Genomic DNA, 61908 nt, shown 5'->3' with positions numbered 1-61908 from the left:
GGTGAGTGTGAGGCACATGTGGAGAAGGCTTTCCTCCGGCCAGAGGCTGAGGGGATCTTGAGGATGGTGGAGATGATGTAAGTGTAGGAGACAATTGTAGGGACCAGAGAACCAACAATAATGAAAATGGCCATTAAAAAAAGAATAAACTCTGTGAAAAGGCTGTCATCACAGGATAGTCTGAGTAGCTGCCCTCGGTCACAATAAAAATGGTCTAACACATTTGATTTGCAGAAGGTCAGCTGAAACGTGGCATAGACTGGCCAGATTTGAAAAAGGAACCCAAACACCCATGACATAATTACCACCCAGATGCAGGTGTGGCTGTTCATAATGATGTTGTATCTCAAAGGGTTACAGACAGCCACATAACGGTCCACAGCCATCATTCCCAGTAATACCAACTCCGACGTGCCCAAAGAAAGGTACAAGTATAGTTGTGCAGCACAAGCAGTCAAAGATATAGCCTGCATCCCAGGGAGCAACAAGCCCCAGAGCATCAAGGGAACGGCAACAGATGTGATCAGGATCTCTAGGACAGAGAGGTGGCCAAGGAAAAAATACATGGGGGACTGCAGACGTTTATCAACACAGACAGTCACAATGATGACTATGTTTCCCACTAATGTCACTGAATAGAGGAAGAGGAAGACAGCAAAGAGGACATTGTGTCGTTCTTTAGAGCCATAGAAACCAAGGAGATAAAAATCAATGGCACTAGAGTAATTCTTCAACATTTAGTCCTGTGTTGTTGCTCTTTGTGAAATCTAGAGAAAAAGAGAGAGAAAACATGTTCACAATTTCAAAAGACTTCAGAAAACATTTCCTCTGCTCTTAGGCTCCCCATCATGATCAAGTGGGCTCATCTACTATTCTTTGTATAAGATTGATGCTAAATGTTTTATGAGAAACATATAATATATGAATACAGATGTATATGTCCAAGAAGATGAACAATAGTCACCAATACCATATCCCAGGCATAAAAACCCACCCACCCCAATATGCATCCTGTCCCTTAATTCACTAGACATCCTACCTCCAACTCTGCTCTAACCTCCCACCTGTCCAGTTCCCTGAGCATAGGTGCTCAGTTTTACCACCATCCCTTCCATCCTGAATGCCCTAAGTCACCCTTCTGTACCTGTTATGTCCATGCCCTGCCAAACTGCTGCATCTCAGCAGTTACAAGGAAGTCTTCCTAGCCAATCCCACCAGACTTGATTACTTCTTTCCTGTGTTTCCTTTAAATGTAGGCTCCATTTGCCTTCTGTTCACCTAATGTTTTCACTGCACTCTTCTTTATCATCATTTCTGCCTGTTAGTAGGGCTGCTGGGAGGGAGGTGGGTTCTACTCAGGAAATTATTGTAAGAATTTTTTTGAGACACGGTATTGAGTCTTGCCCTGACTTCTGGGGAGCTGACTCCCTGGAATGAATTATCCACTTCTTTCTCCTTATTCTCATGGTAAAAAGCCATCCTCCACCTCTCACTTCAGTGAATGTGCCTCCTCCAAGTAGGAAGAGTGTCACCAGCTCCCAGTTGGTGACCTCTAGCTCTGAGATTATGATCCCTCTTGCCACCAGATGACAGAGGGAGTCGGGGTCCAGAGGAGTGCAGAGGAGGCTTGGACTTTGATCCCCAACTCCCATCTGTCCAGCATGCCCTCCATCCTGGGAGCAGGAGACAAGAAAGCAGCTAGAGTTTACAGGCAACATACTCTAACTTCACCTGGTCTCAAATCTCTAGTTCCGGCAAGGAGACAGGCTTACTATCCTGGGCAAGCTGTCCTGATCACCAACCAGGCATGATCTGAGTCCCACAGAGAAGCTTGGAAAAGTCTCCAGAGAATATCTGCTCATCCATTTTCGTCAAAGTCCTACAAACGAGGGAAAGTGTCAAAAAAAAACCACACCAAATGAATCGCACTGACTTGGGATCTCTGGGCTCCTTCCCTCACCACACGCAGGTCACTGATCGAATGTCTCCAGTCCATGGGCACTTCCCCAGGCATCCTCTCTAAAACAGCACAAGCACTTACTCATATTGGACCGCTCATGAGGCTGTATTTTCTGCTCATTGGCTTTCATCAACAGCTGAAATTGAAGTACCTTAAGGGAGTTTCTTTGTTTTTCTTATTCACTGTCACAGCTCCAGTGCCAAGAACAGAGTATGCACTCTTTTCATGTTTATTCAATAAATAAATCAATGAATGAATCACAAACAAGTCAATGGATAAACAAAGGGTATCCATCCTGACCTGCTTTCTCTCCTGTTAGAGGATAGGGTGCTCTTTTCACTCCTCACTAAGGCATTGTCCAGTCAATCTGTGGTTCCTGCCTGGAGATCACTTACAAAATGGCAGACATAAAAGAAAAAGGGAGGAGGGAGAGAGCAGGGTACTGAGTGGTGGCAGAGAGCTGTGTTCACTCGCAGCACTGAGAAGGGCAGAGTCTGCTCTCTGCTGTGGAGAAGGAACCTGATATACGTCATCCACTCTGCAGCTCCTTTAGTCCATGCCTCACGCTCTAGGTGTCCTTGTGCTGAACAATAACAAATCCAAGAATTGCCCATCCTGAGCCTCTCCTACTCTGACTTTCACGGAGAGGAACCCTTGGAAGACACTCACCTCCAGAGAAGGGGACTTGCCTGGAAAGTTGCACGGCTCTCCAGGGACTAGGCCAGGCTTCCTGCTGCCTGGCTACTGCTGAGCTTGCTCTGTGGGCCAGAACAGCTCCTACTGTCTTCACTTGTGTGTGTGTGGAGGGGGTGGGGAAAATCCAGTGGTAACAGTGCTGTGGGGAACCCAGTTGTCTCCCTCTATCTCTCTCCCTCCTGCTTTCCTTCTCTCTGTCCCCGAGGAGAGTTACTCACTGAGGAACTAAATTTGTCAAGTTCAGAGAAACCCTAGGGATGCTGTCGAGGGAAAGCCAGAGAAACTTTCACTCCTCCCTCCCGAGGCTAATCAAACTTTAGAAGAAGGAAAAGTTTCTGTAACGGGCAAACTTGACATCTCCCAGCCAGGAGTTTCTCAGTGCCCAGGCTGCCTTCCTCCTGGACCCCAAATCCTGGTTATCACCAAACAGTCCAGGTGGTAAATGGTCAGCCCCCTGCTGCCTCGTGTGACTCTCCCTGATGCCAATTAGCCCTGCAGAGCTACCGGACTCTCAAGCAGAAGACACCAAAGCACACATCCAAAACCCAGTGGCCACCAATACCCTCTGTCAAAAAGTTTTTCAGCTCATCTTTCCCAGAGATCTGCTCTCCATCTAACTATGGTCTCTGACCATAGTTATGGGAAACCTGGTAAGAGAAATAGAGGATCTGCCACCCAAACCAACCTCTCAAGCAGCTCAGGCCCCTGCCCATTCCAGACTCTCCAACAAGCATGCATTCCAGCTGCGGCTGTTCAGCCATATTTCCCCATCTAGGTCTTCAGATGCAACCCGGGCACCTTCCTGAGCTGCTTGAATTGAGAGGAAAAGGCTGAAGAACCCACATACTGAACTGACCCCAAAAAGTAGGATATAAAAATGAGGATGGCTGGGGTGCTAGATAAAATAGAAAAATAACATTTAAAATATTTGCATTTAGAAAACAATTTCCATTTGATATAAAATTAGCACAATTCATGTTAAAAACTAAAATTGTATAGAGGAATATAAAACAAAATGCAAATGTCCTTCTCACTAATGCCTGATTTTCCTGATCTATCTCCAACAGGTACACTAATAGGACTTTCTATTGTGTCCATACAGAAGTTTTCTGTACATACACAACATATCTCTAAATAATCTTTACTTGCAATTTTAGTAGAGATATTGTCCTGTTACTTTCTCTTCGTTATATGTATATGTGCGTGTGCATTAAACCTTCCCATGTGAGCACCCATATATATCCCACATTTCAAGTTATTGTTAAATAAATATTCACCTTATGAAAAAGCCATCATTTACTTAATGAGTAGCCTGCTGATAAACATTGTTTTTCACAGCATAAATGATGCTGCAATAAATATCTGCACATGTAAGCCTGTGCATTTGTATAGTTATATCTTCCTATTAAATTTATTCACTGTTACCAAATTCTCCTCTGAAAAGTTGTGTCAATTTATAATCTCTTGAAAGGAGATTATATTGGGACCATCCCCCTAGCCTTCTGCAGGGATATGCATTAAATTTCCTTTCAATGCTAACCCTGTGCAGATCCCAGAATGCCACTAACATATCAGGACTCAGTGAGTACACTGTGAAGTAAGGAAAGGACTCAGAGGTCCTCATCCCCATGGGAACTGTGCTGCCAGCTGCCCAGGACGCCTCTGTCCTAGCATCTGCCTGGGAGCCTCTCAGCAGCTGTGTTGGGTCACGTGATGACTGCTTGAGAAATGTGAAGCCAGGATGATGGCAAATGGGGAATCCAAAGAGGATGGACTCTTCCTCTCAGAATCCTTATTACAGAACCAACTTCCCTAATTCAAGGTATGGTTCAGTTTATCTAATGTCCTACTACTGTTGTCTAAGGCCACAGTCACCAGTAGACAATTCAGAAGTAGGATTGCCGGAATGACAGCAGGGCTGCATCTGGGAATGGCTGAAGGCATTTCCCCAAACCTGAAAAGGGATGATTGCTTGGCTGCCAGACAGCTCAGGGCATCTTAATCTACATGTTATTGCCTCCTACTGGCCAAACACCTGAACAGCCGTAGGCGAATTTCCCCATTCTGACAATGCTTGTGTATGCCCTTTGAAGTGTATATCTGCCTCACCTCAGGACCATTTGTGTTAATAAAAAGCATGGGGTTCTGAGACGAGGAGACCTTAGACCCGAGACCTTAGAACTTAGATCTTAGTTTCCTTTAAACTAGGCTCCTCTGACCCCCAAATGCCTTTCAAAATTATGCTTCGTCTCTGGACTCTTAATCTACGCACAGCCTTCCCCAGATTGCTGAACCCTTCTTGATGCTGGAACAAGAACCCCGGCATAGGATGGGGTGTAAACTAGTAAAACCCATTGGAAAAAGTTCATACATTTCTTTAAAGCTAAGTATATACCCCTATGTCTTCACAAAGACTTCTATTAGAATGTTCATAGCAATTTAATTCATTCTAGCAATGGGCACCAAACAAATATCTATCAACGAGAGAATAATATGGTCAAGCCTCATTATTCACGGATCCTGTATTTGTGTATTCATCTGCTCGTTAAAATTTAATTGTATCTCCATTTGCCACACTTTTGACGTGGGCATGGATGCTCTGAGCAGTAAAAATGTGAGCCATAGGATGCATGTGTTCCACCTGAGGCTGAAGAAGACTAACCTGCCTTCTTGTTTCAGCTCTCAACTGTCAACAAGCATCTTTTTAGCTATCTAATCAGCACCATGTTTTTGGCATTTTTGTGCTTTTTGTTGGTGATTTTGCCATTCAAGGTGGCTCACAAGTGTAGTGCTGAAGTGTTATCGAGTGTTCTCAGAGCAAGGCTGGGATGTGCCCTGTGGAGAAAACAAGCTTAGATAAGTGTCATATAAGCTTCATTCAGTCATGAGTAATTGTGCTGCTGGCTGTGAGTTCAATGTTAATGAATCAACAATATATATTAAGTAAGGTGTTTATGAAAATGTTGTGACAGAGACTCAGCAACTTTATAGGATGTAACTATCATGAATAATGAAAATCAACTGCATATTCATGTGAGGAAATACTATTCAGCAATGAAAAGTAACAAACTGCCAATCCATGCAATATAGACGAATCTCACTCATATACATTGTGCTGGATGAAAAAAGCCAGACACCAAAGAATGCATACGTTCTAACTCCATTATCTAATGCTCTAGAATAGGCAAAAGTAATCTCATCTATGTTTTTAAAAAGCCCCAAAGTGATTGCTGTGGAGCTGGGAGGAAATGGACTGGAAAACATTATGAGGAAATTCTGGAATATGTGATCCTCTTTACATATTGCTGAATTCTATTTGCTAACTATTCTATTTTTACTTCTATGCTTGAGAGTTACTGGCCTGTCATTTTCCTTTCTCAGAAGGTCTTTCTCAGAGTTTGGTATCAAGGTCATTTTGGCTATCACAAAATGAATAGGAAAATATGTCCCTTTTTTCTATTTTATGGAAAAACTTAGTATTCTTTCCTCCTGCAGTGCTTGAAGGTTTTCATTAGTGAGCACATCTAGGCCAGGAATTTTCTTTGTAAGAGTTTTTAATTATAGGTTGTGGTAGCTAATACCCATCCATCCCACCCCCCAAAAATCTGCACCCTACTTCCCAGAACCTGTGACTGCTACCTCAAATGGCGAAAAGGACTTTAAGTCTACCAGACCTGAGGCCCTGAACCTAACTGTCCCCTATACATGGGCTCCTAAGCATTAAGATATGGCTCTTGAGATGGGAGGTTATCCTGGAATATCTGGAAAGTCTCTACATCTTGTAATATTTCTTGCCGTAAGTCTGCGATTTCTAATGTTACAGAACACCTCCAGGTTTCTTAAAGCTTATTGTTTGCATGTTATAACAATTTAATTTCAGTTTGTCTTTCTATTTTAAGTACATAACATGTAGACATCATAGAGTTGGTCTGATAATCTCTGCCTTTTAATTGGAGTGTTTGGTCCATTTACAAAGACTATGATTATTGATTTTTTAAAAATTTATTTAGGTGCATCATTTTTCTATCTTTTTACTTTGTCCTATTCATAGTTCTGTTCTTCTATGCTCCATTTTCTACTTTTTTTCTGGATTAATTAATATTTTTATTTCCAATTACAATACCTTTAATGGCATTTAGATATATCTTTGGGGATTATTTTAGTGCTCGCTACTGGGATTATAATATGTACTCTTGAATTATCACAATCTACTAAGTGTTGATATTATAACACTCTACATAAAATGTAAGGTACAGTTACACTTATGCCCCTATCTACTATGATATTGTTATATATGTTAAATGTACAGGTGCTATAATCCCCAAAATACAGAATCATAAATTTTGCTATATAGATTCATATGTCTTTTAAAGGAATTATGAGAAGAAAACATCTATTTTACAACTGTAATAGATCTGCATTTATAGTCCTAAATTCTACCTTAGTGATTATCTTAGGCCCTTTATTCTTCCTTTTTTGTCCATTTGTCCTGAGACATATGTCAGAGAAGCATTTAGGAATGACTCTCCCAAATGTGATAGTTATGTGACTGAGTCAAAAAAAACTCATAGATTAAAAGGCACCGCAGAGGTTACCTATTGAGGGAATCTTCTCCATAACATTATTAATTGATGGGCATTGAAATATAGCTTGACAATTTCTAGGGATAGTGAACAGAGCCTTACCAACTTAATATTTAACTGTTGAACTATATGTCTAACCTTAAACTAACAATGTAACTTTCGCCCATGGTCCAATTTTTATCTTTCTGAGTTTCATGGATGTTTAAATGTCTTCCCTCTTGAATCTTAAATACAAAGTATTATCCATCCCAATAATTATGCCATGGAATCTTAACCTTCCAACATCCAGACTGCCCACCTTTGGATGCAAGGTGTCTTGCTGTGGGTATTCTTTTATATGTTCATGTGCTTTGTACTTAGAGACTTCTAACTGCAGAGACAAATCTTTCAGTTCTGGCAGATTTTCTTATATTTTCTTTTACAATTTGTTTGTCTATGTTTCCCTTACTCTATCTTTAGGGATCTCTTATATTCAGACATGGGATTCCTGAATTAATCCTTTAAATTTCTTAACTTGCTAATTTTACAACTTTGGGGCTTAATTTTTATATTTTTGTGGATATTTCTTCATTTTTTTGTCAACTTATGTATAAATTTACTTTTGCTAGTCCTAAAATTATATTCTAGGAGCCCTTTCTTATACTTGTATTTTACATGGTATCCTCTTCTTCTTTAGTATTATGTTCTATTTTCTAAAGATAAACATTATAGGGGTCTTTTTTGTTTTGTTTTCTCTATATGATCTCTGTTTTTCTCAAAATTCCCTTTTTTCTGTTTATTTTATTTCTCTCATAGTGAAAGTTCTTCTCAAGTATATCTATCTTTGACTTTCTTTTAGTAATTGCTTTTTATTTTTCTCTCCCTCACTCTTCTTGTGCTATAAATTTTGTATCTGTAGTCCTAAAACCTAGAGCTTTCCCAACTTAATACTTTTAAAGGGAATAAAGTCTTGTCTCCGGTTATTGTGGTGGGTTGGTGGAATGTGGACAGAGCGAAGAACGTCCTGGCTTGAGAGATGACTGAGGAGATGACTGAGGACTGTCCCAGTTTTAATTGGCCAAGTGGTCACCCTACTTGTGAAACAGGTATTTCCTTAGCTACACAGAAAATGCAGGGGACTCTTGGTGCCTAACTGCTCTGTATACACACTTTTCACCAATACCCTTACACTTCCTGTGGTGGCTGGCACCTCCACATGCTGAATCTCCCAATGGTTCTACTGGATGAATGGACCTGCTTCTTTTTTGTTTTCCCCTTTTCACAAACTTAGTTTGTATTTCATTGTCTTATTTTTCTGGAAAACACTTCACTCTGCTTTCCATATAAAAAAAGTTTTGCAAAATATCATCAATTTTACCTCCACCCCTCCCTATTGTCTTTGCCCTTGTTAACTTCTTTTGGACTCCTATAGTGCCTTTTACTATGGTTGGGAGAGCAAGTAGAAATAAATGGTCAACTGAGCATTTTAAACTGAAAGTCAAGCTACTTATTTCTTCTTTTCCCTTTACTATAACATCCTGGGTGAGGGTCAACTCTCTGGTTTTCAGGAATCTTGATCCTCCTGATGCTTTACCCCCTATGTTTCAGCCGTGGACTAAGGGCACATAGGAGTTATTAGGTAAGCATATATAGTGAATGTGGTGCCATTTGGAGAGAACCAGAGCTATGAACTAGAGAACTAGAGCTGCATTTTGGTGGAGAGGAATGGGAAAGGGTTGAAGAAAGAGTAGCTTGCCAGAAGCCGGTCCATCCTTGCTGCTTGACACAGTCGCTGCAGGGAAGAAACATCTGCACAGCATATGTTTCAAGGGACCTGGCGTATATGGCATACTCTTCTTAATATGTTTGCTCCCCTTCTTGGCGCTATGTGTTTTAACCAAGGTCACGTCTCCGAGAAAGGTTGTTTCCCCAGGTAGGGATTTTTCCCTTAAGTTAGGGAGGGAATAAAACCCCTTAACTAAGTGCCAGGCGGGTAGTTAATCACTTTAACTACGAACAATCACGATTAAGCTACATAATCTTTACTCCCTGGAATGGAGATAAGAAATGCCCTAACCTTTGGAATTGAAATTGATAGGATTAAAATCAACTGGTATAAATGCAGATGTAACAAGATAATAAAACACAGAACCTGGCTGGAGATCCTGGCTAGAACCTGGCTACAGAACCTGGCTAGAGAACCTGGCTAGGCTGCTGATCAACTGAATGCTGTCTCCGTGTCATTCCTTCTTCGCCGACTCCGTCCACACCTTTGGGAACCCCTGGACCTGCTGGGGTTGGACCCCAACAGTAGCTTTAGGAAAGGTTCCTCCTCTGACCTCTCTCTCTCTCTGGTTCGTAAGGAGGCATGGAGAGCGGGGTACGAATAGCTCTGGTCACAGAGACTTGGAAAATACCCTCTTCTCTTGGTCTATAGACAGAACCTGGCAAAAGGGTCAGGGACAGTAGATTAGGAAAGTAGAAAAAGGAATATGCATAAATTGCCCCTAAATAGTGCAAGGAACCAAGATAGGTCACTTCCAACGTCAATGCCATTGACACTATAATTGAAGAAGAAACTTTTTTCACAATATGTAACACAGACATCTCAATGCTGGGCTGCCCTCTGACTCAAGACTGCTGATGTTGCACTAGGAAGTGGAGTGTGGGGTACACCTGTGTGTGTGTGTATGTGTGTGTGTGTGTGTGTGTGTGTGTTTACACTTGCATGTATGCACTCACATGTGTACATCATAGGAACATAATTTACAGAGGTTACTTTCTAGTTAACAGACAGCTGTTTAATCCTTCATTAACATCTCCAAATGCCATTAGACAGTAGGTAAATAGCTCCATCTTTGAGCATCTGTAAATGTCAGGAGGCATCTCTAAATCAGGAAAAATATTTTTCTCCACCTGAAAAGTTTCTTTGCACTGAAACCCAAGGGACCAATTATTTCCTCACTTTGAAAACTTTGTAATAACTTAAAGCAATTATCTCCTTCTTAGATGGTGTGAATTTTCACTCGACTGATACTAATATATCAGGGCACAAATCATTCAGAATTTCCTCTTGATAGACTCTTTGCTGCAACTCTCCCAACCTCTGAATCATGGCCTCCTCCCCACCACAAGCCAAGCACACAAACCTCTCATTCCTACTCTCCTCTTCTAAAGTGATAAAGTTCTTGACTTCTGGGTTTGGAAATTGGTTTAGGATAAACAAATCACCCCATCATCATCAGAATCACACAGAAACAACTCTGTCTCAGATCTAGATTAATATAAAATACATGTTATTATGACACTAGTAGGCAGGTATTTTCTTAACCTTAGACCTGAAGGACCTCACTAAAGGAGTATTTTAAAGTTATTTGCCATTAATTTTCTAAAGAGCTTTTTCCTTAGTGACTATTCTTCCAGATCTTACTGCTGAAGTAAGTCTGAGAGTTGGAACCTCAGGAACCTTAACTTAAGCTTTGTATTAACTTGTTAGGTAAGCTAGATCAAATAATTCAGCTTCCAAAATCTCATTAGAATTGGGAGAAAGGGTATCTTGAAAATTGGGAGAAAATCTGTCCTAGTGAGATTGATCCTTATATTCTTTGGTTGCCTTACATTTTCTCTTGATTTGTCAGAGGCCATGGGCATATGTAATGTCATGTGAGAAACTCTAGGATGGTATTTGCATGTGAAGTGAAATGTGAATTGAATACACCAACTTGCTAAATGGAAACCTTAAATCAATTAGTTTTATAGTGTCTTAAATCGATTAGTTTTATAGTATCTCCCTTCAAATCCAAAGATGAGACTTGACTTCAATTTCTTATCTGACTGATTGAGGGTGAGCATAGCAGGGAGACTGCTTATGTGAACTACTCATTACTCCTCTGCAAAAGTGGCCTAAAATGGCTTTCAGAAGCATGGTGGATAACTATGCTTCTCATATTTTTACTTCATCTGCACCCTGATTCATAAAGGAAGTAAGAGGTCTAAAGAATCTACCATGTTTCTAATACTGAGAATATACTTTATGTTGAATAAGGTTATTTTCTGACATAATAAGGAAATCATTATCACACATGAGAAAAATAACATTACTTCAGTAATATAAAATGTATAGTCCATATTAAAATTTTCTAATTTTTTCCAAAAATACCTTTATAGCTTTATTAAAGCTCAAAGATCCTAACAAGGTTCATGTATTGCATTTGATTTTTTAAAAATTTATTTTAATTGATCACATTTCCTCTAATTATTTTTAGCCTTTTATTTTTTTATAAACCATTTTCTTTTTAAATTTTTCAAAAAATTGTGATTACATATTTATATCTTACACAGTGATCACACTAAGAAGTCTCATATCCATTTGGCATCATGAATAGTTATGATAATATCATTGATTATATTTCCTATGCTGTGCTTTATTTCCCCGTGACTATTTTTATAACAAAATTTGTGCTTCTTTATTCCTTTCACCTTTTTCACCCATTTCCCCAGACGCCCTTCCATCTGGCAACCCATGTTTGTTCTCTGACAGTTTTTTATCATAAATGGACGTTGGATTTTGTCAAATGCTTTTTCTGCCTCTATTGATATGCCCATGTGATTTTTATCCTTTATTTTGTTTATGTGGTATATAGAATTAACTGATTTACAGGTATTGAACCAAACTTGCATCCCAGAAAGAAATCCCATTTCATCAAGGTATATGATTTTTTAATGTATCGCTGAATTCAGTTTGCTAATATTTTGTTGAGGATTTTTGCATCTATGTTCATCAGGGATATTGGCCTATAACTTTATTTTTTTATAGTGTCTTTGTCTGGTTTTGGTACCAGGATAATGCTGGCATCATAAAATGAGTTTGGCAGGTATGCCTTCTTTTCAAATTTCTGGAATAGTTTGAGAAGTACTGCAGGAAGCCCAACGGTCTCTCTTGGACTTTCTCCTTCCTTCTTTTTCTCCCCAATGCGTCCCCAAGGAAAGCTATACACTGAAGAACCCCAGGGTGCAATCAAGGGAAAGCCAGGGAAACTTTCAGCCCTTCTCTCTTAAGGCAAATCAAATTGTTAAACTCTTTAAAGTTTTTTTATGGGAAAACTTAAAATCTCCCATATCAAGAGTTTCTTAGCAGCCAAGCTGCCTTCCTCCAAGACCCCAAGTCCTAATTACCACAAAAGAGTTCAAACCAGCCTCCTGTTCTCTCCTGTGTATCCACCTCATCTCTTTTAGCCTTACAGAGCCTAAGAGACCCCCGAGAAGAAGATACAACAATTAATTCCAAGGTGCACATCAAAAAACCACAGGCCAGGGATGGGCAAGTGACAAGAGTAAAATGGTGGAGTGTGCAGTAAGTATTTCCACAGAAACTTCAGAAGCTGTGAAAACTTTGTCAGAATTTTGAAAACATTCAAAAAGTGAAAGCAATCAAGGAAACTGATTCAAGAAAAAGACAAATTAGAAATGTTAGGAAAGCTTTGTGGTGTTTTTACTTCTTTTTGCCCACTCTTTTGGACAGCAACCTTGAAACAGCAATCTGCATTCCCAGCATGGGACCCCATTTCCTGGTTCTGGAGCGAGCAGAGGAGACCTTATGCTAAGTATTAAGCATGTGTGTTCTAACCAGTCTGGCTACCTGATGGATTCATACAGGAGGTTCATCTTTGTTTAATGTAATACAGAGCTTATTCAGAGTGGAAAGATATGAGCATTGCCCAAATGGGCTTTACTAAAAATCTGCAGCCACCAGGGGCAAAAGATTATTGTTAAGGATACAATAGACCATCTAAAGCAGCGGTTCTCAACCTGTGGGTCGCAACCCCTTTGGGGGTCGAACGACCCTTTCACAGGGGTCGCCTAAGACCATCAGAAAACACATATATAATTACATATTGTTTTTGTGATTAATCACTATGCTTTAATTATGTTCAATTTGTAACAATGAAATTGGGGGTCAACACAACATGAGGAACTGTATTAAAGGGTCGCGGCATTAGGAAGGTTGAGAACCACTGCTCTAAAGCCTCAGCAGGAAAACTGGGGAAAGTTTTCTTGGAAAATTAGGGGATTTAAAAGCATATGCACTTACTGGGGAATTTAAAAACGCCATACATATGTACAGGGCAAGATGCATATTCAGAAAAAATCTGAGAAGACACCAACCTTTTGCTTTAAGTAGGACAAACTCAGAGAGATCTATACGAAGGCACAGTATAGTCAAGTCAAAAGAGAAAGACAAGGAGACAATCCTCAAATCAGCAAGAGAAAAACACTTTGTCATGTACAAGGAATCCTCATAAGATTAACAGCCAATTTCTCATTAAAAATTACGTAGGACAGTGAAGGCAGTAACGTAGCATATTTAAAGTGTTGAAAGGAGCCCTAGCCAGTTTGGCTCAGTGAATAGAACATCCATCCTCGGACTGAAGGGTCCTGAGTTTGATTCAGGTCAAGGGCACATATCTCAGTTGCAGGCTTGATCCCTGGCCCTGGTCAGGGTGTGTGTGTGAGGCAACCAATTGATGTGTCTCTCTCCCATCAATGTTTCTCTCTGTGTGTCTCTCCACCTCCTTTCCACTCTCTCTAGAAATCAAAGGAAAAATATCTTTGGGTGAGGATTAACAGAAAATAAATTAAAAAGTGTTGAAAGGAAAAACTGTCATCCAAAACTTCTGGATCCAGCAAAAATGTCCTTAAAAAATGAGGGATAATGAAGACAATCTGAGATAAGCAAAACTTGAGGGAGTCTGTTTCCTAAATGAAATGCCAAAGAGAGTCCTTCAGGTTGATATGAAAAAACACTAGACAGTAACTTAAAGCCACATGAAAATATAAAGATTTATTAATATAAAAGCCAGGGTTAATATAAGCCAATTTTATTGTTTTTTGGTTTCTTTTTTGGTTTTGTTTTGGTTTTGGTTTTTGTAACTCCACTTTATTTCCTGTATAATTAAAAAATAAATGTACAGAAAATAATAAGTATGTCTTTCTTTGTTAAATTGTAGAAATCCTTTCTGTATTCTGGATAGTAAACTTTATAGATATATGATTTGCAAATATTTCATCCTATTTTGTAGGTTGTCTTTTCACTTTCTTGATAATGTCCTTTGGTGAACAAAAGTTTTTAATTTTGATAAACTAATTTATCTATTTTTCTTTTGTTTCCCATGCTTTTGGTGTCATATCTGAGAATCTGATGGCAAATCAAAGTCATGAAATTTACCCCTATCTTTTCTTATAAAATTTTTATGATTTTAGCTCTTATATTTAGGTCACTGAACCATTTTGAGTTAATTTTTATGAATGGCATGAGGTAGGGGTCCCACTTCATTTTTTAACAGGTGGAAATCCAGTTTTCCCAGAACCACTTATTGAAATTATTCTTTTCCTGTTGAATATTTTTGGAACCCTTGTTGAAAATCAATTGGCCATATGAGTTTGTTTCTGGATTCTCAATTCTATTCTAGTGGTCTACATATCTACCCAATACACTTGTAACACACTGACTGTTTTGATTATTGAAGCTTTGCAGTAAGTACTGAAATTATGAAGTGATTGAGTTTTTTATACATATAAGAAAGTCTTTGAAATGTAGAATAGTCAATATCTAATATTAGAGAATATGTGGTAAAATGACTTACTCAAGGTCACACAGCAATTTAATAGCAAAATGGATTCAGTGCCTAGGGTCTCCTGATTCCTGTCTAATGATCATTATTAATACAAAATACTGTTTTGTAGAGGGTTTCTTGTACATAATAAATTGTTCTGGAAGATCTCTTAGAATCTACAAACTTTGAAATTATAAGACTCAAAATATTCTGTGGAAATCACTTGATTTGGGTACATAATAGAAGTTCAGTGAAATTTCCCTACACATCTTATTCTATAGTAAACTCCAAATAGATAGAAGGGCTAAATGTAAAATTTTTTAATGGAAAAAAGAAAAATTGGTAAATTTCCTTTAAAGTTGAGAGTACAAAAATATTTTCACTGTGATACAAAGCCCAGAAGCATAAAATAAATAATAGATTTGACTACATAAAAATGTCTTAAAGTTTAACTTTTGCCTGTCAAAATAACCTTGAGCAGAGTCAAACACAAGACAAATAAGACTGGCAAAATGATTTATTAGGAAGACTGAAGCAGAACAGAGAAAACTGCTTTCTCTGATGACCAACTCCTTGAAGGTTCAAGGAGGCTCACAAAGGGGTGGAGCAAGGGTGGGGGTGTCTGCCTACTATCCTGTGGAATGTGGAGACTAGGGTTCTTTCTGTTCTGTACTAATAGGAGACTGATACTTTTGGATTATATTTTGTGATAAAACATCCTCAAGAACACACATAAAAGGAAGAGAAGTTGATGGAGATAAACATCTATATATATAAAGAGCCAGGGGCCGTCACATCCGAAACAACTGAACGGATGACTGAACAGGCTGAGTGGGGCGACAAGGCCGGCAGGGGGGTTAGTGATGGGTGACCAAACCACTGAGCAGCAGACTGTGTGGGGTGACCAGGCCGGCAGGGGGCAGTTAGAGGCAACCAGGCCAGCAGAGAGGGGCTTTTGGGGGTGCCCAGCCCGGCAGCGGGGCGGGGGGGGGGGGGAGTTGGGGGCGACCAGGGACCAGGTTGCCAGGCAGAGGCAGTTAGGGGCGATCAGGCTGGCAGGGGGGCCAGCACTAAGGAGCCAGTGGTCCCGCATTATGAGAGGGATGTCAGACTGCCGGTTTAGGGAGTAGAGCAAGAGATAGAAGTGTTTAGGGACAACCTCTCCTATAAACCAGTGAGACAGGGAATAAATGAAACTACCCTAATAATCACCTATCACACTCTATCATACAATCCACCCTTCTGATTATATCCAGTTAATCTTCTGTGTTCACTTACCCTGTACTGTCCCCCCATTCTGGACTACTTACTGTTTGCCAAGTGCTTACTTACCAAATGCTATCCCTATCTCCCTGAATTCAGACTCCTGTTCATGCTGGTTCTTGAAATGCCCTCTGTTCCCATCTTTGTTCATTAATATTTTACCCAGAGTTTATGGACTAGCTCAAATGATTGCTCTTTAAAGTAAGCTGTTCTTCCATATAGATGTGCTCTCTTCCTCTTGGAATTTCCCAAGCACTCGACACCTCTCCTCAAGAACTTCACAGGTTCAGCACTACACTGTCGTTATTTGTGGATATGTCTTATCCCAGTTACATGGCTTTTAGTTCACAGTTCCTGGTTCAGGGACAGGGTTCATTTTTTCAGTGTTCACAGAGTCTGGTGCAGTATCGAACACAGTGCAAGTATTCAGTACGTTTTTGTTAAAAGAGGAATAAATGTACTTGTGAATAAATGAAGGAGTTCCCAGATGCTCATTTCTAGAAAAGTTTTGCCAACTAAAACCCAAAATTCTTTGATAAATGCAGACATATATTGTGATCTTCAAAGAGAGTGATGTTCTTCTGAAAGAACAATGATAGAGCAATTTCAATTTATGGTATACCTATTGTATGTCAGAGGCTTTACAGCTGTACGTTATGTCATTCAAACAATGCAATAGCCCTGTTGCCAAAGGACATGATAACATTTATTGAGATCTTACTATCTACTATGTCCTTTTCTAAGAACTAGATACTTATTATGTGATTAATACTCCACAGCTATTTGGTGTGGTAGTTGTAGCATTACATACCCAAGATTCTCATAAGTTGGAATAAAGCCAGGATATAAATGCCAGCAGCCTGACTCGAAAATCTCATTCCTTAGTCAATAGTTATTCTTACCCATCTGTGGAATGGAAAAACTGAGTGCGGTTTAGAAGGTTTAACTTTCCCCCAGACCCACAGTTAATTAATAGTGAGGCTGGATTTTGAAAGTAGAGCTATATGATTCTACAGCTTCATATCAACCCCTAACATCTACTACTTGCCTTACAAATGTACCTCCTCTCCTGTGTAATAAACTGAAAATATTTTGAGTGGCAAAGCTTTGTGCCTCAATTCAAGAAGGCAGGATGGAGTCTAGGAGAAATAATAATCTGGAATTTCTATAGATTTATATACAGCTATAACTATTATAAATATCTAAAGATATGATAGCCATCTATAGGTCATATAAATGCCTAAGAAACACATTTTTATTTCCCCCCATCAAACATAATGCTATATCAAATTCCTAGCAGGTGCTCCAAGGTCTTAAAACATCAATCCCATTTCCAAATAAAGAAGAAATGCAATGAAATGTGAATTATTTAATGCACAAATGGAATTATTTAATGCATATGGAAGTCCCTTTGACATCCTCCGAACCATTCAAGTCCACCAACGGGATGGAGGTGTGGGGATGGAGATGGCAACAAGAACAGAACTCGAGGATGTGAGGCTTCTGTAGAAATAGCATGTATGTGTGGTGTGTAGACCGTATTGAACTGTTTGCTACTGTGCTGTGAAAAAAAATTACAAACCATAAAGTAAATATTTAAAAACACTTATAGCAACCTGCCTTGGTATGAGATCCAGACACAAATCCAGGAGCTCCCTGATTCTGAACTTCAGTTGCCTTATTAGAATAAAGATGGCTCTTCAGAAAGCAGAGATATGGATTAAAGAGCTGACACTATTTGAAAGTTACAAACCCAGGGAAGTAAGGGTGATGAATTAAGTGGGAGTGAGGCAAGGAGAGAATGAAGCAAAGCTACAGGAAGATGTGAAAGACAAAACCACACCTCAGAGCAGCCCCCAGCAGGGAGAGAACAGTGGGAGTTTGTGTAGCTCTCTTCTCTCATTGCTCATTGGTCAAAGTTCATGCACAGGATATAATTACTCAGAATTCTTAATGGTACTTTCTACCCCTTGACAGCCACTCAGGAAGCCAAAACCAAGGCCAAAAATAAGTAAGTAAGTAAATAAATAAATAAATAAATAAATATGCCCTTTTGTAAGTTTTAAAGTAGTGTGGCAACTTGGCATGATAGGTTCAGTTTACAGGTATGAGAGCTATTCATGCTCAGAGCTTCAACTCAGCCTCCAGCCAGCCAGCTTGGAGAGCCCAGAAAGGTGGCACCAGCATGATCCAGGAGGCAGATGCTGCCTTTGGAAAGAAGAAGGCAGTTGAGAAGACCTGAAGAGATCCAGAAGGTTTAAAACACAAATGGCCCCACAGAGAGTCCATGAAAATTCGACTAAATAGTAAGAATGAACATATGAAGCACCTAGCATTCTTTAGTCTATGGATAGTAGAGTTAGAGGAGATTTTAGAAACCGTATCATTTGTGATTTTTTTTCATTTACTTGAGTAATACTTTTTTCCACTATTATTTTTTTAGCTTTATTGAGATATAATTGACAAAATTGTAAGACATTTAAAGTGTACAATATGGTGATGTAATACACATATAATCTGTGAAAGGATTCTCCAAATAGAGTCAATGAGCACATCCATTACCCCACGTTCACTTTTTTTTTTTTTGCCAAACCATGTTTTTCTAATTTATTTTATTCTTTATATCTTTATTGTTGAAAGTATTACATATGTCCCCCTACTTCCCCCATTAACCCCCTTCAACCCACCCCATTTTCTGAGCCCAGGCCTTCACCACCCTATTGTCTGTGTCCATGGGTTATGCATATATGCATACAAGTTCTTTGGTTGATCACCTCCCTCCCACCCAACCTCCCCTGCTTTCCTTCTGAGATTCCACACTTTGTTCCATGCTTCCATGTCTCTGTATCCAATCTGTTAATCAGTTTATTTTGTTAATTAGATTCCACATATGCATGAGATTATGTGATATTTGTCTTACTCTGACTGGCTTATTTTGCTTAGCATACTACTATCCAGGTCCCACCAGCTGTCTCAAAGGGTAAGAGATCCTTCTTGTTTACTGCTGCATAGTATTCCATGGTGTAACTCTAAGGCACAAAGAAGTTAACTAATTCCCAGAGCAGTGAACTGAGGCCCCACACTGATATGACCACACTTCCTAAAGACTAAAATTGTAATCCACCTTACCATTCTTTTAACATTGTTTCTATAAATCAGGGGTGGGGAACATCCGGCCATGGGCTATATAAGGTCCTCGAAATCATTTGGTCTGGACCTGCCAAGGCATTAGGGGTGAGTTTATTAAATGTTTGACCAAATAGAGCAGGCTAATTTTTAAGCTGATAATTTTGTATGGCCCTCGAATTATACTATAAACATCCAACTAGCACTTGGTAGAATTAAGGTTCCCCAGCCCTGCTATAAATGATGACCTGTTAACTAATAAGTGACTACAGATAAACAGCCTATTCGCTTAAGAATTCTAGGAACTAACTTCAAAAGAAGAAGACTCCGACTTTCAGATCTTAAACATTACAGCTCTGGGAGATTTGCTGACCTTCAACCAGTTATCCGAACAGATTGTGTTGACTTGCATGTAGTCTTCTCAACAGAGAATTCTCAATCCCCTCCTTTTGATTCCTTGTTCCGTTTTTCTTCTTCCTCCTCCATCCTTATAAAAACCCTTGCCTGTGTCAAATTGTTAAGACAGTCTTTGCAACAAGAGTGTGCCATCGCCCTAGCCGGTTTGGCTCAGTGGATAGAGTGTCAGCCTGTGGACTGAAGGGTCCCAGGTTTGATTCCGGCCATGGGCACATACCCAGGTTGCGGGCTTGATCCCCAGTAGGGGACATGCAGAAGGCAGCCAATCAATGATTCTCTCATATCATTGATGTTTCTATCTTTCTCTCCCTCTCTGAAATCAATAAAGAAATATATTTTTTTTAAAAAAAGAGTGTGCCATCTTCTCAAGCTGCCGGCACTTTAATAAACCACTTTTTCCATCCACCAGACTGTCTCTTGATTATTGGATTTTGTGCAGTGGGCAGCCAAACGTGGCTTTGGTATCAAAACTACCTAATGAGCACTACTTGTCTAACAGTGAGCCTAACTCTCCCCAAAAGGCTCTGAAGCACAGCCTTTACTGCTTGTTTGTCAGCACACTATCTGGAAGTAATACTGGCCATAAATTGTTATAGTAGTTAAAACTGTGATAGATACATGGGATTCTATTACTATATTTTTGTGTTTGAAATTTCACACAATAAATAGTATATGTAGAGAGCTATCTTTTCATAATAAAAAAAACTGCTATTCTTCCAGAGACCAAAAACATTTCATGTGAAGCTCACTTCCCAAATATTAAATATTACTGCTATAACATTTTAAAACCAACAATGACAAGAACAACATTCAATTAATTTATTCCAGGAGTCCTGTCTGATTTCTAGCCTCTTCCACTCTATCTAGTGTGGTAAGAATGACCTGAAGCAGTTCCAAAGAAAGCAGTGTGGAGTCAGGCTCCTTCAAAGACCCTGAGGCAGTGGTACCTAGAATTGGCAACCACCTGCTATCAAAACAGAGTCTGGAAATTAAGTCCTTTATTAAATGTCTGATACAGCTCATTATGCAGGAATTCAACAGCAGCAGCCACATTCACTGTGTGTCTCAATTTTCTACACTGTCTGTATCAACAGTCAGTGGTGTACAAAGCTCTGAGAGCCACCTCTCGCCTAGCCTTCCAAATAATGGTTCTGCCAGTGTTTTCTGAATTCTTTCCACAGCTGTTCTTTGAGTCTGTTCAAACACTACTTCCAAATCAAATATATGAGCTCCCCCCGCCCCAACCCTGTGAAGCCCATGGTGACCGCCAGCTGTGGGTCCGGTCCGAGACCTCAGAGCCTGTCACTTCGCTGGGCCCGGGGCGCTCCTTACCGCTACCTGCTGCAGAGCCAGCAGCGGCAGCAGCCCACACAGCCGCCTTTTTAAAAATTGTTTAAAGTATTACATATGTCTCTTTCCCCCGCCTCCCCATCAACCCCTCCCCCGCCACTCCACCCCCAGGGCAAACCCCCCACAGCCCCAGTGTCCGTGTCCATTGGTTTTGCTAATATGCATGCATAAAAGTCTTTTGGTTGATCTCATACACCCTCACCCCCTCAGAGAGGAGGAGGAAGGGGGACTGGATGAAAGAAGGTGAAGGGATTATCCAAAGAACAAAAAACAATATGGTGATGCCCAGAGGGAAGGGGGTCAGGCTGGGCAGAGGTGGGAAAAGGGGGGAAGGAGAATGCGACATCTGTAATAGTGTCAACAATAAAAATAAAGAAAGAAAGAATGGCTTTTGTTGTGTGAGGTTTTGTAAAAGTAGGTGATTTATATCAATCAGATAGCAACTTAAACAAAAGAATCCCAATATTTCACAGGACAAAACAAATTATGTTTCACATTTCAGACAATAAAATTTCTTGAATGCCGAATATTTTACATGAAAATGGATAGGCCTTAATTTAGAAATCAGTTTAATCTATCATGTATTAATGTATCTACACTAATAAAAGAGAAACATGGTAATTATCGTACGACCGCTACCCTTTTCATTGGCTAATCAGAGAGTATATGCAAATTAACTGTCAGCCAAGATGGCGGCCGGCAGCCAGGCAGCTGGAAGCAAACATGAGGCTTGCTTCAGTGACTGCGGACTCCAACGTTCCCCGCCTCACTTGCCTGCCTCTGAGCTACAACTCTAAGCAACTATGTACTATGTTGCAAATAAGAAGATAAACAAAACCCTAGAAACCGGCTTTCAGTCAGCCGGGCTTTAGCAACATTGTATCGATGTTTTCAGCAGTGAGGCCTCAGAGCTAAAGCTGGCCCAGAATAAAAAAAAAAAAAGAAAACAAGGAGCGGTTGGAAGCTTCAGTCACTCGCTTCCGGAAAACAGCCCTCAGCCCCTCACCCAGACTGGCCAGGCACCCCAGTGGGGACCCTCACCCTGATCCAGGACACCCTTCAGGGCAAACCAGCCAGCCCCCACCCATGCACCAGGCCTCTATTCTATAAAGTAAAAGGGTAATATGCCTCCCAGCACCGGGATCAGCGGAGCAGCGAGGCTCCCGGCACCGGGATCAGCGTGACAGGGGGCAGTGCCCAAACCCCCTGATCGCCCTGCAGCTCTGTGTGTGACAGGGGGCGGGGCCACAACCTCCCTATCTGCCCTGCTCTGTGCCTGATAGGGGGGAGCTCCCCAATGCCCTGATTGCCCTGCGGCTCTGTGTGTGACAGGGTGCGGCGCCCCCACCCCCTTCCCCACGGGCCCTGCTCTGTGTGTGACAGGGTAGAGCCATAACCTCCCCATTGGCCCTGCCCTGAGTGTGACAGGATGCAGCCCCCCAACCCCCTGATCCGCCCTGCTCTGTGTGTGGCAGGGGGCGGTGCCCCAACTCCCCTATCGGCCCTACTCTGTGAGTGACAGGGGGGAGCTCCTCAACCCCCTGATCGGCCCTGCTCTGTGCGTGACAGGGTACGGAGCTCCAACCCCCCTGATGGGCCCTGCTCTGTGCGTGACAGGGGGCAGCGCCCCAACCCCCTGATCGGCCCTGCTCTGTGCGTGACTGGGGGTGGCGCCGCAACCTCCCCATCGACCCTGCCTTGAGTGTGACAGGGGGCAGTGCCCCAACCCCCCAATCGGCCCTACCCTGAGCGTGACTGAGGGTGGCATCGCAACCTCCCAATCCGCCCTGCTCTGTGCATGACAGGGCGGCGCCCCAACTCCCCAATCGGCCCTGCTCTGAGCCTGACCAGGGACTGCACCTAGGGATTGGGCCTGCCCTCTGCCACCTGGGAGCAGGCCTAAGCCAGCAGGTCGTTATCTCCCGAGGGGTCCCAGACTGCGAGAGGGCACAGGCCGGGCTGAGGGACCCCCCCCTCCCCCCGAGTGCACAAATTTTTGTGCACCGGGCCTCTAGTATATATATAAAAGGCTAAGCAACCATTCCACTGTCCAACCAGTTAGCTGACCACCAGGAGTCAAATGCAAGAGCTGCTGAGCTGCGGTGACTTGGTATCGGCAGTTCTTGGGTGATGCACCCTGGAACCAGAGAGGAGGGAGCCTGATTCCAGGGTGTGTCACCCGAAAACCACCCTCTCACAATCCAGGACCCCTTAGGGGATATCAGAGAGCCGGTTTCAGCCCAATTCCCACAGGCCAGGTAGAGGGACCCCACCTGCTGGAGGGACCCCAATCACTCTGCAGACATTCTTTAAGCTGCAGCACTGCCCCAGGTGCGGCTGGCTGGGGAGGGACATCAGGAGGTTGGCTCCAGGGCGTATCTGGCCCTTCTGGCCCAGTCCAGCCCCACCAGCCACCTTCTAATTAATTTCCTTTCAATGTGCATGAATCCGTGCACTGGGGCACTAGTTTAAAAATAATGTGTAGAGAACACATATTTAAAAGTAAGCAACAGGTACCTCTGGGACATGCTTGTGGATGAAAGTGTATGCTCATGAATGCATGCGTGGTATAGAAAGTGTATCCAGGGGCATGTATGCAAACTCCCATGCATAAACCTCATGAACTCCACGACTCTCATGCCCTTTCAAAATAATTTGTGATTCTAAGCAAAAAAAAAAAAAAAAAGCAGTAGCCCAGCCAGTGTGGCTCAGTGATTGAGCATGAACTTATGAACCAGGAAGTCAGGTTTTGATTACTGGTCAGGGTACATGTACTGGTTGTGGGCTCAATTCCCAGTAGGGGGCGTGCAAGAGGCAGCTGATCAATGATTCTCTCTCATCATTTATATTTCTATCTCTCTCTCTCTCTCTTCCTCTCTCTGAAATAAATAAAAACATATCTTTTTTTTAAGCAATAAACTGGAAGGACAATGTATTAGAAAAAAATCATCCTACCATTTATGAAATCCTTGATATTCATATTATAGCTGTTGTTTAAATACAGAAATCCTTATTCCAAAAATTACACTGACCTTTGCATAACCTCAGCAAACCTAAGCAAAACTTGAATTCTAGAGATCTTTTAAGTAGCTAATGAAAAAGTTAACTATGACCACCCATAGACATACACAAGCACACACACGCACACACACACACACACTGACCCTATAGACAGTTGGTCTTTAGAAGAATTGCTAAATCATCTAATCAATTTTTAGGAAATTACTGTTCACATACTGTGGCATGTGGTTTATATGTTGCCCAGATAGACTCCTGGTAGTTATTGACCCTCATTTCTACTTGTCTTTTTTTGTTTTTAGGATAGAGCAGCGAGTATTTTAAGAGAAGTAGCTGAGTTAGTAGGATCCAAAAAGCTTCCTGGGTCACCTCCACTTCTTGTCACCAACATTCATGTTTTCAATGTTATAAGCAGGTATTCATGAGTTGGGGATAAGCAAGCAAGCAGTTAAAGAAACTAGAGCCATGCCAACACCCACGAGTCATCACTGATCTCTTTTGAAATTTCAGCCAAGCCTAGATCCTAGGAAAGCCTGGGACTGAGATGCATAATGTGGTTGCCATGGGTCAGTTGGGATGTAGGGTGTCAATGGAGCTCCAGATCAGCTTATTTCATAGAAATAATGCTCTTGATCCATGGACTGTAGCTGGAGAGGTCAGTGAAGACAATAGTGTGTCCTGTCAGAATACATCCAGTTGCCCAAGACATAACTCCTTTTAATTCATAGCCACATATGACTGGTGCAGCTGTGACCACCTGCCAGACAGAGTAGAGCGATCAGAACTTCCCTCCCATCTGAGAATTCCTCAATACCTGAACAAAAGTGAAAGCCACTATATTTGCCATGCAAAGGAGCCCAGGATATAAGAAACTATTTTGAAGGCTTCTTTCCACTGTATTAACTACCTCCAGTAATCCATAGAGACAGAAATTTCAAAGCAGTAGCCGGAAACTGGAAAATAGCTTTGAATTCACAGAATATCTATTTCTCTAACCTCTAACACAGGGAAGAGGACAGAGAGTCATCCTTCTTTAGCTCCTTGCTCTCAGAGTTCTTAGGTTGAGTATAAATTCCACAGCCTCGACAAGGATGAGTGGTAACAGAGACACAAAGCCAGGAAGAAAAGCTACTGAGAATATGTAAAAATGAGATAAGAAAAGTTACCTGGCATGGCTGTTGGCTTCCTACTTTGTTTCGCATACAGAACATGTCTTCAAGGAATTTTTCACCCAGTAATTTTGTGCAGTCTAAATGAGGATTCAATTGTATACGAATGCTGTGCAGGCCATAGTCTTGATTTCCTAAGCACAAGAAATAAGAGAGATTTCCATTCCTGTCTGCATTTTCATAAGGCATCCTGCCTCCTCCTCCTTTGGGATTTATTCTTGGTTAAAATAGACTGTAGCCCTGGCTGGTGTATCTAAATGGTTAGAGCATCAGCCTGCACTCTGAAGAATAATGGGTTAAATTCCAGGTCAAGGGCATATACCTGGGTTGTAGGTTCAAACCCAAGCCCCAGTTGGGACACATGAGGGAGGCAATCAATCCATGTGTCTCTCTCACATCGATGTTTCTCTCTCTCCCTCACTCCCTTCCACTCTCTCTAAAAATCAATGGGAAAAAAATATCCTTGGATGAGGATTAACAACCAAAAAAGGAAATGCAGAGAAGAACTGATGTACCTCATCATGGATTAAACATGTCCTCCTGCTCAGTTTATCATCAATGAGCAAGCAAGATCTGAATCCAAGCTATGGTGTGTTACCATAGACAATGAATTAATTTCCCTGAGTCTTGGTTTTCTCACTTAAAAGATATAAATCCTAAGAAAACATGATGTATGATGACAACCAAATAATATGTGGAGGGGACTTAGTGCCTAGTACATAATTAGTGCTCAATAAATGGTATCTATTGTTGATGTTGTAGTTATAACAATATCACTCCTGTTAGACAAAGGTAAAATATTATTTTCACACATTTTTAAGATTCGAATAAGTTAAATAATGTGTCCATAACCCTATAATAAATGGCAGGACCAACACTCAAGCATAGATACAGCATCCAGCCCCCTGCGCATGTGCCAGTATGATATACACATGTGACCCCTTGATTTAGGATTTGATTCTCAAAGGCCTAAAAGAGCTGCCCCTTCTACTTTAGGGAGCCATTATGGTTGCTCCATTTCTAATTTCACACATGTGCTTAGAAATCTGGCACTGGGCCTATAAATTCCAATCCCTTCCCCTAATTCCTCAGAGGTCTGAAGGTGTGAATATATCTAAGAATACAACTAACTCTTCCTTTTGACAGTCACTCACCAAAATAATCTTCACCCTGTAACCAGGTGTGAACCAAGCAATCTTTAACTTCATTATTCACAAGAGTAGGCAATTGAAAAAACTCAGTGACAAAGATGAAAGGTAGAGACAACTTTATCAGCATGAGGTCATTTCTAGGAGATGTGGCAGTGAAGTTTGGGTGAATGAAGATCTTCTCATAAGGTATAATCTCCCCTGTAAAGTCTTGAAAACTGTGAGAACCACCAAAAAAGATGACCTGGAGATCTCTAGAAAATTAAGGGGGGAAAAAGATACTATCATACATCACAAGGCTAATCTCTTTCTCTCTCTCACACACACACACACACACACACACACACACACACACACACATACATTTCCTTCTATAATCACCCACTTCACCTTCTCTTCTCATCTTTGTCCATTTGATCTTTTATGTGCAGCTACTACAGGTGGTCATGAAGGTTGTGCATTATGTAAATCCAATAATTTGCCATTTCCATAACCTATAATGTGATTGGGCTCTACTCTTAGCATAATTCCAGAGAGTAGTTCCAATTCAAGACCAAGAAAGTTGAAAGATGCATGCAAATGGGTTGTCAAGGCTTCTATGAAAATAATAGGTTCTATTAGGGAAGCTCCTTTGATGGGAGGGAACAAGAAATGTGAGATTGTACAAAGAAAGCTTGGAGAGTTGAAATATTTTTAAGCTAGGGAGGCTTGCCTGAATACACTATGCTTTACCTCTCTATCAAAACTTTGCTGGATCAACAAGGTTTTCTGATGGTCCTTTAGGAGAACAATAGTCAAAAATCCTGGATGTTCCACTGAGATCCATTTGAGATCTACTTACTATCCGGTCTCAACACTCTGGTTTCAGAACAGGACACCTCCCTGAGTCTCACTCAGGGGTCTCTCCAACCATGAAGGTAAGGTCAGCAGCACATAGGTAACTGAGCACCACTTTTTTTGTTGAACTCCCAAATGTCAAGTTTATTTTGTCTCCTAACAACAATACCATTTGCCTCTCAGTCTGTTCTTGTAACTTTGTTCGGAGTTTATAAGATAAAGTCTAAAGCAGTGGTTCTCAACCTTCCTAATGCCGTGACCCTTTAATAGAGTTCCTCATGTTGTGGTGACCCCCAATTTCATTGTTATAAATTGAACATAATTAAAGCATAGTGATTAATCACAAAAACAATATGTAATTATATGTGTGTTTTCCGATGGTCTTAGGCGACCCCTGTGAAAGGGTCGTTCGACCCCCGCAGGTTGAGAACCACTGGTCTAAAGGGACAAGACAGGAATGGGCCTGATAAGTCCATCCTTAAGCCAACCCCATGGACTGACAAGTTTAGAAGATCTCATCAAAGCAGCATCCTTTTGATAAACTTTGCCTTGGGTCAATTTTACAAGACATTGTACACTACAAGAGTTTTCCTTTATCATGTTTTTGTGTCCCTGAGAACTACTGTCCTATTTTCACCTGCTTGGAGTGAAGGATTTTTCTGGGCCTCAGGTGGGGATGACAGGTCTTTGGTCAAGTTGTTTAACTGACTGTCGCAATTCTCCTTAGATCATATCAGTCTGTTTGGTCATCTGTACCAAACATGTGCTCCCTTCATATGTAAATTCACATGATATCACTCTAAAGGGCATAATTTCCCATTCAAAAGGCTGTCAAAAAATTGCAGTGGCTACTTTGAGGAACTTTTGACAAGAGCAAGATTGTTCATTTGAGAGATACATTAGAACAAAAAGGGAAGAAACCCTCGTGATAAGTCTCTCTTGTCGGTCTAAATGAGAAATCACTTAATGGATCCCCTCCTCTATTTTCATCCCTGGGAATTAATAAGAATTGGTGTTTTAATTATTCAACATGATGGAACTGTTAGGTCCAACTTATGGTTTAAATCAGCTATAGCAGCTCTCTTGTGTGTCTGTGTTAATCAAATTGGCTTTTTCTGCTTCTAAGATTACTCTCCTTTCTTGTGGAAGAAAAATCACTCACATTTACAGTGTTAATAACTATATAAAATGGGTCCCTCATGTTTTCTCTTCCCCCTCAATTTCCCTTTTTACCTTCTCTTAAGAAACTACTTTGATTTACCATAAAAGATGTTTGCAAGTAAATACAGAAGTTTATATTGGAGAGAATTCATGATAAATAGATGACTCAGGCAAATTATGTTGAGTGAATCGGGGCTTAAAATAACTCAGTGGCATGAAAAACTAAACTATGGTGGAAAAACAACAAAATAGTGGTTGCCTCTGAGGGATATTGATGGAATATAAGTGAGAAAGGACATAAGGAGGGCATTAGGATATTTTTTAACTTTAGACCTTGTTACATTAAATATTCATATTAAAATGTATAAAGTTCTTCCCAACTAACATAAACAATCAAAGCAATTCTAAATAAATCCCAACAGAATTTTTTAATTGAACTTGACAAGTTGATTTTAAAATTTATTTTTTTAAAAATACCTAGGTGTTCCTGATTTAGAATAAGATACCTGGTCTACCCTATCAGATGTCACAGATTTATGATAAAGACATAATTATTATGACATTGTGGTATTGGTCCATAATAACTAAATCAATGGAACAGCATAAAGAGCCCAGAAACACACACTTAGATACAGGAGCAGCACTGCAGATCACCAGGGAAAGAGGGAACCATTAGATAAATTATATTTGGATATTTGGTTTACTATGCTAAAAAAAAATTGGATTCCTATTTCACACAATTCATAAAAATCAATTCCAAATGATGTATTTAAATATGAAATCAAAGCTTTAAAATCTGTAGAAGTAAATTTAAAGAACTATATTTCTGATCTTAAGGTCATAATGAATATTTTCAACTAAGCACAATACCCAGTAACCACAAATAAAGATTGATAATTCAAGTGTTAAGTTGAGTTATATCAAAGTTAAGACTCTTATTCAGCAAAATACACCATAAAAAGAAGATTAAGCCACAAACTGGAAGAAGAAATTTTCAACACATATACAACTGACAAAAGAAAAATAACTAGAGCATTTGTCAAAGTCCTACAAAGCAATTTTCAAAAAATTCAAAACGCAAATAATCAAAAGAGTAGTCCCTGCTTATTGTTTGTTGATTTGTTTATGGTAGCCATTCTGGCAGGTGTAAGGTGATACCTCATTGTCGTTTTAAACAGAACAAATGCCCATTAGTAGGTAAATGAATAAAAGTGTTGTGGTACATTTATAGAATGGAATACTATGCAGCTATAAAAAGAAAGATCTCTTACCCTTTGAGACAGCATGGAGAGACCTGGAGAGTATTATGCTAAGCAAAAGAAGCCAGTCACAGAAAAACAAGTATCACATGATCTCACTTCTATGTGGAATCTAATAAACAAAATAAACTGATGAACAAAACAGACCCAGAGATATGGAAGAGACTGATGAATCTCAGGGAACGGGGTGGAGGAGAGGGAAGACATTAACCAAAGAACTTATATGCATATATGCATAACCCATAGACGCAGACAATAATGTTGTGAAGGCCTGAGGGGAGTGAACGGGATGGGGGAAGTAGGGGGTCAATGAAGAGAGAAGAGGGGGACAGCTGTATACTTTCAACAATAAAGATAAATTTTAAAGAAAGATATTTCCTAAAAGAAACATTACTGGCAGAAGTAGGAGGAGAAATAAAATGCTAATAAAATTAGGAACATAATAGATATTTGATAGTCAGCAAAAACAACAAAAGTTGGACAATACCCAATGTTGGAAGAATGCTTATAAATTACTGGAGGATGTGTAAAAGCTAACATTTGCATCTTCTATGACCCAAAAATTCCACTCCTAATTATAGTAGTCTCTCCTTACCCATGGGCAATATGTTCCAAGACTCCCAGTGGATGACAAGCTGCAGATAGTACCAAGCCATATATATACCATGGTTTTTTCCTATATATACATACCTATGATAAAGTTTAACTTATAAATTTGACACAGTAAGAGAATAACAACTAATAATAGAATAATTATAACAATATACTATAATAGGAGTTATGTGAATATGGGGTGTCTCTCTTTTTTCCCCCTCTCAAAATAACCTATTGTATTCACCCTTCTTCTTGTGATGATGTAAGATGATAAAATGCCTATGAGGTTGAGAACTTCCACCTTTTCACTTACAGGTAGCACTTTACAGCTTCTCTTGAGCATATCCAGAGGGCTAGCATCACTATTCTTGAGTTTTGGGGCTATTATTATGCAAAATAGGGTGACCTGAACACAAGCACTGTGATACCATAATCATTAATACCTTAACCCAAATGGCTAAGTGACTAATAGGTAGGTAGGGTATGTAGCGTGGATGTTTCATGTCCTGGGCAGGACAAAATGGAATGGCACCAGATTTCATCATGCTACTCAGAACAGGTGTACAATTTAAAACTTATGAATTGCTTATTTCTGAAACTTTCCATTTAATATTTTCAAACTGCAGTTGACCACAGTTCACTGAGACCATGAAAAGCAAAACCATGGATAAGGGGGGACCACTGTGTTTACTCTAGAGTTATGCAACAGGTATACTTGCAGATATACACTGTGTGGCCAGACTATTATGACCACCTGACGTTTGTAGGCAAATTAGCCGTACACTGCATAGTATAGGATATAGAAGCCGAAGGCCTGTTCGAACACCTTTACTGTCTGCAGTTACCAAGATAAAACGTCTCCAATTCGCACAGGAACACAATGATTGGACAGTCGAGCATTGGAAAAAAAGTCATGTGGTCCAATGAATCACATTTCCAGTTGCATCATGCAGATGGCAGAGTGAGAATTTGGTGGAAACAGCATGAAAACATGCACCCCCACATGCATGAATACAACCCTTCAAGCTGGTGGGGGCAGTGTTATGGTTTGGGGCATGTTTTCCTGGCATGATTTGGGCCCTTTAATTCGTGTGGAACAACGTCTGAATAGCACAACATACCTAAACATCATTGCTGATCAAATTCATCCTATCGTGTTGATGGCGTATCCCAATGAAGATGGGTTCTTCCAAAAAGACAATGTGCCATGCCACGGTGCTTGTATTGTGCAGGAGTGGTTTCAAGAACATGAGGGAGACTTTACCTTGATTAGGTGGCCCCCACAATCATTAGATCTCAATCCAATTGAGCATTTGTGGAACAAAGTTAAAAGAGCCATCAGGCAGCTGGTTCCACAACCATCAAATCTCACAGAACTGGACAGTGCTATTCATCAGGCATGGTGTCAGATTCCTCGCATCACCTTTCAACATCTCGTGGAGTCAATGCCACGAAGAATCGCCCCAGTATTGAAGGCAAAGGTGGCCTAACGAAGTACTGATGGGGTGGTCATAATAATCTGGCCACTCAGTGTAAATCAATATGATACACACCAACACATATAAATATTGCAGATATATACACAAGAATATTCTTTAAGGTGCATGGTACAAATATGCTTACAGTAACACTTTTCAAAATAACAGAAACTAGAAATAACTCAAATGTCTGTTAAGAAAAGAATGAACAAGTTGTGGGACATTTGAACTGAAATATTATATCACAATTAAAAAGGAAATACAATCACACGCCTACCACTTTGGATGAATCTTAAAAAATATTAAGAATAATTTGCAGGATTATTTTTACATACGTGTAAGATATTGTACCACATTATTTTTCCTTCTGGACATGTTAAACATAAGAATGTGGGACATTCCTTAGTCAAGGGTTATCTGAGTAGCTGAGCTCCCCTGGACCATCAGAGGCCTAGGATTTCTTGACCAGCACAAGAAGTATTGAAGCCCAGCTTTGGAGCATTAGAACAGAGGGAACTGATCCTCAGTACTTACGGCAAGAAGCAGTGAGCTGCTGTCACCACCCACTGAGGGGCAATCAGTGTTCCCACACAGGGCTTGTAACTAGATTTCAGATATAATAAGTACAGCATATGACCTAAGTCTTCCATGTCTTCACTAACAAGTGGAACAACACCTGGGACACAGAGAGAAAAGAATCAATAGATAACCCAGCTGATTAAAGGAAGTGGACTGGTTATGGAGATTTTAGGATCCAGTGTCAGTCCGTATCAGTATTTACCACTTATTAATCACGTAGCCCCCATACTATGGTACTAGAAAATCATGATAAAAATACTGAACTAAGCACTTCACATACTTTTAGACTTTTTTGTAGGGTAGATACATTTTATATTACTTTACATATTAAGAACTTAAACATTAGGAAAGTTCCTTGAGGCCACACAAATAGTGGATTATGGTTGGTTCAAGGTTTCCGACTTCAGTGTATCTGATTCCAAATCCAATGTATGCACTTATTCTCTACCTGACCTCCCTACTTCTTTCCAGACATCCTTGCTCATTTCTAGTTTCTTAAAATCTTACTATTTCTTAACTCTATCCAGTCACAGCAATGCAGCCTTTCCCACAGCTCCCTGACTTTTCCTACTAGTCAACTGTAGGGATGCTTTGGGACCAGACATCATGACTCCAAGAGAATAATTTCTAAAACCAAGACTAGAAGACCCTCTACAATATATAACTCTTAATCTACTTCCTTCCTCTGCACTCCAGCAATAGGGGTGGTCTTTTAGTTAAGTATGTCCCACTTTATGACCTTCACATTTGCTGGTTCCTCTGTGTGAATGAAACAACCTACCCATCCCCTAGTGCACTTAACTTGGTTAACTACAGTCAGTCTTTAGGAAGCATTACATGTCATTAAAAGACAGACATTATTTTTCTCATTTTTCATATAAGAAAACTGAGGTTCAGAGAGGTTAGGGTATTTGTCCAAAACCACTTAACTATTAAGTAGAAGAGCATTATTGATTAATCCAGAGCCATACTAATTTCATTATGGGCAAGATACTTAATTTCTCTGTGCCTTAGTTTCTTATCAACTAAATAAGAACAATAATACTTATCTCAAAAAGTTTTAATAAGAATTAAATGAGTTAATATGTATAAAACAGGGCAGTGTTCATTATATAAGTACTAGAGGCCTGTTGCACGAAGAGATCGTGCAATAGGCCTTCCTTTCCCCTGGCTGCTGGCACCGGTTTTCCTCCAGCACCAGCACCAGGCCTTCGCTCTGGCCGGGCTCCAGCCGGAGCCGGCCCCGGGGCCGTGAGGCTTTCACTGCTCCACCGGCCCCAGGACTGTCAGGCTTCGCTCCACTGCTTGGAGCCTACGTATGCAAATTAACCACCATCTTTGTTAGGTTAGTTTGCATACTCTCCTGATTGGCTGGTTAGCGTAGCGAAGGTATGGTCAATTTACATGTTTGTCTATTATTAGGTAAGATATGCTTTTGTGGTGGTGGTGGTGATTTGACTATTATTATTTACTACACATTTTAAAGCCCAAAGAACAAAATCTACTTTTTCCTTTTGTACCACACATCAAAATACCTACTGTCTTTGCTTTTTATTTTCTTTTATAAATTTCTATGCCCTCTTCCAGGATTCTATCTCCATCCTCCCTTTTGACATCCTCCATGTTTCAACCAGAGAAGGTTATCAGACATTCACAGAAGGTTTTAAGCCCATAATAAAAAGGTGTAGTTAGATATAATAAATCGCTGAACCTGTACAGAAAATAACTAGTATATCACCTACTTCCCAAACTTCCATGTTCCTGATCCACCCGCTCTCCCTCTCCAACAAGCTCCAAACCCCCCCCCCCAAATAGAGTTCTAATCAACTTGGTCATCACTCACCAGTCACCATCAGTAAGGTTAATAGTACACACTTCATGTTGATGCCTGAATCCTGTTCTGAAGATAAGGATGTAGTGGAAACTAATAGGCACAAAGCAGGGATAGAACTTATAACCTGCGTGGGAATTCAGTGGGAGGAGGTGCAGGGGATTGAACCAGGATGAGGACTCTATACAAGTTTGTAGTCTCAAGGGCTCTCTTTCTGGTCTTGAGCCCCAGTGTAAAACAGGACAGTAGATATAGAAATCTTCTCAGCCTAAGTTAAAATCCACCCTATGGGATGATGAGTTCCTAGGATTTTAGCTTTATCCACCTCATCTAGGGGAAAGAATTCCAAAGTAGGAGTCAATTAACCTTCTGTGGAGTTAAAAATTCATCCCAAGTTCCTTCCCTTGCCTCTCAGTTTTTTCTCCAGTTCCTTCCCCGCAGTGTGTGACTTACACCCCTCCCTCTACATGTCCCACTGACCCCTCTCCGTTCTGGACTACTCTGATGAAGCAGAGCTGTCTCCACCCCTCTGTGTGACACTGACTCCCCTCCCCTTTATGCATATGTCACACTCAGCCCACGCCTCCTCAGAACTGCTTCACTTGTACAGATCCATACCACACAACCACAGATATCAATTTGAATAAAAGTTTCCAACCAATACCCATACCAGTGGCCCCTGTCAATCTGTTCTTACCACACTGCCCCCTCGGATATGGCCCGTTTATGCTCACTTGCTCGCTCTCTCACGCGCTCTCTCTTCATCTCTCTCAACTTTCTCTCTAGCTGCCTTTTTAAAATTTATTTTTGGTGGCAAAATATAACAAGAGTATTACTTAATTGGTAAACCAGATGGCAGAATAAAACAATAATAGATTTAGAGTCTATAAACTTGAGATATTCTGTGGAATGAGGCTGGGGACAGATATGTCTCCATATGTACAGAGAAGCTATAATAACAGTAATAAAGAACTTAATAACAACTAATTTACAAACATACAAAAAAATGTTGAACATCACACACACACACACACACACACACACACACACACACACACAATCCACCCATCCATAAGATTCTAAAGTTAATTTTTTTCCTGAGTATCTGCTAAAACCATTTTAAAATTATTTTTTTCAAAGAGAAGCTTTAAGAACTATCAATAACCTAAAACAAAAAGGGAAAAAATGAATGGGATTCATAAGCTTAAGGATGAGTTAAGGGCTAAAGTTATTAGTATTAAAACAAGAAAACCCACATTAAGTTTGGTAGACCTCAAAAAGAAGTGTATAGGCTGGCCAGGTGGGAGAGGGGTGTCAAAGAGGGATAAAAAGAAAGGCTGATAAAGACAAAATGAGATGAGGATCAAGGGTGGTCCCTAAACCACGCTCGGGTTTATTCTTTGGGCAGTAGGGAACTACTGAAGAGTTTTAAGAAGACTAATATGACCTCATTTGGATTTTAGAGAAAAAACAATTCTGAGGCAGAGAGAAAGCGTCAATTTGGGAAACAATGGGTGGTCACATACATTAGATCATGGGAGACAAGTGTATGACCTAGATTAGAATGATAGCCATGAGAATGGGAAGATATGGATGGATTTTAGGAATTCCTCAAAATAGGGAGGATTTGGGGACTGAGTGGTAAGAAAAAGAGAGAAATCAAACAAGTAGAAGGTAGATTTATATCCCTAAATAAAGAAAACAGTTTAAAAAAATGAATTGGAAAGGCTGGAGAAATGAGGGGTGTAATTTTAACATGCTAAATGTCATGGGACTAAGGAAGATGCCAACAATGGCCTCTAAAAGGCATTTGAAGATGTGGGATTGGAAGTCTGGGCTAGAGATACCAATTTGAAACTCATAGAGAGGTCACAGTCCCCAGTGCTAACTTCCTCCAGAAAAATCTATTGGCTTTAGAGATCTTTTCCTAGATAGTGACCCTGTTTTTCTGCTCTTAGACCTCACACTCCCAACCCAGGCCTCAAACTCCCGTCCTAGCCCATAGTATTTCCAAAATATCTGGGGGAAACAACCTCAGAGTAAGTATATCTCTTTCTCAACTTTTCACCTGTGCTAAGTAAGTCCATCCTACACCACAGAAAACTTCCCACAACTCCATGCTGTCTTGGAACCTCAGTATACAGGGTAGGGCAAAAGTAGCTTTACAATTGCTCTTATAGAAAATACCATAATAAATAATAATACAAGAATAAACTGTGTTTCATGCATACACAACTGTAAACCTACTTTTGCCCCACCTGCATTTCCTTAAGCAGCCTTCTCCACAATGTACCTCTGTGTTCATTGCAACATTCAGGAAAGTATGTGCCACATCCGCTTTTCATTTCACACCTGAGAGACTTGGTGTGAGGGAACTTTGTGAAGTTTTCCAAGATTCATGAACGCTGGTTGATTAGTTGCAGCCTAGAGTATGTACTTGAAAAGCTGTTTATCCAGTAAGACCCAGATAAGACTTCTAGTCTTTCCAGTCATGTGTGATTTTGAGAAAATTACTTAAATTCTCCCTGTTTCAGGTGTCACCTACAGCTCCAGAAAAAAAAATGATATCAGCCCAGCCCTGTCTCCTCTTTCCCCGGCTGTGACATTGAAATGAGATTATGGGCTTAAGAAAATTTAAAGGGTTATAGTGATACAAAGTGTAACTTACATCATATTAGAGTAAGTTAATATAAAATCACTACTAACAATGTCTATAAAGAACTTAGTTCAGTGCATAGGATTCAGTAAGCCTTCAATGGGTGTTAGCTATCAGCATTACTGCTCTTTTTCTTGTTAAAGTGTATTCCCAATTATTCCAAGATGAAAGAGGCAGATAATCGGCTGAGAAATCTTTTCATTAGGTTAAAAAACCACTTAGAGATCCTGCTTTCTTAACTGTCATCAACATACAGTAGATCCTATAGCTGATGTAATCTAGAATTCAAAGCATCTCCAAATGTCAAAATAACTGCTCTATGAATGCTTTTTATTCCTATATTTTCTTAGCTCAAAAATGTTGATCAGGACGGCTAGACTAAGTTGGTGATGATGACCGAGTGATGAAACAGTGACCACAGGGAAAGATGAAGCTAGTGTAATAAAGAAGGGAGGGGCTGAAAGAAAGTATAAATAACTACTAGGGGGTTCAGAGCAAACTTGGGGACACTGTCTTCTTGAGCTAAGGTGCAGAATCCTGTCCCCTATAGTCCTGGCCTCAGACACTCCATGGGAAATATAAGTCCTGAGTCTAAAGCTCCCTTTCCCACAGACAGCTGAACTACTTTTAGTCAGGTGAGCTTTTAGGAACAGCAGATAGAGAAACCTGGATCCAGAAGTCTAAAGAGATAGGCTTCTTTTTCCTTCCTTCCCTGAAAGACCCCAATAGATGTACAGTCCCCTCCTTCCCTGGTGCAGAAGGGCCTCCATTTGTTTATGTAGAACCCTCTTCCATCCCCTTTTAAGCCAAGAGCTGCTTTCCAATCTCATTGCCATTGCGTGTCCCCTATACTAACTATATCCACTGATTCTACCAGGCGTTCTCAAGGAGAAGACTGAGCTGAAAAAGTTCCATACTCTACTGATCTTCTACATGTCACAGGGAAAGATCTAGATTGCTATGAAATTTATCTTCTGTTTGAGTGTCCTTGTTGGTATGTATACATGACCTTCTAATCTATCCTGTAAGATATGGGTTAATGTAGGATGGAGTAAGGCAGATGCGTGTGTAGAAGGTGCAAAAAAGAGTCAAGAGAAAGGGTCATGAGCAGAATTAGCGTTTTCCCTTCCTATGCCCCATTCAAGGGCTCTCAGGACAGGCTGAGCCCACTCTTCCAGTGCTAATAGTTGGTTTGAATTTACTCCCAGACTTTATTTTATTTGTATATTTTTGCACTTAAATGGTTTATTTGTTGCTTCTTATTTTAGACCATTGAATTACTGGATTTAATTATTTTTAACTTAAAGAAAAGTTACCAATATTTCCTTTGCTGTTTCATATTTATAAATATTATTTATACAATTTAATATGTATGATGTTCCATTTGTACATGTACTTTTTCATTTCAATGTCCAACATTACTGTATTGAACATTTATGTTTCCAATGTTTAGCTACTATAAAGAGTGCTAAAATGAGCATACTTATTCGTAATCTTTGTCTACATCTGATTATTTTAGTAGAATGGATTATTGGGGCTGAAACTATTAGATCACAGGTGATGAACCATTTATAATTCTTGATACCTATTTCTAAATTGTTTTTCGAAAAGTAACAATCAATTCACATTCCTACAAACAGTGAATGAGAGTCCTTCTCATTGTACTTTCCTTGATTGAATCTTATCAACATTAAACAAAAATGATTATTGTAAATATTAGATAAAATGGTATATCATTTCAATTTAATTTTTATTAGGAAAAAATGTCAAATATTTCCTGGCCAATTACTTCTTTAAAACTGTACATATTCCTTTTCAACGAGGAAATTATTGATGGTATTATTTGTTATAAGAATGTCCTATATATGAAGATATTTTATTTTCTCAGGAGCATTTTTCTTCACTCACTCGTCTGTGCAGAAAGAAGACCATGCTCCCTATTTGGCATACCTCAAGTCTCACTTCAACCCCTGTGTGGGTGTCCTCATCAAAAAAAACTGGGTGCTGGCCCCAGCTCACTGCTACTTAACGTGAGTGTTGGGCATCCCCACCCCCTCCAAAACAGCTACCACTCATTCTATATCAGTGGTTCTCAAATAGAGGCAACTTTCCCTCGCACATTTGGCAAAGTCCAAAGATATTTTTGGTTGTCACAATGAAATTGGGGTTAGGGGCAGCTGTGCTATTGGCATCTATCTAGTGAATAGAAGCCAGAGCAAGGATGCTGCTAAACGTCTACAATGCACAGGACAACCCCCACAACACATAATTACCCAGCCCAAAATGTCAATAGTGTTGCCATTGAAGAACCCTGTTGTAGATATTATGCCTCAGCCTCTCATCAATTTTCTCAAGTTTTGTACTGGCAATATGAATGTGTTTGATAAGTTAAGGACCAGCAAATAACTTGTGATGCACTCAAACTGGATAAATTGAGGAGAATTTTCAAAAAGAACTAACAACAAAGGTATGGACAAGGGAAATAGGAACAATACAAAGAATAGTTCAGTACTCCCGTGGTTAGTATTAGAAAAGTGCAGCCCTAGCTGGTTTGGCTCAGTAAACAGAGCATTGGCCCATGGACTGAAGGGCTGCAGGTTCAATTATGGTCAAGGGCCATGTACCTCTGTTGCAGATTCAATCCCTGGCCCTAGAGTTGGGGCAAGTGCAGGAGGCAACCCATCGATGTGTCTCTCTCACATCGATATTTCTCTGTCTGTCTCTCCGCCTTCCTTCCACTCTCTCTGAAAATCAATGGAAAAATATCCTCCAGTGAGGATTAACAAAAAGCAAAGAAAGGTGTAGTTACTACCCCTAGACCTAAAGGGGTGAGAATGGGTACAAATTGGGAGGAGAGAGAGAGGGGATAGGGGAAGCAGAGCTAAAGGAATCATTTTATAAAAAGACCACCTTATATGAGTTGTAACCTTTGGTCATGAGACACAGCCAACAGCCAATCTGTGGCAACCTGCAGGAAAGGAGCCAGGAGGATAAATACTCCAACCTCACACTTCTTCCTATGGTTACTTTCTAGTGCTTCCTACTAGCCAAAACCCATTGATTTAATCAACATATATCATGTCACAAAGGTACAGAGCAGGACAAAGTAAAACTGGGAGTGGATCAGATGAAGCAAACAGGAGCTACCCAACATTCAAGTCATCCCATTCTCTTACCTCTGCCAGAACAGAAATGCCCAACTGGATAGGTTGGCGCTGGAAAGAAGGGAAATAATGTATCTGTGCTGTGCACAATTTTTTTTCATTCTTTATTGTTGAAAGTATTACATATGTCTCCCTTTTCCCCCATTGACCTCTCCCTGCCCACTCCCGCCCCTCAGCACAGGCCCTCACTCCCCTACTGTCTGTGTCCGTTGGTTATCCATGCACAATATCCCTCTCCTCTACATTAAGGACACTGCATGAAAACATAGTAGTTAAAAGCTCCGCCACTGGCTATGGGATTAAGGATGAATACTCTTATGTGCCTCCATGACTTTATCTGAAAAATGGGGATTAAAAGTAGAATTTACTTCATTTGTTTGTTGGAGTGTTAAATGAGGTAACCCAGAATCCAGATGGAGTCCTTGGCACAGTATCTGGCACATTGTGACATTCAATATCAGCTTTGGTGATGGTGATGGTGATGGTGATGACGATGATGATGGTGATGGTGATGATGGTGATGACAGTGATTACTTCCAAACCCTCTCCCTCCAGAAATCTGAAAGTGTTGCTGGGAAATTTCAGGATCAGAGTCAAAGATGGGACAGAGCAGACCATTAGCCCCATCAATATTATCCGCTACTGGAACTTTACTGATAGCTACCCCCAGGATGACCTCATGCTCATTAAGCTGGCCAAGTCAGCCAACTTCAGTCACAAAGTCCAGCCCCTCGCCCTCGCCACCAGCAACGTCCGGCCAGGCACCGTCTGTCTGCTTTCAGGTCTGGACTGGAGCCATGACAACAATGGTGAGTGCACCTCTCACAGCAAGTCAGGGCCATCAATTATCCCTCAAGAGGACCACTCATGTCTGTAGAGATGAGGAGAGAGGGGAGGAGATTGGGAGGATTGCGGGGAGGGAGAGACTACAGGAGCAGTTTGGCAAAAAGAGACCCCCCCACCCCAGAAGTCCAAAGCTCCTCCTTTGCCAGGATGTCTGATGCCCCACTGCCTCTTTAGGGCTTCGGCAGCTGGATCACAGGCCACCTCACTTTACAGAGGACAAGGGTCCTGATTGTCAGAGGCAGGATTCATATTAAAGAGGTTGTGCTCCTCCCTCTCACACAGGCTTGTTAATATGCAGAGGAGACCTCTGAGGACTTGATTCAGGTCACCTCCTATTCCTCCAAGCCTGGACACAGAGTAGAAAGAAAACTCTGCTTTTTACAGAGACATAAATGCTATTTCAAAATCCTCAGGACTGACTCTAATAAATGTCCAGGATCATTTCCTCCCCTTTCCTCATTCCTCCTTTTTCTCAGACACACAACCAGAACCCTGGTTGCAGTAGAGGGTGGAAGGGCTAAGTACCAGATTGAACAGGAAGGGTTCTCTCTCCCTGTCTCCCCTCAGGCAGGCACCCTGACCTGAGGCAGACCCTGGAGGCCCCCGTGATGTCTGATAAAGAGTGCCAGACAACTGAGCAAGGAAGAAGCCACAGGAATGCCTTATGTGTGAAATTTGTCAAAGTGTTCAGCCGAATTTTTGGGGTAATCTTTCCTCTATTTTCAGCTTTCATGAATACGTATGTATCGAGTTAATCACTTAACCCTGATATTTAAAAAAAAATAGAAAGTTTTCATCCTCTCAAATTTTTTGAGAATCTGATATGGCTGCAGCAAGCCCACGTTGTTTCTCCAGTCATGGGCTCTCCTTACAAATGTCTTTATTCATTTAAGGGCTTCGTGTCGGGCCTGCAGTTCATAATACTTTTATTCTCATAGCTGCAAGTGAAAATGGGCATTGCTGACAAAAATAATTTACACTTTTCACAAATTGAAGCTGGCTTCACCAGTTCAAATAAATGGGGTTTGACTCATTTTATATGTAAGTTCTAAAGAGGTTTTTCTCTAACTTTCTCAAGATCACATAAGGCTAATTACAGCAAAGCCAGATGAATGTCTCTAGAGCTTCCTGTCTTCCAGTTCAGTGCTCTGGTCATGATCCAGCATGCTACCTCTAGGCAGGGCTCGCCCAAGTTGGGGACTAGAGGGCTCCTCTGAGGAAAAAATCTGACCATCTCTCTCTCTCTATCCCTCTCTCTGCACCATCTCTGATAGGAAGTGGCTGTCGCTACTGTCATCTGCAAAAACAAGCTCCAGGGGATCGAGGTCGGACACTTCATGGGTGGGGATGTCGGCATCTACACCAATGTTTACAAATATATAACCTGGATTGAGAACACCACTAAAGACAAATGAGACCCTGCTACTCGCTCAGCAGCCCACCAGCTCCACACCCAACTCTGCTACTTCCCCCAAACTCAAAATAAAAGTGTCCAGATAGAAATATCTGGAAGTATCATACAAGTAGCCTATGTTTTCTTATTTGATGGGGAGAACCAGGGGGAAAAAATGAAGTGAGCACTTGTTACACTGGATTGGGGGTCATCTACTATCTCATTTAATGCTCATAACAAACCTTTGAGGTTATCTTTTATCCCATTATAAATGAGAAAATTCTGACTGAAAGTGGTAACTTAACATTGTCCATAGCTGGTAGATATCAGATCCTGGAGTGGAACCCCAAGAAGTCAGATTCTCAATCCCATGCTCTTACCCTCAAAATTACAGGAGAGTCCATGTGGCATCACAGCACATGTTGTCTTTTATTTTCCTGCTACCTCTTTTTATCATTCAAAGGGCTTAAAGCTCTCACTTGGGGCTCACACCCTGGGTGCTGGCATAAGCTTTCCTACGAATAGCCATGTACTGTCTGCAGCATGCAGCAGGGAGAGAGCTAGTGGATGGACAGAAAGTAAAAAACGGAACTCCAGAAAAGAGTCAACAGCCATGAATCAAGTAAAAAAGGAGGCTGGCAGTTCCAGAGCAAGGTGAATAAGTCACCTACATACAAGAAGAACATACTCTCAGGGAAGCAGCAGAGCCCAAGAGGGAGAGGTGGCTGAGAGGAGGTGAAGGATGGGTATAAATTGGACTTAGCCACAGATCATGAGATTAACAAGGTCAAGAAAGTGGGTATCAGTCCTCTTGTTGAGGACTTGGTAAAACACCTATCCAGATATGGAATTCAATACGTAAGAGGTTGGGGCATATAGAACAAGGATGGGTAAAATAATCTCCCAGAAGAAGATACAGGAAGCAATCACACCGTATACTTGGGCAATATTTTCTATTCTGAAGGTTTATGACTTCTGTGTTAGACATAAAAATGCCCCCCATAAAGATGTCCACATCCTAACCCCCAGAACCCATGAATATGATATCTTACATGGAAAAATGCAGCTCTGCGGATGTGCTCATGTTTATGGACATTAAAATGGGGAAATTATCCTGGATTATCTGGGTGAACCAATGTAATCACAGGGGCTCTTCAAAGTAGAAGAGGAAGGCAGAATATTTGGCCAGAGAGATGTGACAACAGAAAAAGAGGCAGTAGAGATTCAAAGGATGAGAAGGACCTGACCCATCATTGTAGCCTTTGAAGATGGAAGAAGGGAGCTGCAAGGCAAGAAATGTAAATAGTCTCTAGAATCTGAGAAGGACCCTCAATAAGCAAGGACACAGGGACTTCAGCCCCCCTAAAACTGCTCTTTCTAGCCCTAACCAGTTTGGCTCAGTGGATACAGTATCGACCTGGGGACTGAAGGGTCCCAGGTTCAATTCCGGTCAAGGGCATGTACCTTGGTTGCGGGCACATCCCCAGTAGGGGGTGTGCAAGAGGCAGCTGATCAATGTTTCTCTCTCATCAATGTTTCTAACTCTCTATCCCTCTCCCTTCCTGTCTGTAAAAAGTCAATAAAATATATTTTTTAAAAAATAAAAAATAAAACTGCTCTTTCTAAATCACCAATGAGTTGTATATTTTTAAATCTAAAGGTGCATTCTCAGCTCTCCTTTTACATATTATCAGCATCATTTGACAAAGTTAGTCATTTCCTCTTCCTGTACTTGGCCTCCAGGACATCATGATCTTTTGTCCACCAGCTACTTCTTTCCAGTCTCCTTTACTGATACCACCATATCTCTATAATCTCTCAACATCAGAGTTCCCTGAGTTTTAGTCTTGGACTTCTTCTTTTATCTATTTACACTCACTTCCTTATTGACCTACACCAGTCTTATGATTTTAAACATCATATTTAATCTAACAACTCCCAAATGTACATCTCCAGTTTGATCATTTCCCTTGACTTCCATATGTTCAGCTCTCTACTCAACATCTCCAATAAACATCTCAGATATAACTTGTGCAAAACAAAACTCCAAATCTTACCCCCAGATCAACATACTTCACCCACTGTCTTCCCCAGATAAGCTGATGACCCTGAAAGTTACTCAGGCCAAAAATGTTAGAATCACTTTTTCCCCCTCATTTTAAAATTCTTTAAAAAGTGGTATGACTGTTGAAAGAAAAATTTATAACACTGTATGATGGGATTTTCAATGTATTTTTCAATATTATTAGCCTTTTTATTATTGTTCTAGACAGTATTACAGATGTCTTCAATCCCCCCTTTTTCTCTCTCCTCCCAGCCCCTGCCCCACCCTGGCCTTCACCACACTATTGTGTGTATTTATTGGTTATGCATATAAGTATATAAATTCTTTGGTTAATCTCCCTCCACCCCCAAGATATATTGAGTAGCCAATAAGAAGAAGACAAATATTGCATGATCTTACTCAGGAGTAGAATCTAATGAACATAATAAACTGATAAACAAAATAGGTACAGAGGCATCAAACAGAATGACTTCTGATTCCTCTCTTCTCTGATATCTCATATCCATTCTATAGCTAAATCCTGCCAGTTCTACCTTTAAAACATTGCAACAATCTTTATGTATTTAATGTCTTTAATATGTCTTTGAGTGTAAATTCAGTATTTGTACATATAGAGTTAAGCAATTATCACCACTATTTAATTTTAGAATATTTTCATGATCCCTAAAGAATCTCTACACACATAAGCAATCACTACCCATTTTCTCTATATTTTGCCCCTGGAAGCCACTAATCTACTTACAATCACTATAGATTTTCCTCCTCTGGACCTTTCATATAGTAAATGGAATCATATGATATATATAGTCTTTTTTGACAGGCTTTTTCACTCAGCATTATGTTTTCAATTTGTATCTATGTTGTAGCATGTATGAGAACTTCTTCCCTTTTTATGACTGAATAATATTCTATTCTATATATATCAATAGTAAGATCATGCAAGATATTTTATTTTAGGCAGAAAAAACATTTCTAAACTTTTCTTCTTGGTGTCATCTGAAATTAAGAATAAAACATTTACTAGAATAAAATGTAATGCAGAATCTTGTTGACCTGCAGTCTGCTGATTCTGGATCTGCTCTTTCGTAAAGCTCTATAAGCTTTCCTTTTATCTTCGATATTCTTAAGTTTTTCTATAATGTGCATAAGAGTGAAGGGTTCTGTCCCAACTTATTCATCTTGTTTCACACCCTGTGAGCCTTTTCAATCTAGTTTTTTTCATTTATTTTGTTTATTTGTTTTATCTATTTACTCAGTGCAATTCTTGGTCATTAATTCTTCAAATAATTTATTCCTTCTTTTCATTTTTAACATCTCCTTCTGGAAATCAAGTTACACAGACACTTACCCTGTTATTTCTTTTATCTTTTTTTATGATTTGATTTTATTTTACACTAGGTGGTGGGCCAAAGCTATCCTCCTTAATAAAGTTGACAATTAGCTTCACTTAGAACATTTTTAATAAACCACATTAACAAAAAGTATTATTGCAAATTGTTCTGCAATCCAAACATACAATAGCTTGGAAAACAACGTTTAGAAAACAAAAGCCAATGTAAAAAGATAGATAAAAACAACTAAAACAGTGCAGATTTTGTATGGCTCTGATTTCACCATTTCTTACTGTATCGTCAAAGTCAAAAATCCTTTCCTTCCGCTGGCTCCATTGCTCGGGACTTAAAAAAAAACAAAAAAAACACCTTTCTTCCTGAGTTCAGTTCACCTCAGGATCCACCCAGTATTCTCTAATATAGGCCTTTTCCTTTAAAGTCCCCAACGCTGACGTACCTTGTTCTCCCAACCTGAGATGTGTTACCCTGTCTGCTGCTGCTGCTCTGCTTGGAGGATGGCAGAGCTCTTGACGTTTCATCTGTCTTTTGCTTCTTTACAGCTTTTTCTGGAGTAAAGTGCTTCTTCTTCTTTCACTGTCACCTTCACTGTCAGAATCACTGCCAGAAGAGCTCAAAGAAACAAGTTCTTTGATTTAGACACTGCTCTGCCCCCACCATGTTATTTCTGTGTCAAACAGCCTTTCTTCTCTTTTACATGTTCCATCTCTTTATTACTTCCCAATGCCTTCTAAGAGAGTTATTTGAACTGGCCTTCCCATTCATCAATTCATCATCAGCTATGTCGATTCTGCTGCTTAATCTAATTGCTGCGTACTGAAAGGAAATCAGACTTGTCCTCTCCCCAGGACTGTCCACTAGGGCAGGAGTGTAACCTACACTCAGCCAACCAGAGGCCCATGGCCAGGATTTTGGACCTTGGAGCTGTGACACAACGGGACCCATTCACAGAGGCAGTAGCAGTGTCCAGACCCAACGTTGACAGGTGCAATGTGGGGGGGGGGGTGCCAGTATCAGTCCTGTACAGTGACTTGGTTGTGTTCTCAGAGATTTAAACCCTCTTAGTTCCCATATTGACACTGACTCTCTGGCCTTCCCATGGATTCTTTGAGATAGCCTATTCTCTTCCAACAGGTTTACTCTCTCATATGAAGTTGAACATATGAATTGGGTCCTGGGAGAAGTATAGGAGAGCTGAAGCGCCAATTACTTCCTTCTACATAATTCAGACTCTATAGATACTGTAATAAGTTGTGGTTCAAATAAATAAAGTTAAAAAACATAGTACTTAAAGTTTTAAAATGAATTACTGGTAGAATGACAAATAAATAAAACTAATCAAATTTAGGAGAGGGGAACAGATGTGTGGTTAAGTGAGATACTCCCCCAACTTTGATGAATGGGATTCAGAAGTTAAAGTTCAAAGTTGATAAAACCAAGTAAGAGAAGCAAATCTTATTATTTAGAGTTGTGAAAATAATCACTGGAAGAACTAAGGTAAATGGTAAAATATGACTCTATTTGGTTAGTGAGACATACTAGAGAGTAGAATGGGCAAGTGTTGCATTTCATTTTCTACACCATTTAAATATTCTTCAGTCCTCCTGTGGCCACATCATCACAGATCATACCTCATGATAGAAAGGAATGCTAGTATAGTAATATGTACATACAGGTGCGCATGGAGCCAACTGCAGTGCCGCAGCTCTGAGAATGCAAACTATAAAAGATTTAATTACATAGGAATCAAGTCAAGAACACAGATTTGCCTCCAGATTTGTTTTCTTGGATAAAACACAAAGCAGCCTCACACCCATCATGAGCTAAATCAGGTTCAGAAAAGGAAGGAAATCCAATCCCAAAAGGTGACTGGGAAAATGCAAGTGTTTTATCCCTAGGAAAAGCAAGTCTTAAAAATGTCCATCTGTCATGATTTGACCTTGACTCCCAGGCCAAAACCAAACTTGCAAGATTAGTTGCTTATTTAATCTGTTTAAAAATACTCATAAACTTGAGCATTCCACAGGCTAAGGCTAGCATAAATTCTTTCAAGTATGAACAAGAGGGACTTAAGATTTACTGGAATACACAACAAGACTTGGAGTCCAAAATTCTGGGACTGTTTTACCTGCATTTTTACCAATTGATAGTTGATGATCATCACTCCAGCCCAAGTATTTTTGTCTATAAAATGGGCTTAGCATCACTAACTGCATAGAGTTGCTATTAAAACGTAATTAAATTTTGGACTATATACAAGAATACTGGATAAAATGTAAAGTCCTAAAAAATATTAGGCACTATTATTATCATTACAACAGTTGGTCACAAAGGACATCTGCATAAACATAGCCATGGCATAATGAAAAATTCATCCTGCTACTAAAAATATAACCAAGGAGAAGCATCTCTCTACATGAAAAGATGGATTATCCCAGAAGGCAAAAGATGGTGCTTGACCTCACACAACTCACAGTGGTGTCAGCAGAGCCAGCTCTTCCCTTAAGGACTAGCATCCACATGGACCTACCATGAACCTCAGCCTACAACTTTCAGTAAGGAAAAGACACATGTTGGAGAAAATAGATTAATAAAATAGATTAACATGATATATATATATAAAGAAGTGAAAAAAAATTAGGTATATTAAGGATTGTCCATTAGATTCCAGCTCCCCTAGAACTAAACCTAAGTCATGTGTTTAAACAAGGCTAAAACTTAAGGCTGAGAAAGTACATAGAGAGAGGGATGGGATTCAGGGGAAGGCAAAGCTAGCTCTTCAGGAAGGTAGCATGTCCAGGAAAAAGCCCTGGCCCAGCAGTCAGGACACTAAGCTCTGGTCCCAGCACTGCCATAGGCTCTCTAGGAGAGCAAGTGCCCCTCACACCCTTCTTGCCCCAGTCCAGCTTTGGACTTTGAAGCTTAATACAGATCATAGTGGCTAACTGACTTTTATGACTCAAAGAACCTTCCAGAAATATAAAGATGATTTGTTGTTGTTTTTTAATTAGATAACTAGACCTACTATCTTAAGTAAATGAGAAAATTATTAGATATATCTTTTTTTAAAAGCTTATCCAAAATGACTAACACTAATGCATAGGTGAATTTTCATAAAAATTCATAATCACTGAATTAATTGTTCCTAATCTCTGTTTTCTATAATAGAAAAATGTAACTTATAGATGTAATTTTAAAAGAAATTACTTAATATATATAGAACAGAGCATCCTTTTACCAAACATAAAGCCCAAGTATTGATTTCTTTTTTCTTTTTCTCTTTATTTAAATATTTTATTGTTGACACTATTGCAGATGTCCCCCATTTTCTCCCCCTTTGCCCACCTCCACCCAAGCCTCTGTCCTCCGGGGTTGATTTCTATAATACATGAAAATAATGTACTTTGCATCGCCAAGAGAGAAATAATTTGATTTTTTAAAATATATTTTTATTGATTTCAGAAAGAGGAAGAGAGAAAGAGAGCAAGATAAAAACATCAATGATGAGAGAGAATCATTGATCGGCTGTCTCCTGTATGCCCCTCACTGGGGATTGAGCCACAATCTGGTCATGTGCCCGACTGGGAATCAAACTGTGATCTCCTGGTTCATGGATCAACACTCAACCACTGAACCACACCAGCCTGGCAGTATTGACTTTTATTCTGTATTTTCTGTTGCCCATTTGTGTGAAAAAAGGAAAAATTTAAAAGATGTAAAAGTCTTATAGAGATCTATCAAAGGAGTGTCTCAAAAGAGTATCCTGGCCACTTCTTTCTCTGCAACTCACAAGCCTCAGGATTTCCAAGCGCGCACTGTCTTCCACAGGATTCTCTGACAAGCCTGCTTTATCCTGGGATTCCCCATGATCAATATGACAGAATGAAGAGAAGGATAGGCAGCCATGACTGTCTCCGAGATGAAGACAGTGGTGAGATCAACAGGAGAAGTCTTAGATTTGATAGAGAAGGGGCTGGCCACGATGTAAACCAAGTAAAGTATAAGGAAGCAGACCAAGGACTTCAGGACAGTGATGTGAGCCTTGGCTCGAGCATCATTCCGGCCAGCTGTATGGACCTTCATCTTCTTATGGTGTCTATACAGAGAGACAATTAACATCCCAGAGGAAATTAGAAACACCGAGAAAGGAAACCCACATCCTGCATTGAGCTGTAATATATACAGATACTGCAAGTCTGAAAAGGAGTACAGAATGCTGCTGTTTCCTTGGAAAGGACTGTGGGGCTTTAAGCCAACATCGGCTATAATTAGCAGATTGATCAGGAGGCACCCCAGAAGACACCAGGCACTCAGGCTATAGGCCCTCTGCTTTAGCCATAGGCAGACAGGGTGTTCAAAGGTCGTGATCTTCTTGCAGTAGAAGACACTGAGGAAAGTGGCAAACCACAGGCTGGCCTGGCTGACCACAACCCAGAAGACACTGATATAGCGAAACCAGATGCAGCTCTTGAAAATCGAAAACAGTATTAGGTCCACCATAATCAGGCACTGCAGGAGAAGTCGGCAGCCAGCCAGGCCCAGGACAATGAGGTTGTAGGAGGACTCCTTGAGTTTTCTTACCCATTCTACAAAACTCCAGACCACAAGGACTCCATTTCCAACCAGGCCAATGAGAAATTCAGTCACTGCCACCACCATCAGCAGTCCTAGGGTGGCAATATGCATGGCTGAGGAAGGAGTCCCTCACGATAGGCTCAGGAGGTACTCTGCTTCCCTGCTGATGAACGTGTACGGCTCCTGGCTGAGCTTCAGATCCCCTGAGGATGACACCACACTCACGGTAAATTTTCACACCACAAAATGTGGATTTAGCCTTGCCCTTCTGTAACCTGTCCTCAAGCAGAGTCTGAACAGCTGTGACCAGGAAGAGACAGTTCAGAAGTTATGATCCCCTCTGTATTTGCATACACATGAATGAACTCTGACCCTAGACTCAGAGATATGAAACAGTAGAACAGACACTAACTTTCCTCCTCCAGGGTCACGAGCTAACATCTAGACACCAGCATGTAATATGAGAAGACCTCCCAACAAGAAAGGTGGGATCAAAACATTCTCAGATTCCATACCTTGCCAGATGTGAGCTCTTATGTATAAAAATAAATTTTATTTTCATATAAAGAACTGTGAACATATAGGCATAAAAGCTGAATAAATTCAGACATTTTAAAAATATTTCATTATCAAAGAGATAGAAGTAGGGGAAGTTTTTTGTTTGTGTTTTTTTTTAATATATTTTATTGATTTTTTACAGAGAGGAAGGGAGAGGGACAGAGAGCCATTCTTGTTAATCAGGATCTTGAAGTCACTTGCCCTTTATGATAACAATCATCGCACACTTGACTTGGCATATACCTCATATTAAGGTCTTAGAGAAAAAAAATGAGGAAGAAGATGAGCTCAAAGAAGTGAAAAAAAAAAGACTAGCACAGCTATAAAAAAAATATAGGGAATGTGAGAGACTTTGCAAGAGCCTCTCTCTTGCAGCTCGGCCACCATCATGCCATCCAGACTGAGGAAGACCTGAAAACTTTGGGACATGAGCCACGGCACGGCTACATTGGCAAGCACAGGAAACACCGGGGAGGAAGGTGGGGGCACAGTAATGCTGGTGGCTTGCATCATCACAGGATCAACTTCAACAAATATCACCCAGGTTACTTTAGTATGAGGCATTACCACCTAAAGAGGAACCAGAGCTTCTGCCCAACTGTCAACCTTGATAAACTGTGGACCCTGGTCAGTGAGCAGACACAGGCAAGTGCTGCCAAGAGCAAGACTGGAGTTTTTCCTATCACTGATGTGGTGCGATCGGGCTACAACAAAGTTCTGGGGAAGGGAAAGCTCTCAAAGCAGCCTATCATTGTGAAGGCCAAATTCTTCAACAGAAGAGCTGAGGAGAAGATTAAGGGTGTTGGTGGGGCCTGTGTCCTGGTAGCTTGAAGCTACATGTCCACAAGTAAAAAAAAAAAAAAAAAAAAAAAAAAAAGAATAAATAAATACAGGGAATGTGCTTCATTTATTGTCCAGATTCAAACTTCCCTGGGACTGGCCCAAAACAGATGTGTTTGTGGAAGACTAAATTCTAAGACGGCCCAAGACTCCCACTCAGAATAATCCTTCAGCTGCAATGGGGCTATGAATAAAATGGGATGGCATGTCTGTACTTATATTACATGGCAAAGATGAAGGGCTTCTGCAGATGTGATTAAGATCCCAAATCATTCAAGTTTGACTTCATCAAAAAAGAGATCACCCTGGATGGTCCCAACTTAATCACCTAAAGTCTTGGAAGAGGGACAGGGCTCTCCTGCCAGCCTTGAACAGTCCCGCTGCCACATGGTGAGAAACTGCAGGAAGCCTCTAGATTCTGAGACTGGCCCCCAGTTGACAGCTAGTAAGAAAACCTTAGTCCTACAACTGCAAAGAACTGAATTCTTTCCACAAAAGAGTGCTCTGAGCTCCAAGGAAAGTACAGCCTAGCCAACATCTTCACTGTATCCTGTGAGACCTTGCAGAGAGAGTCCACTAAGGCTGTGCCCAAACTTCCTGATCCCAGAAGTTGTGACACACGAATGCATGTCCCTTTAAGCTTCTAAGTTTGTGTTACTACACAGAAAACAGAAAAGCAGCACAGTGTTCAAACCAGGCTAGAAGCGACTTTGAGTAAATGAGGAGAAAGAGGAATTGGATGAGGAAGAAGGAGGAAGGCTGGGCTAGCTTTTTAGGAAGGCAGCATGAGCGTGGTGGAAAGAGTTCTGTAGGAGGAGTCGGGAGCTGCTTTTCTGTTTCCTGTGTAGCAACACAAACTTTGGACTCAGAGCTGTCTCAAGCATTCTACAAAGCTGCAGGCAAACCACTGCTCACTCTGGACTTCAACTGGTCTAATAAAAATACAATGGAGTTTAGGATCAGATTTCCATTCATTCACATAGGGTAAGAGTGTGTATTATGTGCCAGGCAGTGTACCAGGCACAGGAGCACAGCAGTGAGCATGCACAGCCCCTGCTTCCAGGGAACACACCTTGTAAGACCTGGGGCCTACAGCTGTGGAGACGCAGAAGAGAAGGTCATAATCTGCCACAGGCCAGAAAACCTGGGTGAGAGATGAACCTCTCCCTTTTTATTGAATTTATCAGGGTGACATTGATTCATTGCAGTGTTACTTACAATAGCCAAGATCTGGAAGCAACCCAAGTGCCTATCAGTAAATGAGAGGATAAAAAAAGCTGTGGTACATTTACACAATGGAATACTACTTGGCCATAAAAAAGACGGAAATCTTACCTTTTGTGACAGCATGGATACATCTGGAGAGCATTATGCTAAGTGAAATAAACCAGTCAGAGAAAGACAAGAGTAGGGTTTTTATGGTGACTTTTGACAGCAGACATAACTGCTCTTCTCTCATACCCTGCCCTTCTCTAGGTTCTGGGCAGTGAAACATCATACAAAGCATAGTAGTTGACTGATATGTATCCAGAAAGCCTAGACAGGCCTAAAATATAGATATAGATATAGATAGATATAGATATAGATATATATATATATAGAGAGAGAGAGAGAGAGAGAGAGAGAGAGAAATTGTCATAAATATAATGGTTTCTTGATAGACTATTTTATTACTGGTATTAAGGCTAGACCCAGTCAGAGAAAGACAAGTATTACATGATTTCACTCATATGTGGAATCTAATGAACAAAATAAACTGATGAATGAAATAGATCCAGAGACACAGAAGCATGGAACAGACTGATGAATCTCAGAGGGAAGGCCTGGGGAAAAGGCTCACTTATAGAGGGGGAGATTAACCAAAGAACTTATATGCATACATGCATAACCCATGGACATAGACAATAATGTGGTAAAGGCCTGGAGGGTAGGTGGGTGCAGGGTAGAGGAGGTTAATGGAGGGAAAAGGGGGACATCTATAATACTTTCAACAATAAAGATAAATTTTAAAAAATAAATTAACATTAATTTTAAAAAGGCTAAACCACATAGGAAATTGAAATAATTGGTTAAATCCAATAACAAAAATGCTTGCCTAGCCCCGTAGTTGAAGTAGACCTATGAACCAAAAGGTCACCAGTTTGATTCATGTCAGGGCACAAGCCCAAGCTGCAGGCTCAAAGTGTGGGTGTGCAGGAGGCAGCCAATCAATGATTCTCTCTCATCATTGATGTTTCTATCACTCTCTCCCTCTCCCTTTCTCTTTCTGAAATCAATAAAAACATATTTTTAAAATAATAAAAAAATTTTAAAAAGAAAAATGCCTTAAAAATATCTCGCAACTAATGTACAAAGTTGTATTTTTTGAAAAACACACATTATTTCAAAATAATAGCTATTTTCTACTTCCCTTCATCAGGGGAGACATAGTGTGTTGGTGAAGAAAATGGAATTATCTGCAGCAATTTAGAAAAATGTGATACTTCCCATGCAAAGTATAAAAACTCAGTTTTGTGTTCTGAGTTTTATTAAAATAATGTACTTTGCACTGGTTGGGGAGCAATAGCTCTGGTTTCTACTCTGTTTTTCATGTTACCCTCATATTTTATTCCAAAATCAAAGAAGAATTGAGAACAAAAATAATAACTTTACTTAATTTTACAGTAAATTAATTGTATGCTGGCAATTGTCTGGAGTAGGGCTAACTAGATCTTTTTCCCATGCCGTGGCCTCTAGTATCTTCAAGCCCAGACCACCTTCCACAGAATTCTCCAATAAGTCTGATTCCTCGTGGCCATTACGATAGAATGTAGAGAAAAAGTGTAGGCCATCATGTGTGTCTCAGAAATGGGACAGTAGTGAGCTAGGAGAGGGAAGAGTTGGAGACTATGGGAGAAGGATAGCTATCACACAAAAAGGCAAGTCGAGGAGAAAGAAGTAGCTACACGATTTCAGTTTCAAAGACTCGGGTCTGAAACCTTCACCCAAAAAAATGCCCTCCCCCATGAAGTTGCAAGGCTAAGTACAGCTCCATCCCTCGTCTACATCTGACATAGCTCACTGACCCTGTGTATTCCAGTACACAGGCAGCCTTTTCAGGGCCTCCTAGAATTGTGCCCGCATTGCCACTAGATGGCGTCAGGGCAGCTCTTCTATAGCAGCTGTTAACCTAAGGCAAAGCAGTTCTCTTAATGCTCGGAATGAGTCCAGAAATTCAGAAACTGAGACGCCTAAGCACATCATTAACAATCATGTGTAACAGGAACAAAAAGTGCAGCGTATATATATTCAGAATTTTTCCAGCCCCTTTCCCACCACCCTATGAAGAGGTGGGGTTGGGGCTCTGGTTTGGTATAATTTAGGTCCTGGGAGGGGGAAAGGAAGCATTCCTGGCCTGCGTGCAGCAAGGATCACAGTCTTAGAGGAAGAACGTGATAAGCACGAGCAGGGATGGAGACCGTGAATGAAGAAAAGCACAGAATCGGGCGACTCGGCAGATGAGAGAGCAGGAGCCCTTTTTGTCTGCTTCCGTAAGTATGAAGATTGGGGAAGAGAGCTAAGCACAGTAGACAAGATTCAGGAGACCCCTGTAGGAAGCTGGGCTTCATTCCCTTTCCCTTGGGAGTGAGCTGGACTGAGAGATTTCTAAGAAAGAGAGTCTGAAAAGGGAACTAGAGAATTGGGCAGTGGAGAAACCCAGCAGACACCACCTTAACCAAGCCATCGAGGGTCACATGACCAGTGATAAGCCATAATGATATCACTACCCATGAGGAGATGTGATGAGAAGGGCACTTCCCCTCCCCAAAGGCCCATAATCCCAATCTAACCATGAGAAAAAGATCAAACAAACCCAGATAGAGGGACACTTCACAAAATGCCTGCACAGTAATCTCCAAAACTGTTAAGGGCATGAAAACCAAAGGGAGGTCGAGAAACATTACAGAGCAGAGTACACTAAGAACTGAGGACTAAATGCAACATGATATCCTTGATTGGATCCTGGCAAAGAAAAAGAATATGTGTGGGGAAACTGGTAAAATTTGGAGAAGGTCTGTAGGTTAGTGAATGGGTAATGTATCAATGCTAGTTTCTTAGTTTTAACAAATGCATTAGATTATATAAGATAATAACAGCAGGAAAACTGGGTGAGGAGAAGAGGGATCTCTCTGTACTCTCTGTAACTTTTCTGTAAAATAAAATTAAATTAAAAATTCAAGCTTTACTTTTGAAAAGTTACGTAAAACTCGGTTACAGAAAACTGTATGAAAATTATGTTTTTAACAAGTTGGGCATTGTGTTTTTCCAGAGGAGACTCAGAAGGCTGAGGGGTTTCCCCTAACACTGTAAGATCATGTTAAGAAGAGATGGCCGACAGGGCTTTCTGGATCTCTGCTCATCCAAAGCCAAGTGCTCCCAGGTTCAGATGAGCCCTGGACCTCAATGAGACACACACCTCATGACCAGCTCCCTGTAAGGCAATGGTTCTCAACCTTGGCTGCACATTAGAATCACCTGGGAATCTTTTTAAAATCCTGATTTCTGGGCCTCATCTCTGGAAATTCTGTTTCTTTGTTATGGGGTGGGGCCACAACATTAGTAACAAAGAAACAGAATTTCCGGAGGATGAGGCCCAGAAATCAGGATTTTAAAAAGATTCCCAGGTGATTCTAATGTGCAGCCACGGTTGAGAACCACTGCTGTAAGGGGATTTATAAACGGGGCACTTGCAGCCATTCATAGAAAGACATTGTACTTCAATGTCAGACAGATTCGGGTCTGCTTTCCAACTCAACCAGTGGGTAGCTATATCCTTAGAAGAGTCAATTAACCTCTCAGATCTTCATATTCCTCTTTTTAAAAATTATAACCATGTTCACCTCACAGGGCTATTGTGATGAGAAAAGGACATATGAAATTATCCAGCCTGGTGTCTAGAAAATATTATTATCTAATTAATGTTACTTTTCTTTCCTTCCTTGGTGGTTTCTCTCCATAATCACTCCTTTCAATAAAGTAGGAGAGCGCCTGAAGTCTGATATAATTCACAGGATGCAAATACAGGAAGAACTGAGCTGCTACTTCTAAAGAAAGGTGGTCAGCTCTGTCTGATTCCAGAATTTCTGGAAAGCAAGAATAAAGAAGGAAGACTAGCCCAGGCCTTTAAAAGCATCCACTAAAGTTAAAGATATAGAGACTTAGTGCATAATATCAGTGCAGCTATTTCTTTTCTTGAGATTCAGATCATCATTCTACAAATCTACACTCATTGTCCCAACTATGAGGGCAGCAAAATTGAGACAAATAATTTTCCTGTATTTAAAATAGGTCAGAAATGCTATTAAACAAATCAAGTATGTACCTATGTGTAGACAGCTCATCTGCAAGCAAGCTGTACCCAAATGGAGTCATTTACCAGGCCTCTTGCTCCTTCCTATTGAGGCAGTCTGTCCTGGCTTTTCCCTATGTACCCCACAGCCATCAGTCACAGTGTCCCAGCTGTTTTGACATAATGGTACTACAGGTCCCCCAGAAGACGGAACTCACAGCCGTCCCACCCAGCTTGGGGATGATGGTGTGCAGTCCGTGTCCCTCCCCCTGCTATTGTCTTTACCCTTCATGCTCCTTTTCCCTCTCTCCTGTGGGATCCCCATTAATCCTTTCACTTCCTTGTTAATTTCCACATCAGACAAATTCTCACACATTCACAGTTTCCTGACACCCTTTTTCTCTCAGGGAATAAAACTGGTCCTGGGCCAGTTATCCAAATCCCTGGGGAGTTTTGTTTGTTTTAAATTTTGTAATGTTGACATCATTGAAGGAGTCCCCCTTTCCCCACTCCCCTTTGCCCAACTCCACCCTCCCCCGCCTCCTCCTTTCTTGGCTTTTACCAAATTATCGTCCATGTCCATGAGGTATGCATATATGTTCTTTAGCTATTTCCTTCACCTTCTTTATCCAGTCATTCCCCACCTCCTCCCCTTGGGCACCAACCAGTCTATTCCATGTATTCATGCTTCTGGTTCCATTTTGTTCATCAGTTTATTTTCTTCATTATAAATTTTAATGAGATCATATAGTATTTATCTTTCTCTGACTGCCTTATTTCAGTTAGCATAATACTCTCCAGGTCCATCCACAATGTCACAAATAGTAGTTTTATCAAAATGCTTTAAAAAATTACTGTTTGTACTTTGGGCATACATATTTTATTTTACAAATATTGGTATCATACTGAAGATTTTTTTTATTTCACTTACTAATATATCACAGGTATTTTCTCAGATCATATGAAATGTTTTCTTGATTATAAGAATACATAACTATAAACTACTTCATCATGAAGATATATATTATTGTATGCATTTATAGTATAGCCTGAGTTATTTGAGTAAGGCAAGAGAAATTACAGTGTCTAAAAGAAGGGAGATGCTTATTTCTCAGATATAGAGACTTAGTGCATAATATCAGTGCAGCTATTTCTTTTCTTGAGATTCAGATCATCATTCTACAAATCTACACTCATTGTCCCAACTATGAGGGCAGCAAAATTGAGACAAATAATTTTCCTGTATTTAAAATAGGTCAGAAATGCTATCAAACAAATCAAGTATGTACCTATGTGTAGACAGCTCATTTGCAAGCAAGCTGTAAGCAGTCAGAGCTGGTGTTACAGCTCCTCCGTGTCAGGAACCATGGAGCCAACTCTAAGATGGGTAATTGTTCCACCTTTCCTAAATAGTCACCTCACCTGCGTGGTCCAAGACGACCAAACATTACCTTCCAGCACAAGGACAAAGCCAAGGCAAAGGGGAAGGAAGGGCTTACCTGCCTAAGGGCGTCACCTAGAAATGACACATCACTTCTCAGACTCTATTGGCAGAACTTGATCACATGGCAACACCTACTTATAAGAGGAATCTATAAAATGTAATCAGTTGCCAAATTTTGATTAGCTAAAAATTCTTACTATGACAGAGAGGGGAAAGATAACAGGTACTGGGAACCAAGAGGGTTTCTGCTACTCATTTGGAGTTCTTATGTCATAACTTGCATTTAGTCACTCTCAGGAGTCTTTTTATCTCATAATCTTTATGTTCAAAATAATGAGTACCTCCAGGTCTTGTAGTATAAAAAAAACTGGTTTGGCTAATCCTTACTAAATATTGCAGTCAAGATTCTAGTAGTCAAAATGAGAAAAATCAGATAATTTGTAAAATTTGGTGATTTCTCTTTTTTGTTGTTAATCAAGAGAAAGTTATTTTAATAAGACTATTTTGAGGTCTGAAAATATTATGTAAGTATTTTATAAACACCAAAAGACTGTATAAATTATTATTCCCCAATTCTCATTCCAAAAGTGATCAATATTCCATCTTCACATTCCTGCTCCTCTATAGCCATAATTCTGATGCTCCAACAAAGAAAAAAATTTTTTTTAAAAAGGCAGCATTCTCCACGAGAATTGTACAGTGCCCATACAGCTCAGTGCATAAATTCACAAAGAGATGGCATAAAGTCACCAAAAGTCAGGCACTCCCACTACCAGTCCAATGGCTCCTCTTGGCTTTCCACTGAATTCCACATCATATGCTGAGGTACACTCTTTTGTAAAGTTTCACACAGCTTGTGTTGAGTTCACTATTTTAAACTTGCTTTTTAAAAAATTTGAAGATCTAATTGGCCTTAATTAAGAGATTCTCAAATGGAGCAGCTTCCCATCAAGCCACTAGAACAGCGGTTCTCAACCTGTGGGTCGCGAACCCTTTGGCAGTCAGACGACCCTTTCACAGGAGTCGCCTAAGACCATCCTGCATATGAGATATTTACATTACGATTCATAACAGTAGCAACATTACAGTTATGAAGTAGCAACGAAAATAATTTTATGGTTGGGTCACATAAAATTATGGTGGAACTGTCCTGGATTGGACTTCTTTAATACTAGTCACTTCCCTCCACCTAGCAACTCTGACCCTTCCATTCTTTCTAGTACAAATCTAGAAATTCAGTCCTCCATACTGTTTTCCAAGATATGCAAACAACCAGAGTCCATCGACACAGATGAATGTCTAAAGAAGATGTGGTACACATATACAATGGAATATTACACAGCCATAAAAAGATAATATATTTCCATTTGCAATAATATGGATGGGCCTTGAGGGTATTATGCTATGTGAAATATGTCAGATGGAAAAGTACAAACACTGTATGATTTCACTCATATGTACAATATAAAACAAAAAAGAAACAAATGAATAACAACAACAACAAAAAACTCATTGATACAAAAAAACAGATCAGTGGTTACAAGAGGGCAAGGGGAGTGGGGAAGGGTGAAATGGGTAAAGCAGGTCAATTAATATGGTAGCACATAGTAACTAGACTTTTGTTGGTAAGCACTATACAGTGTATACAGATAACAAATTATAATATTGCATACCTGAAATTTATATAATATTAATAACTAATATTATCTCAATAAAAAAAGAAAAAAGAAGAAGAAAATAAAAAATTCAGGCACTTATATTACAAAAAGGATAAACAACTGTCAGGGCTTAAACTACAGAGATGTGAACTATAATGTATTGATTAATTTGGGGGAACTTCCCATTATACTTCAGTAGCCAATAAAACAATGTGGTGATTTCTATTATCCAGGAATGTAATGCCCATGCAAAAAACATAAGTAATACCACAAACAAGTTCATTTTAAAAAGTGCCTAATTTAAAAATGTTAGCAAAAAAAATTTGCAAGCTGAACTGAAATGCAGGCACTCAAAGGCCTAAGAAGTCAGATCACAATTACAAAATGCATACATCAGACCACTGGGAAAACTGCTAACAGAGAAAAATCGTGCTCCCAAGCCATGAATTGACTCCAGCCACTGTTTACTACTGATATTCCACTATTTGTTGAAGCAAATAATCTTCTTTGCTTTGCTTTTAAGTTTAGGATGTGTGAGAACAATGAGAACAGAATGTCCTGGAATGTAAAAGGTGGAAATTATTATACATACGGATCTGGTTCCCAAATCCATCTCTTTAGAAAGGAGGTATTGGAACAGGGTGGCAACTGTATACGGAATGTAGAGGAGGAGGAAATAAGCCATCAGCTTTATAGCACCCACATGAGCTTCAGTCTGGGGATTCCAAAAGCCAGTGGCGTTTCTCTGCATCTTCTGTATATGTCTCCTCAAGGAGTTTATTAACAAGGAAGCAGAAGTCACATTAATGATGAACTGGAGAAATGAGTTCAAGAACAAAGAGAACACCACTGACAAGGTGCCCTCATCGGCGCTAAATTCTGTGCCATTTCTCTCCGTCGTCACAAATTCAGGAAAGAGTAGCTTCTGTCTGAGCACAATATACAGAAGCATGGTGAAGGCAGAAAGCAACACACAGGCCAGCAATAGCCTGGGGGTCTTTGGGGAGAGATTTCGTTTCAGCAGAAGAAAAATTGAGTATTTCAAGTTAGCAATCGTCACACAGTACAAGACATTGAGCAAAGTTACAAACCAGAGGCTACTGGAGTCCAAAAACATCCAAAACAACAGGAAAAATTTGGGTAAGTAAACTAACCTTTCAACATTTGGAGAGATGAAGAAGCAGAAGATGTTCACCAGGGACATTCCCATCATGAGAAATCTGGTGATGCCTAAGCTGAACAGGATCCTATCCGAAGAGGACATTCCGTGGCTTTGGACCCAAGTCTTGTAATTGATCACTGCAATAAACAGATTCACAATGAGTCCTACAAAATCCAAAACTACTGAGATAGTAAAAACAGAGAAAGAGAATATTTGGAACATCTTTAGTCATGGAGGACTCAACAGCTGTGGTGCTGATGTTGGGAACAGGGGAAATACTGAAATGTAGAAAGAGGCACCAGCATCCAGCCAGGAGGGTATTTCCTTTTTCATTTTTCCGCAGTGTGGCAAATGAGCCATTAGTGGTCTAAAAGCCAGCTGCTTTTACTGAGATGCAAATCTTCCAAGGATTGTATTACTATTTCTTCATTCATATCCTGTTTTCTTTAGAAATGCCTAATTCAAACAGCAAAGGTGGACCTGGGAATCCACTCCTCCAAGAGAAGGAGAGCTGAAGGGAGGAGTTATGGCAGGCTCCAAGGACTGCAAAGCCAAATGACAGAGTTCCTTCCAGCACTGTTTCTGTCACTGCTCCACAGTGAGTGCAGCTTTCTTCACAGCAAGCCCAGATAATGGTGGGAATCCCCATGCCTCACTTCTATGCACCCCCATCCACACATCCATGAATTACTTGAATCCACCTTCTCTCACCCCTCTCATCTGTTATGTCACAGCTGTCATTCTGGCCATGCTGATGTTACCCTTCCAGGCAACCAATCGATGTGTCTTTCTCACATCTATGTCTCTT

The 61908-nt window shown here is 40.4% G+C and overlaps 4 protein-coding genes and 2 pseudogenes across 4 annotated transcripts in view; 2 read left to right on the top strand and 4 right to left on the bottom strand.

The window, feature by feature from the left end:
* LOC102424836 (putative olfactory receptor 9A1) overlaps window positions 1–746 on the bottom strand; it is a 1107-nt gene extending 361 nt beyond the window's left edge. Inside the window, exon 1 of the mRNA XM_006094728.3 lies at window positions 6–746. Coding sequence (XP_006094790.1) covers window positions 6–737 — 732 coding nt within the window. The 5' untranslated portion in view covers window positions 738–746. The remainder of the gene's footprint in view (window positions 1–5) is intronic.
* Window positions 747–37677: 36931 nt separating this feature from the next.
* Window positions 37678–42175, top strand: PRSS37 (serine protease 37). Its single transcript, XM_006094727.1, has 5 exons — window positions 37678–37711; window positions 38606–38747; window positions 40437–40690; window positions 41295–41431; window positions 42002–42175. Exons 1-5 carry the CDS (start codon window positions 37678–37680, stop codon window positions 42140–42142), a joined length of 708 nt encoding a protein of 235 aa, XP_006094789.1. The 3' UTR covers window positions 42143–42175.
* A 1086-nt stretch (window positions 42176–43261) lies between these two features.
* LOC111827177 lies at window positions 43262–48470 on the bottom strand (annotated as a pseudogene).
* Window positions 48471–49329: 859 nt separating this feature from the next.
* TAS2R5 (taste 2 receptor member 5) lies at window positions 49330–50220 on the bottom strand. The gene has a single exon (XM_006094726.1). The coding sequence runs from the start codon at window positions 50218–50220 to the stop codon at window positions 49330–49332; it is 891 nt and encodes a 296-aa protein (XP_006094788.1).
* An 835-nt stretch (window positions 50221–51055) lies between these two features.
* Window positions 51056–51501, top strand: LOC111827195 (annotated as a pseudogene).
* An 8918-nt stretch (window positions 51502–60419) lies between these two features.
* On the bottom strand, window positions 60420–61322 carry TAS2R4 (taste 2 receptor member 4). Its single transcript, XM_023758894.1, has one exon. The coding sequence runs from the start codon at window positions 61320–61322 to the stop codon at window positions 60420–60422; it is 903 nt and encodes a 300-aa protein (XP_023614662.1).
* Between the last annotated feature and the right edge of the window lie 586 nt (window positions 61323–61908).

This window comes from Myotis lucifugus, unplaced genomic scaffold, assembly GCF_000147115.1.
Source record: "Myotis lucifugus unplaced genomic scaffold, Myoluc2.0 scaffold_141, whole genome shotgun sequence".
Classification (NCBI taxonomy): Eukaryota; Metazoa; Chordata; class Mammalia; order Chiroptera; family Vespertilionidae; genus Myotis; species Myotis lucifugus.
This window is presented reverse-complemented; position numbering and strand designations above follow the sequence as displayed.

Excerpts from the sequence above, each read along its gene's own strand:
- PRSS37 (XM_006094727.1), top strand. The coding sequence starts at position 37,678 with ATGAAATTTATCTTCTGTTTGAGTGTCCTTGTTG. Across the intron at positions 37,712-38,605 it reads CTGTTTGAGTGTCCTTGTTG|GAGCATTTTTCTTCACTCAC; the intron begins GTATGTATACAT and ends TTATTTTCTCAG. Across the intron at positions 38,748-40,436 it reads CCAGCTCACTGCTACTTAAC|AAATCTGAAAGTGTTGCTGG; the intron begins GTGAGTGTTGGG and ends CTCTCCCTCCAG.
- TAS2R5 (XM_006094726.1), bottom strand. The coding sequence starts at position 50,220 with ATGCATATTGCCACCCTAGGACTGCTGATGGTGGTGGCAGTGACTGAA.
- TAS2R4 (XM_023758894.1), bottom strand. The coding sequence starts at position 61,322 with ATGTTCCAAATATTCTCTTTCTCTGTTTTTACTATCTCAGTAGTTTTG.